The sequence below is a fragment of the Nicotiana sylvestris genome, chromosome 5, assembly GCF_000393655.2.
Source record: "Nicotiana sylvestris chromosome 5, ASM39365v2, whole genome shotgun sequence".
Lineage (NCBI taxonomy): Eukaryota > Viridiplantae > Streptophyta > Magnoliopsida > Solanales > Solanaceae > Nicotiana > Nicotiana sylvestris.
Window position 1 is genome coordinate 114,522,924 of NC_091061.1, and position 72,089 is coordinate 114,595,012.

At 37.7% G+C, this 72,089-nt stretch overlaps 2 protein-coding genes and 1 long non-coding RNA gene across 4 annotated transcripts; 2 read left to right on the top strand and 1 right to left on the bottom strand.

Annotated features, from left to right (window-relative positions):
• The first annotated feature begins 5,588 nt into the window (after positions 1–5,588).
• On the top strand, positions 5,589–6,691 carry LOC104220559 (uncharacterized). The gene is made up of 3 exons (XR_709538.2): positions 5,589–5,653; positions 6,007–6,045; positions 6,493–6,691. It is a non-coding gene; the product is annotated as an uncharacterized lncRNA (long non-coding RNA).
• A 5,744-nt stretch (positions 6,692–12,435) lies between these two features.
• On the top strand, positions 12,436–14,739 carry LOC104220560 (salt stress-induced hydrophobic peptide ESI3). Its single transcript, XM_009771448.2, has 2 exons — positions 12,436–12,552; positions 14,391–14,739. Exons 1-2 carry the CDS (start codon positions 12,472–12,474, stop codon positions 14,472–14,474), a joined length of 165 nt encoding a protein of 54 aa, XP_009769750.1. The 5' UTR covers positions 12,436–12,471; the 3' UTR covers positions 14,475–14,739.
• Positions 14,740–15,697: 958 nt separating this feature from the next.
• LOC104220561 (uncharacterized) lies at positions 15,698–38,778 on the bottom strand. 2 transcript variants are annotated; one of them, XM_009771449.2, is made up of 4 exons: positions 38,224–38,778; positions 29,068–29,303; positions 25,431–25,550; positions 15,698–16,068 (listed from the first exon to the last, which is right to left on the bottom strand). In XM_009771449.2, exons 2-3 carry the CDS (start codon positions 29,299–29,301, stop codon positions 25,437–25,439), a joined length of 348 nt encoding a protein of 115 aa, XP_009769751.1. In that variant the 5' UTR covers positions 29,302–29,303; positions 38,224–38,778; the 3' UTR covers positions 15,698–16,068; positions 25,431–25,436. The 2 variants fall into 2 exon arrangements, with proteins under 2 accessions (XP_009769751.1, XP_009769752.1); XM_009771450.2 differs by lacking the exon at positions 15,698–16,068 and adding an exon at positions 16,075–17,956.
• Positions 38,779–72,089: the final 33,311 nt, after the last annotated feature.

Sequence of the window (72,089 nt, forward strand, 5' to 3'; positions counted from 1 at the left end):
GTAGAGCTTATGACTCTGTCCTACCAGTTCTGGGGATTTGCATAACTATTGTTCAGCTTTAGTTACGTAATTTCATTTATTAGTTCAATTTTTATATACGCTATAACATTATGCATCTATAGCTACGAATTCTCAGGTACAAATATAAAAGTCGGGGCTAATACCTAACAATAGCCACAAAAATTAAAATTTCATAGCTATTTACAATTTCGTAAAATTTATTAGCTACAAAACTAAATTGGCAAAGCTAATTCTTTATTTTTGCTATAGTTGCTAATTACCGTGGCAATAATGATCCGAATAGCTACAAATTTATTGCTACAACAAACTTCGTAGCTAATGGTATATTTTTTGCCACGCGTTTGAAGTTATTATAGCAATAGCAACCTTATAGCCACAAAGAATTACTTGAAATAAAATGTTATAGCCAAATAAATCTTTTTGCTTCAAGCTATAAAAATCCATGGCAATAAGTGGCTTAATAGCTACAAACTTATTCATACAATTCAATTTTGTAGCTAATAGAAAGTTTTTGCCACGTGTTTGAAGATATTGTAGCATTACTAACTTTTTAGCCACAAAAGTTACTTAAAATAAAATACTGTAACTAAATGAATATTTTTGCTTCAATTACAAAAAATTATAGTAATAGCTGGCTCAATAGTTACAAATTTATTTTCACAATAAAATTCATAGCTAAATATAAGCTCTCATCACGCATTTAAAGTTATAGAGTAATATTTATCCATAATAAATAATTTAAAACAAATGTTCAATCAAAAAGAAATTGTTTTATTCAAGCTATAAAAAATCATGGCAATAATTGGATTATTAGTTACAAGTATTTATTATGACAACTTGATATAGTCACAAATTGAGGGACAATAAACTTACGTAGCTAAGTTATAACTTTTTGTCATGCACATGAGATTACCATATCAATAGTATTATTTTGAACCACAATAAATTAGTCATAACAAAAACTCATAGTTAAATAAAAAAATCTTCATTAAAAAATCATTACAAGAGTTTTTCAATAAATTTTATGAAAAATGAATTTTAAATATAAAGGTTAGATTACACCAAAAATGTTAAAAAATTCGTAACTGCATATAAGTTAAGTAATAATTCTCAAACAACAAATATTAAGGTACAAAGAATAATATTCAATAATAGATCATTCACATAGTAACTTATGGCCTCAAAGCTTATCAATTGATTTCTTGATCAAGCTCATATTTATATATTTTGTTGTTGTTTTTTATTATTAACTATATAATTGTATATGTAAATTTTAAATTTTTATTGTCGTAGAGGCATTTATGTTTGTTTGATCCTTTATTATTTTTAAATAAGCTTTATATCTTTGTATGTTAAGCATTTCTTAAAAAAATAAGTACTCATATAGTGAAGACTTTGATAGTTTGAAGAGATATTTATATATGTGCGGTCCTTAATTATTTAAAATAAATATTTAGAGTAATTTTATATACTTTCACTCATTTTTAATATAATTACTTGTATATTAAGAACTTTGTGATAATTTTGGTGCATTTAATTTTGACAAATGACCAAAGGTCCCAAATACACATAAGAACATACTAACAGTATAAACAGTAAAAGAAAACCTAGTTTTTGTGGCAGATGAAATTTTGTAACTGCAGAATAATAATAGACATAGGATCACTAAAATAAAAACAAAAACATATTATGGAATTTTAACAAAAATAAAATCGGTCGCTACTTTCCATACTGACATTTAACCAAAATCTCTTTGCTGACAGTATAGAAACTAGTATATTAGTTTTTTAAAAATATGTTTTTCTAGTTATGTAATTTAAGAAAATAATTCTAATAGCTAGTTACTCTAAGAATTAAGATTTTTATATGGTTGATATTGAAGTCCATAACAAAAATAATTATATTATAACAACAACAACAACAACCCAGTATAATCCCACTTAGTGGAGTCTGGGAAGGGTAATGTGTACGCAGACCTTACCCCTACCCTGGGGTAGAGAGGCTGTTTCCAAATAGACCCTCGGCATCCTTCCCTCCAAGAACTTCCCACCTTGCTCTTGGGTAGACTCGAACTCACAACCTCTTGGTTGGAAGTGGAGGTTGCTTACCATCAGAACAACTCTTCTTGTCTATATTATAAGTGTTATTAAATAATTATTACCTATAACTATAAGTTCCAATTAAAATTAAAGTAGCAATTTAATTATATCTAATTAATTGTATAGAATTTAAATGTAACAACCCGATCGGTCGTTTTGAGTTCTAGCGCGTCATTCAACAGTTTGAGGCCACGAGCAGCTTCACTTCAGGTATTATGACTTGTGCACACAGACGGAATTGAATTCCAGGAAGTCCGGAGTTGATTTGGAAAGAGAATTCTCATTTCGGAAGCTTTGAGTTGAAAGAATTGACGAAGGTTGGATTTTTGAGTAAACGACCTCGGAATTGGGATTCGAAGGTTCCAGCAGGTTCGTATGATGATTTCGGACTTGGGCGTATGCCCGAACTCGGTTTTGGAAGACCCGGGAACATTTCGGTGCCTATTGTGGAAGTTAGCATTTTTGGAAGAATCTCATAAGTTTGGATTGAAGTGCATTTTAGGGTTATCAATGTCTGTTTGAGATCCGAGTCTGGGAATAGCTCCGTATGATGATTCTGGTATTGGGAGCGCGATCGGAAGTGAATTCGGAAGTATGTAGGTCATTTTGGAGTCATTTGGCTAAAGATAGAAATTTGAAGGTTTTTGGAGAAGTTTGACCGGAAATGGACTTTTTGATATTGGGGTCGGATTCCGATTCCGGGAGTTGGAGTAGGTCCATAATGGCAAATATGACTTGTGTGCAAAATTTGAGGTCAATCGGACGTGATTTGGTAGGTTTAAACACCGAAAGTAGAAGTTTGAAATTTTAGAGTTCATTAAACTTGAATTGGAGTGTGATTCATGATTTCGATATTGTTTGATGTGATTTGAGGCCTCGAGTTGGTCTGTATTAAGTTATGGGACTGGTTTGTGTGATTGGATGGGGTCCCGGGGGCCTCGCGTGGATTTCGGATGGTTAACGGATCAAAAATAAAATTTGGAGAAGGTTTGATGTTGCTGGTACTGGTATGACCGCATTTGCGGTGTTTGAGTCACAAATGCGACATCGCATTTGCAAGAGGGAGCTCGCATTTGCGAACCTGGGTGGAGATCGCATTTGCGAGGGGGCCATCTCTTTGCGATGCTGCCTCTTAGCATTTGCGAAGAATTTTGTCGCAAATGCGACCATGGCAGGGAAAGCTGGGCTTCGCATTTACGATGCCTTTGTCGCAAATGCGACCATCGCAATTGCGAGCTGGGAGTCGCAAATGTGACTTCTGCGTCTGGTGCAATAATTTTTTATTCCGTGACTTAGCCCATTTTCCACTTGGTCTTAGGCGATTTTTTAGGGCATTTGAGAAGGAGTTCCATCATCATCAAAGAGGTAAGTAATTTCTACACATCATAAGTTAAATACATGGATTATGGGTAGATTAACATGTAAAAATTAGGGAAAAATCAAGGGTTTTAAATGAAAAACCTAGAATATGGTAAAAACAAGATTTAACCACGAAATTTGTTAGGGAATAGAGTAAAAATCATATATTATTGATCCTTAGGTTATGGGTAACAATTTTCTTCAATAATTTTCGGAATCCGGGCAGGTGGGTCCGGGGATGAATTTTTGGAACCTTGCATTTAGGGTTGGAAAATTGGTTAAATAATTAGAATATGAACTTTTGGGCATGTATTGACTCGTTCTTACCCTATCTGAATAGTTTTGGATCGTTCGGCTCCGAATTAGAGGTTTGAGCGCGTTCTTGAATCGGAATATAGGCTTCGGAGCGAGGTGAGTCTCCTTTCTAACCTTGTAAGAGGGAATTGTCCCCATATGTGAGTTAATTGGTTATGTGCTCCTATTTGTGGGAGCTACGTACGCACGAGGTGACGAGAGTCCGTGCGTAGCTACTATTATGCTATTGTCCGGGTAGTCTAAGACCCAAAAGCATGTTGTACTTGAAAATATTTGTTATCCTAATGACGAGTTGAATTGCTTAAATCACATCGGATTAGTAAGTGAATTTCTAAAAGATTGAGCTTCATTTTCTTGAATTGTAAAAAGAGAATTGGATTTTCCTTGGATAGTTGTTCCCTAATGAAGTCTTGATTAGCTGTTTGAATATGTGATTCTATGTGTACCCGCGTCGCATGTATGATTCGCGAGTAGGGTGTTTGTTTATTTTATGTTGATCGCGTCGCATGGATGATTCGCGAGCGGGGTAATAGATGCATCTATGGTTCGCGCTGTTCGACCCTCGGCAGTGCACATTTTACATTTATGTTGGATCGGGTCGTACGACCTCGGCATGATATGCGCATGTTTGTATTGTTGCTTGAGATTTATAAATGTTTACATTTGCCTTTCCTGGCCGGAGATAAATTGATAAAGATAATGAAAAGTAAATCTTTGTAAATCCATTATTATTATTTGGGAAGTTGTTTACCTGTTATCTGGCTTTATGAATTATAATTGTTGTTTTAACAAAAATTTCCTGATCTCCTCATATTTTTACTATATTATCATTGGACCACTAGTAAGTGTCGAAGTCGACCTCTTATCTCTACTTCTTCGAGATTAAATGGGATACTCATTGGGTACACGTTGTTTTCGTACTCATACTACCTTTGTTGTGCATTTTTGTTGCACAGGTTCATATGTGGCTAGTGGCATAGCGGCATGGTTGATACGGAGACTTAGGTGAGCTGCATTTATCGAGATGACCCGCAGCCAGCAGAGTCCCCTTCAGAGTCTTGTATTGTATTTTCATTTTTGTCCACTTGTATTTCGGACAGTTAATGTATTTTATTTCATTTCCTAGTAAATGCCCATGCACACCGGGTTCTGGGATGTCTATGGAAGTAGTCAGTATTTTGAAATTGTTAAAGATATCATTATTTATTCAGTGAAAATTTATTCCTTATTGTTTAAACGTATAAAAGAAGTGATTTCAGAAACATTTAAAACGAAAAGTTACTAGTTATTTGTTGTTGGCTTGCCTGACAATGGTGTCCGACACCATCACGACCCTTAGTGGATTTTGGGTCGTGACATTAAATAACTATAAGATCATTGTATAACTAATTATAGATATTTAAATAGACAATAAATATATTTATAATGGTTTGGTCCTTTATTAAATAAGGCATTACCATTTTTTGGATATGTCAAAGTAATTATCACATTACGTTCAACGAGATTAGTAATCACGAGGTGTTTTATTGAATTCAATTTTTTTTATCTAATATATCACATTTAAACAACTATGATCTTGTATCTAATTATAATGATTAGCAATTATATTCTCTTTGAATAATAATAAAACTTTATTCATGAAAATATTTAATTTATTCTACTGTGTATAATGTAAACTAAATATTTATCTACATTTATAATTTTTGTACATAAAAAAGTTAAAAATAGGAGTAAAAGTCTAAAAGTTAGGGATATAAAGGAAGAATGAGATCCCAAAACCTACCCCTCACCCTTATTTTATCTCTCCAGCCGCTACACCCTCTCCCATTTCCCAACTCCTCAGTCATCCACTAGAGAAGGCATGTTTCTATCTTCTTTAAATCTCAGTACTTTTTGTCACTAAGTACTAACATATATATATATATATATAGTATATATCTTTTGTTGCTTTATTTCTTCCTTTTTATTGTTTTCAATGTGTACAGCAAACTTTATTTGTCAGTTGTGCTAGAGCATCTTTATTCTTCTTCTTAGTTAATTGGGAAAAGAAAAAATTGGAAGGAGAAATTTTTTAATTTTTATGTTCATTATTAGATTGATATATGAGTAACAATTTATCATTTATGGTTGAACCTTCTGAAATATGATTCAGGAAATGCTTTTAATCATTTTTTATGAAATTAATTTTGATCCTTTTCCTAGGTGATTTCAGGTGATTAAGACTTTTAATCGTTATCCCGCTTTCATCGATGTGAGTTCTATTGGTATTTCCTACGCCTATTGTTCCCCTATTGTTCCCCTATTGTTGCTCATATTAATATATCTATGGGTTCCTTTCCTATAATTCTTCCATGAAATGATAATGTAGGACTACATGATTGTTCCTTGATGAGCTAAGTCTTTGTTAAAAGGAACTTCTAAGGCAAAAGATTTAACTGTGTTCTAAAGTATTTGGATCTTTACTATCCGTTTTAAGATTATTGAGAGTTTCATTATCTTATAAAATTGGTCGTGTAAGCATATTAAGGAGATATTAGTAAAGCTATTACTAATTTTAAATTTTTCTAAAAAATGATTATTCTGAACCATTAATAAAGTGTATGTATATGTTTATATATAAATATATATATATATATATATATATATGATCAATTATTTTTGGTTTTCTAATATTAATTTACTTTATCAAAACTGACAGGCAAATTGTGAAATCTCAAGCTAAGACCGATATTGATCAAAATAAGGTGCAATTGAAGCAATGACATGCAAGAAGGGAGAAGGTTGTGTGGTTTTTGGTCTCAAGCAAAATATTGCTAGAACGATCCGATTCATAGAGAATTATATATTGTAAATGTTTTGAAATTTTGAATATACAATTATGTTTAACTTGGAACCTATTTTGGAATTTAAAAGATTTGGATTCTTAGCTTAAAAAATTTTGTGCCTAACAATGCTTATGACAAATTCTTCAATTTGCAGCAATAGAATTATTGATGCGTAACTAAATATATATAATTGCCATGTAACAAGAATATGGATATATATTTTTACTTTTTCTAGCAAATGCAAAAAAAATTGAGCTATAAATCTATACATTTCATGGCAAAAAAATGGATTCATGACTATAATTTTTTTTACTCGTAGCTAAATATAAGTGCTATTGCCATGAGATTAAACTATAAAAATAGCCACAAAATTTAAATTTTCGTGGCAAATAAATTAAACTTTTTGCCACAGTAGAGCATCTTATGGCTACAATATAAAGATTGCTACATACTTTATTTGTCGTGGCAAAAGAAAAAAATTATTTGCTATAAGTATATATTCTATGGCAAAAAAATTACCAATATAGCTACAATACAAAAAAATTCGTAGCAATATGTATTAGTCCTTAGCTACAGATCATCTAAAGTTTGTAGCTAGCTTTTAGCTACGCTACGAATGCTACGGTTTTTTTGTAGCTAAAGTGTTTAGCCACGGAATTTTTCATATTTAGCTACGATGTACTTTGTAGCTATCGATGCATAATGTTGTAGTGATAGTTTAAATGGTTATTTCTGTTAGATCTCTTCATGTATTAGGCTTACCTAATCTTAGAGACTATGTGCCATCACGATTCCTAACTTTGGGGCCATGACAAATAGACTCTATCATTGAGTCCTAACGTGATTAATAGCTTCTTACTTGTATGATTTATATCTTTCTTATTTTAACTTAATTTCTTTTATATTACTGTAAAATAGTGGGATGAATCTCCATTCGGACAATCTTGATAAGAAATGTGGTTAATATTATGAAGAATAAAAAAAAATATTATTTGTACCTCAATAAAAATAGATGTTTTCATTATTAAAAAAACAAAAAAAAGGCATCAAAAACTTTTCACAAACTGGGATTTGGCCATAGAATCATTTTGTATCCGAGAATTAGGGGATACACAAAAAATAATAAGAAAGACTCATAGACTAATTAATCGATCGGGATGAAAAGAGATTCATATTCCCATCACCTTTTTAAAGAGTAAAAATATCTAAAAAAAATTCCAAAGTTTTATGCAAGTACGTATATTATCACATTCTAACTTCTATTAGCAACTCTTACATGACATTAAAAAAGTATCAAAAAATTATCGAAACACACCGATACCGAAGAGACATAGACGATTGGGACATTTTCATGCATATAAAAGAGGTTGTGCTTCTCTCGCTCCTTGCCATGGGTCAAATGCATAAAATTGCCAAGTTTAGGGGATTAATTAGGACTACCAATAGTATTGGCATGCACTGACTAACGAAGACAAGTTCAGGAGGGTACAAATGTATATCCTCTATGTGCTAGTACACCCCTTACTGAATGTGTTGATTTTTAGCCTTGTCTCATCTTGGCAACATATCCAATTTAGATATACGTATTTTGTAGCATTTTGTGGATATATTAAATTTTAAGTATACAATATCCACTCATCTACAATATTAATGATAATCTTACGATTATTCTATAGAATTTACCTTTTACTTTAATAAATATCTTTCTAGAACATCACACTTCGACAACACATTCTGTTTAAATCATCCTATTTTGGTTCTACATCTAAATATATCTTCATTTATCGTATAACTCTCCAAAACACAATCCAAGATATATAAATTATTGTGCCAGGTGATTGAGAGTCACCGAAACATTAGGTATTATAGGCGTATTAAGGTTGAAGAGATCGTGGAGGTATGCGTAAGATGAGTAGGGGTAGAGCAATCAGGCCAGACGTAATTCCGGTAGAATTTTGAAGGTGTGTCGGTAGAGCAAACTTGAAATGGCTGACTGAACTGTTTAATGTTATTTTAGGAACCAAAAGGATGTCGGATGAGTGGAGGTGGAGTATGGTGGTACCGTTGTACAAGAACAAAGGTGACATCAAGAGTTGTAACAACTATAGAGTATCAAGTTACTAAGTCATACCATGAACATTTGGGAGAGAATAGTGGAAGTAAGGGTGAGTATGACGGTGTCAATATCCGACAACCAGTTTGGGTTCATGCCAGGTCGTTCAACCACGGAAGCTATCCACCTTATTAGGAGGTTGGTGAAACAATACAGGGATAGGAAGAAGGATCTGCACATGGTGTTTATTGACCTGGAGAAAGCGTATGACAAGGTTCCTAGGGAGGTTCTCTGGAGATACCTGGAGGCAAAAGATGTGCCAGTAGCTTATGTTAGAGCGATTAAGGACATGTATGACGGAGCTAAGACTTGAGTTAGGACAGTGGGAGGCGACTCAGAACATTTTCTGGTTATTATGGGGTTACATCAAGGATATGCACTCAACCCGTTCTTATTGGCCCTAGTGATGGACGCACTGACACGGCATATCTAAGGAGAGGTGACATGTTGTATGTTATTCGTTGATAACATAGTTCTGATTGATGAGACGCGAAGCGGTGTTAACGAGAGGCTGGATGTTTGGAGACAGGCCCTTGAGTCTAAGGGTTTCAAGTTGAGAAGGACTAAGACAGAATACCTGGAATGCAAGTTCAACGCCGAGTCGAGGGAAGGGGCATGTACGTGAGACTTGGATCAAAGGTCATCCCCAAGAGAGGCAATTTCAAGTTCCTTGGGTTGGTTATTCAGGAGGACGGGGAGATCGACAAAGATGTCACACACCGTATAGGAGTGGGATGGATGAAATGGAGGTTAGCATCTAGAGTCCTGTGTGAAAAGAAAAGTCGCATCGATACTCAAAGGTAAATTTTATAGAGCGATGGTTAGACCGGCCATATTGTATGGGGTAGAGTATTGGCTAGTTAAGAACTCACATGTACAGAAGATAAAAGTAGCAGAAATGAGAATGTTGAGGTGGATGTGCGTGCACACAAGGATGGATAAGATTAGGAATGAAGATATTCGGGAGAAGGTGGGTGTGGCTCCTATAGATGACAATATGCGAAAAGCGAGGCTCAGATGGTTTGGGCATGTGCGAAGGAGAAGCCCTGATGCCCTGGTAAGAAAGTGTGAGCGATGGGTTTTGGCAGGTACGAGAAGAGGTAGAGGGCGACCTATGAAGTATCGGGGATAAGTGATCAGGCAGGACACGACGTTGGCTTCAGATTTTCGAGGACAAGTCCCTTGATAGGAAGGTGTGGAGGTCGAGCATTAGAGTTGTAGGTTAGGAGGTAGTTGAGCATTTTTCTACTCTGTACCGGGTGTAAGGCTAGTCTGATAGGGTTTATCTTAGACTGCCAGCGATTTATATTGTGTTCACACTATTTTTCTACTTTTAATAGCACCAGTCCTTCTTTACTAGTTATTGTTATTGCATTTTATCTATTTTCTGATTCTTATAATGCAGTTATTATTTCTATAGTTTCTATCGATGGTACTTATATATTGTCTTTTTTATTTTCTTGAGCTGAGAGTCTATTGGAAATAACCTCTCTATTCCATCGGGGTAGGGATAAGGTCTCCATACACACTACCCACCCCAGACCCCTCACCTGCAGAATTTTACTGGATTGTTATTGTTGTTGTTGTTGCTTATATTTATCCGAATACTCTTATGATGTAGACTACAACTTCCAAAGAAATTATAAGAACATATAATGGAATTTTTAAAATCTTGGATTACACTTTCTATTATACATCATTGATGGTAGGATAGAAATCCATATTTTAGCAGTATTTTATACTCTAATTACTGTATTTTACTCGTGTTTGAACTTAAATGATGGTGATTTGCACTTATTACGTGTTTTATGCCTTGCAGGAAATGATTCCAAGTTAAAATGATAATTTGGAGTTAAATCGAACAAAATGGAGCTTTGAAGTCTAAGTAAAAGCCCAAAAAATTAAATCGGAATCGTGTTCGGGGATCGAGGACCAAGTCAGGATATCAAAAAATGCACAAAAAATTTACCTTGAGAAAATTATACTACTGCGTTGCATGGGGCGCAACGAGGCGCGGGGCTGCAACGCAATGTGCCTTCCTGATAGAAAAGCATGCCCTCTGAAGATTGACACTGGTGTGAACATGGGACAATGCGAGACGCGTCGCGCCTGTCCATATTTCTTAGAGTAATTTTTCACTTCAGCTTGGAAATGGTAGTTCCGTCCGAAATCGCTCCTACACGGTATAAATATACCAAAATATATTTTTAAATGACTTTTGACCTCCGAAAAATTGGAGAATCAACTAAGTCAAGAAGACAATAATTCGTCAAGATTTCAACCAATAATCGTTACAATACGGGAGTTTGTATCGGATCATTAGCATTGATGTTTTTTATACTTTTAAACTTTCTTGAGATGAATTTTTCTATTGCTATGGAGTAATTTTCTCTTAGGGTGTTGACAGGTATGGTGTATTGATAATTCGATTAGGGATTTGATTCTTGACAATTGCTTGACTTAATAGATGGAGTTCTGAATTATATTGTGAAGTCATTCATTATTGTACTTAATTGAAAGAGGAGTTTCATATTGAATTTTTTACATGTGGTGCTCTATTTTAAATTCACGATTTAACTAGATAATCGAAAGAGCCTCTTGATTAGTTAATCGAACTGGAAAATCGGGGAATATTCGTGAGAAGTTACCCTTTAGACTAAAACTATTATTATATTCATTGTAATTGTTCACTGTGCTTCAATTGGATTATTTCCTAAAATTAAAGTTCAATTGAAAGAACCTTAATTGCAAGTATAATCTAATTATCTGGTGAATTCGTGAGAATTAGCAGTAACAGAAAGTGAACTAATTCAAGAATTGGATCCCCAGTTGATTATCTTGCACTTGTCTAGTCATTTACCCTACTTTCTCTCGTTGATATTTCTGTGTTGCTCAACTCTCATCTTTTGTGATCAATTGATAGTTACTTTAATTTTACTAGTTCATTATAGTTGAAAATCATTCCAATCAAGTGTTAATTTTTTGGATAGCAATTAACTAACAATTATTTGAACATTATTTAAATCTAATCCATATTGAGATAATATTTTACTATTTATTATTGACTAGGGAGCATTAATCTCGTGTTGTGTTTTGCGCTTGTCAACCATCTAATTAAAATTTTATCGATGTTAAATACTCAATTTTTTTGTAAGAAACTAAATTATAATCATCTTAGAAAACTGTGCGAGGCAACTATATATATAAATATATTTGAGACGGTACACACAAAGATTTTCTACTGGAACTCTCTCCCGGCAGCCTCTAACGCTGTGTGGGGTTTAAGCAAAGGTGTAAAAAGCTGTACAGTACCCATGTGGCACACCATTCATAAATACTTCAAAATTTTCATTACAGAAATATTTAATTCATGTATTAAATTTCGCAAATCATTACAAAATCCAGCTGTATTAATTCATCAATTCGTCTTCATGTATCCTCATCATAAAAAAACGAACTTATATACCACTAATGACTTGAGAAAACGTACGGTTAGCATATTAACATGATATATGCACCAAAAAGAGTGTTGATTTGATGGAAAGTATTGGTGGTGAAAGAAAGACACATATATGTAGCCATAGGACTCCACGTGTGGAGGTGCTTCCACGTGGTATCCTTAAGCGCTAATTAGCTGACACATATTATATACTCCTTTTACTTCTTCTTCCTTCTTAATTTTCCAAGTTTTACAGATCACAAAACCTAAAAGGAAACACAGAGAGAGAGAGAGACGAAAATGGGTTCTGAAACTTTTCTTGAAGTCCTCCTTGCTATCATCCTTCCTCCTGTTGGTGTCTTTCTTCGTTATGGCTGTGGTGTATGTTCTTTTTTCCTTTTAAATTTACATTTTTCCCTTTAGAAAGAATAAAAACATCTGTTGCCAAATGCTTACTACTCTTCAATTTAATTTATTTCCTGTGACACTAGGTTTTTGGTCTATCGGCTTTATTTCATGTGACATTCTAAAAGGGAAATGCCTTTTTATAAATAAAAAATAATTTTATTTTAATTTTTTCATTTTACTCTTGTCGACATGATTTTATTGCTAGACAAAAATTCTAATACATGTTTAAGATTAGAAGTTTTATTGCATGTTTACGGCTACAAATAGTACCAAGTGTTTTCTCTTTTCATTTGAACTCCTAACGTCATACCAATCAGTCGGAATCCGACAATTCGATTCAATCCGACAATTCGATTCAAACCGAGAAAAAAAACCCGACTATGATTTGATTTGATTTGGTTTGGTGTTAAAAAAAAATCGACCATAAGTGGTTTGGTTTGATTTTAACTAAAGAAAGTCAAACCGAAACCAAACTAACCCGACATTACATATATAGAAATTTTAGATATATTTAATATATAAATATACTTATTGTGATGTAATTTATAAATATTTCTTAAACTTTTTCATAATTTTATCTTTTAAGGTATTATTTCAAGGTTGGACTTAGAACTTTTGAATGTTCCAATAAGTTTTATAGACATTGTTAACTTAAATAATGCTAACAAAAGCCCAAACCAAACAAATCAATATTAATGCTAACAAAAGACATTCAATTCAATATTACGAACGACCATGTATTGAATATTTATATTTTGTTTTTGGATAATTTAGATAAAAATGCATAACCTATTTTTTATTTTTTATTTTGCGTTTATTCATGTAACTAATACTCCCTTATTAGTCTACTTATTTTAGCATGACTTAGTATTTTTAGATTATGTTTATTTTTATTATGGCTTTTTAATTAGCAATATTGATATTACATAATTTTATTGTCTATATTGTTGAATATTTTAGGATAACTCCATGACACATCTTATATTTTGTATTATTTTTTTGAAAAATACCTTATATAGTCCTATCTTACTAGGATTAAAGAAATATTTTAAGCACAAATTATATTTTGTGCTACAAAGATTTTATCGGAAAAAACCCCGAATAATCCGATAACCCGAAAAAAATCGAGATTGAAAAATTCGAATTTTATTGGTTTGGTTTGGTCTTTAGATTTAATAACCCGACAATTAGTTTGGTTTTGTATTTGCAAAATTCGAACCAACCAGACGTATGTACAACCCTACCAATCAGTAGGGTCACATGAAATGAAATGGATAGAGTATAGGGTCTGGTCTGTTCAGACACAAAAATAGTGTCTGATAATCCCATTAAATTGTTAAAAAAAGTAACTAAATTAAATATATTTTTGGAAGAGAGCAAAGGATATGAGATTGAATAGCTGTAGGTATGTTCTATGGATTGCATGTGGCGTTGCAGGAATAATTTGAAATTCTCTCTCTTTTTCGAAGCTAATATCTGTTTTTAAGGAGTAATACATACTAGCTCACAAATTGTACTACTTGTGCAACAGTCGAATTAACGCGTATCGTGATGTCATTAAGTGTATAATGAATTAAAAAGTTTATTGCTTAAAGTTATAATGAAAAGGTATTCCAGACGGATCAAAAAAATGTTAAAATTTTCGAAATCAGCTTTTAAAATCTTTAGAAAATCAGTGTAGATCTAGTAGTTGATAAGCTGCAAGCGCAGCAATTCTTGTCATTCATGCAGTTGTGTAATACTACCTAATAAATATTTACTCGGGAGTTTTAGATTATGTTGATTTTGTTTGTAATAATCATTTAATGCAGGTGGAGTTCTGGATATGTTTGTTGCTGACAATTCTGGGGTACATACCGGGCATTATTTACGCACTTTATGTGTTGGTTGGATAGTGTAACACTTGTACTGTAAATATATGCCTCTTTATCTTTGTATTTCTCCAATAAATACTCTCTTTCTTCTTTTTTTTTCCTCTTATTCTACCTTTTTGTTTTGGTTCTTTTAATTTTCCATGGTGATCCGGGTAGTAGTCGTTGGTCATGTATATGACCAAACTTCGTTTATCAATGTACATTGGGCATACCTTTGGTGGAGTTACAACTACGTTTTATCCTGAACATGGGGATAATTACACAGCCTTGCATTTTTATGTGATACATGCAGAGAAAGAGGTACATTAATCTACTAATATCTTAGTTTAAGCTTTGTGCACTAACCTAATAACTTCTGACATAGGTGGATTAATCCTACCACGAAAACGGAATATAATAAATAATTATGCATGCATGGGTCATCTTAATCTACATGGAGGATCTCAAGAGCTAAAAGGGCTATCGAACTCTGTTTAATTTAACAACTTCCTACAAGAACTAATCTTATAACGAAATTAAGCAGTAAACCGATCCTAAAGAATCTAGGATAGGTTATGACATACCCAATTGGATGAAAACGTGTCCTCTAAAGGCGGACAATGGATAATTTTAAAATTTATTTGGCTGGCGAGATATTGAAGAGAGGAGGGGTATAAACATCCTATGAAACAATTGTGTTTAAAATTCGTATTTTCTTTTCTATTTTTTTTTGGTGGGAGAAAAGATGGAATCATAAACTAGCATGTTCCAAATTTCCAATCTCGTGGAAGGTAGGACATTGGCGATCCTCAGTGGGATGAGTGCAGCAACAAAGAAAAACATAGTATCACAAACTGAAACAATCACTCGTGAGAAATAGCAAACTACAATGATACTGGAAGAATTTTGTGTAGCCCGTTTGGTTAGCTACCTTAAAGGTATACGTCTAGGCTATTACTTTTATTTAATACGGATGGCTACTTGTACTTATTTTTAAAGAACTCAATTTACTCTCCGGCAAAATCTTATTTAGTTATTACGCTTTCATGTTGACAACTTAATTACAATAAAGATAAATTCAATTCGGAATATGAACCATAAAAGAAAATATATACACAAATTAAACTCAAGTATTATAGGCACCAGTGACGTCTAAATGTCAATACTGATAATAAAGGCCCTTTGCTGTTAAAAGTTAGAATTCTTTAATACTTTTGACCAGAACCTTTCGGATAATCTTATTTAGTTTAGATTGTACTCCCAACTTCCCACAAATAATATGAACTGAGATAATATTGCATAATCTGCAGAATGAATTTCGGCACTCGGTGAACAGATTATTAATGGAAGCTTGTCAAATCAGGTCCATTTGGAACAAAATAAGCTGCTCTGAACGATTAGTACTAGTTTATTTTTCCCGACAACGATAAATAATTTAAGACCAAAATTAACACCACATGACAGCATATCCAGGGATACTGCTCAATTCATTTGCTTTTGGCATGTTTTTCAGCCCCTTGAATGGGGAGGTTCTTCCCATGTCAATGCGATTATCCAAATCTAGGCTACCGGTGCTAATTTTCAGCTTCCAGCCTTGTAGAATCATCTGAAAACCACCATTGACATGATACCGGTGCTGCAAACAAAAAATGAATTTGAGAAAATCCATGTGAGATGGATTCCATGTGATAAAAGTGCTGCAGACAAGCATCTTATATGACTGTGTATCAGAGATGTATAGGAAGCTGTTCTATGTTCTTACTGCAACACTGACCTGGTTGAGATTTCTCGAGGATCATTACATGTAAAAGTATAACGGAACCAATTCAGAAAAATAAATGACGAATGAATTAATATGGTTTACACAATTCCTCCAATGTGCCTGGCCCCTAAACATTGCAAAACAATACATGAGTTGACAGAGTTAGGACCACAGGTACTTCGAGTGATCCACTGTTATCAGTGCAGCAATGGTTGCTTGCCAGAGGTGTGACTAAACCTTATTGTTTCCATGCGTAAAGCTTATTTAAGAAACCATTCACATTTCACAAGGGTATATAAAACTCATTCGTGTTAGTTTACTTAGAGAGGGAGATCCCCATTCAAATAAACATGCATCGAGCTTTTTGCCCCATCAACAACTCCACAGGAGCAACACTCCTAACCACCATCATCCCACACCTAATCCTACATTGATTTCCCAATAACAGTTGTTTGACCTGGATTACTCTATTTCACTTTATCATTAAACATAACCGCTCAAGTAAAGACGAAAGGTAGTAAGTAGTCCTATATCTGGAAGCAGATGATACAAACATGTAGTTTCCAAAATTTTAAATTCTATCAAAATAAGCCAACTAGCAATCTGTGACCCTAAAGTCAGTTAGATATGGCAGCAATGAGGTTCCTCATGAAAAACTATTCCTCCGGTTCACTGGGAAAAGGAAAAAGAATTCAGAATCTACCCACATTTAAAGGAAATATCCAACAGGAAGTTGGAACCTGTGCAATACTGAAAACAGGGTGCATCATAAATCAGAAAAAGGAAATCTCCTCGATTCACAAAATCCTAGTAATTTGGACCTGTTGGGTGACAGTTTTGGAGAAGCTCGGTAGATATTGATTCCTTTGGCTAACTATAGGCTAGCATAGGGAATAATAATGGCCTAGTGCAAGAAAATGGAAAAAACTATGACACAGTTTCCAGTGGTGAAATGATTTAAATTCAGCAAAATTTGACGAGTAATTTCACTGGACTCCTTAGTTTCGTACGCGTATGGACTGTCCAAGCTCCAGCATGTTATGACAGGGTAATCTTTTTACCACTATAATTCAAACTTCTATGAACAAACTCAGAACTGCTGGGAGTTCAGAAATATGAGTTTAGACCCAAAACAAGAAGACAAAAAGGGGGGAAAAGAAAAATGAAAATAAAAAATGAAAAGAGAAGAAAAAGAGCTACAGAAATCTTATTTTTGTCAAGGAGATAACCTCTTACAGATGCCATTTTTCCTCAGCTTAGTCTTCAAGGCAAAAGAGGGAGGGGGAGGGGGAGCAGCCCACCAATACTGGATTTTTCTCCAATAATCCAGCAAAACAACAAATAGCAAAAAGTACCAGAAGAACCAATAGACAAACTCTATGCTCTCCAGGAAAACCGAAACTACACATGGTTCAAACCAGCATATACTGTTGCTACTACAAGCAAGAGAGGCTATAGTAAATACAAGCACCCCAAAATCAAGAAGCCCAACAAAGTCCAGAAGACAAGACTACAACATCCGGATTTCTAGAGAGCCATTAATGCAGTTTTGAAATTAGTAATCTCTAGAGAAATATCAGTGACTGTTCCATAGTGCATAGGCTCGCACAGACTTGAGATACAAATTGGGTCTCAGCAAAAGTTATATTGCGCACTTGGATATCACCTTAAACTCCAAACTAGATCTGGAGCAAGCATGTATTATATTGTGGATTGTGGAAGAAGTATTCAGAAAACAGCCTTTAAGTTGTTTTATTTTTTCCTGAAAACAGAAATATGAAAAAGAAAAATTATTTTACAAAATAACAACACAATTGCTTCCTGCAAAACAATTGTGTTCTCTAGTACAAACAGTATATTATCAGCACTACAAATGTCTACTTGAAAGAGTTAAAAGGACTTAAACCAGAAATTAAATTGACAAACTTAATTAGAACAACAATTTCAATGAAGACAGAAGGTACTGATAGTTGAGCTGAAGGTTGATTGAAGAAATCTGGTACAATAATGACATTTTTTTGGATTGTTCATCAAAATTCCAGAAATCTGGTACAATATTCCAGAATATATTTACAAGATATTGGGGTCTCTATTCAAGAACCGCAGAATATTGAAAATTACTCTATCAGGAAAATGTGCAAAACCATGAGAGGGACTTATCAGAAGGTGGTCTGGAAGAAGCTTGTATGTAATAACTTAGCAGTACCAAGGTGGATATTCATATTATTGATGGCAGCTCATGGCAGATTGCATACCAGAGACAGGTTGGTGAGATGGGGTGTAATTGACAGTCTAAGTTGTTCGTTCTGTAATACCGAGAATGAAAGTACAGATCGTCTATTTTTTAACTGTGCTTGGGTGGCAAATTGTTATGGATGCATTTGTTGGCAGACAATTTACTAGACGCAAGAATTAATAGGATAGATAATGATTGATATTTTCTGAATTATTTTGTCAGCTTTGAATAAAACTTCCCTTAGTGATTTAGAACTCTTGTTATCTCTTTTAGTTAGGACTCTTTTCTGAGTTAGGATTCTTGCTATTTCTTATTTGTTAGGACTCTTGCTTTGTAACCTCTATTTAAGAGAGTTGACGCTAATCAATAAAAGTAGTAGGTTGAATTTCTTCAAGTCACAGAGATTTGGAACTTTTCTCAAACAAGTTCCCAGGTGCGCAATTCCCTGCGCAATTCCCTGATTGAATTGCAAATCTAGCAATCATAGGCAGTCTAGGAACAAGAACAAGGGCTTAGACCTTTGTGTTGGGCCTGACTTTCCTGTTAATCGTCCAGCGACTCGATCCAAAATAAGAGACCATAACAATTTGGTATCAGAGCTTGTCACGATGGATGAAAAATCGGTAGAAGCAAAGGTGCGAAATCTTTTCCAGGAAGCCCAAGCTAAAGCTGAAGCAAAAGTAGCAGCTTCAGAAGCGAGGACAGACGCCAAATTCCAGCAACTATCGCAACAGATTGAAGCCTTAATCCGCACCGCGACGTTTATGAAGGGAGTTGAAGTTGGAGATAATAGTACTGTTGCTGCCCATTGAACCAGTAATGCAGGTGAACATTCAGATCTTCATCTAGGGAGAAGAAACAACATCAATTCTGGTATTGATGACAGCATCGGAGGAAGAGGTATAGTACCCAGATACACTAAATTAGACTTTCCTACTTATGATGGAACTGAAGATCCTCTTACTTGGCTTCACCGTGTGAGAAATTCTTTGCTAACCAGCGTACTGCCAACCAAGAAAAAGTAGGGTTAGCTTCTTTTCACATGGTCGGGGAGGCCCAATTATGGGTTTATCAACTAGAACGGGAGGAACCCAATTTGACGTGGGGTGTGTTCAAAGAATATTGTACCCTTCGGTTTGGCCCACCAATTAAAAGTAACCCATTAGGAGAGTTGATCAACTTGAAACAAACTAGTTCTGTGGAAGAATATCAGAGAAACTTCCAAAACCGGTTGGCTCGTGCTTCATCTGTGCGTATAGACCAACAAGTTGATATGTTTACAGCAGGGTTAGTTGATTCAATTCGTCTTGATGTTGAAATGCATAATCCATCTAACTTAGTGCAAGCAATGAGTCTGGCAAGAGCATTTGAGAAGAAAATACAGATTTCTTCTGCAACACAAAGGGGCTATGGTTCAACCTCAAACGGCAGTGTTAAAGTTGTCGGTACAGCAATGACTCCAAGTGCTAAGACTACTGCTTCTTATCCTTTCGTGAAAAGGTTGGCTCGCACCGAGATGGCTGCCCGGCGTGCAAAAGGATTGTGCTACAACTGCGATGATCCTTATGTTGCAGGCCATCAATCAGTGCAAAAAGTTATTTTGGCTGGAAATAGAGGATGGAGAATCTGAGGATATAACAACGGAAAACGAAGAGCCTGCTATCTCACTGCATGCTATCACAGGCAAACATGCAAATACTATGCAATTGCAAGTTGTAGTTGATATGAAGTTGTTGCTTAGCTTAGTGGATTCACGCAGCACACACTATTTTATTAGCTCTACTGCTACCCAGCGTTTAGGCTTGCCTATCCATCATCAGGCAAATCTCAATGTATCAGTGGCAAATGGCGAGAAAATCTCCAGTTTGGGCATTTGCAAGGGAGTGCAATTTTCTGTAATTACCCATTCTTTCATTGCTGATTTTTATGTGATTCCTTTGGATGGTTTTGATATTGTCCTAGGTGTCAAGTGGCTGCAAACACTCGGGCCTATCTTGTGGGATTTTACATCATTGACAATGATCTTTGAAGTAAATGGAAGGCAGATCACCTTACAGGGACAGCAACAACTATTCCAGCCGCACCTACATCTTTCGCTGGATTCCAAGCAAGGTGACCTCGAGAAGATATTGGCCGAATTTGATGACATATTCCAAGAACCTACAAGTCTACCTCCTATGCGGTCCTGTGACCATCGCATTTGTTTACTACCAGGAACTGATCCGGTGGTAGTTCGACCCTATCGCTACCCTCACTTCCAGAAAGATGAGATTGAGAAAGAGTGTGATCAAATGCTTCATCAAGGTATCATCCGACCCAGTCGTTCTCCATTCTCATACATGTACTGCTAGTTCGGAAACATGATGGAACATGGCGCTTTTGCGTGGACTATAGGGAGCTTAATTCCAAAACAGTAAAAGACATTCCCTATTCCAGTAGTGGATGAATTACTTGAAGAATTGCACAGAGCACAATTTTTCACCAAGCTTAATCTTCGCTCTGGTTGCCATCAAGTCCGCATGGACTCTGTGGATGTTGAGAAAACGGCTTTCAGAACGCACCATGGCCATTTTGAGTTCCTTGTCATGCCATTTGGATTGACCAATGCTCCCTCTACCTTTCAAGCACTAATGAATGAGGTATTCCGGAAATACCTATGTCAATTTGTACTTGTATTTTTTGATGGCATCCTTGTGTATAGCAAGACTTGGAAGGATCATTTGTCGCACATGCGAATCATCTTTGAGTTGCTGCAAGCTCATCGTCTTTGTTTAAAAAAATCCAAATGTTCGTTTGGTGAAAAACAAGTAGCTTATCTGGGCCACATAGTTTCAAACACAGGTGTTTCAGTTGATGCCAGCAAGATGAAAGCCGTGGCGGACTGGCCTCAACCGCAATCAACAACAGCGTTGCGTGGATTCTTAGGCTTGGCAGGATATTACCGTAAATTCATCCAGAATTTTGGTCTAATTGTTGCTCCCTTAACAAGTATGCTTAAGCGATATTCTTTCAAGTGGAATGATGATGCACTTGCTTCTTTTGAAGCTCTTAAAAAGGCATTAGTTGCTGCCCCAATATTACAGTTGCCAAATTTTGAAGAAGAATTTGTTGTTGAGTGTGATGCTTCAGGTGATGGAATAGGAGCAGTTCTTCTTCAACAGCAGGGACATCCAATTGCTTTTTCTAGTCGTAAACTAGCTGATCGAAACCTAAAACTTCCGGCTTATGAACGTGAATTGATTGGCTTGACAAAGGCAGTGCAACAATGGAGACCTTATCTTTTGAGTCGAGCCTTTCTAATTCGAACTGATCATTACAGTCTTAAATACTTGTTAGATCAGTGTCTTACTACTTCTCCTCAACAACATTGGCTTAGCAAGTTGATAAGGTATGCTTTTCGAGTTGAATACAAGGTCGGGCGCTTGAATACTGTTGCAGATGCATTATCACGACGAGAAGGGACTGAAGATATGTTATTTGCTATTTCCCAGCCTCAGGTTTTTATATTTGATGAAGTCCGGGCAGAAGTCGAGCAATCACCAATACTTCAAGAACTTCAAGCTAAAATTGAACAGGGAGAGATGGATGTGGATTGGGTATTTCGAGATGGATTGTTGTTCTTCAGAGACAAGGTTTATCTCTTGCCAAATTCACCATTGGTAGCTTCTGTCTTGTCCGGGTTTCATGATAGCACACATGAAGGTGCTCAGAAGACCATGCAACGTATTCGCAAGGATTTTTATTGGCCAACTATGAAGACAGCTATCAAGGATTATATTGCTGCTTGTTCAATTTGCCAACGTAATAAGGTTGTTAACTTGAGTCCAGCAGGACTGTTATTACCTTTACAACTACCTAATCAAATCTGGTCGGATATCTCCATGGATTTTATTGATGGGCTGCCAAAATCATTAGGTAAAACAGTGTTATTGGTGGTTGTGGACAGGTTCTCTAAATATGCACATTTTATTACTCTTGCTCATCCATATAATGGGTCTTCTGTAGCAAGAATTTTCTTTGAGAATATTGTTCGTTTACAAGGTATCCCCGAATCAATTGTTAGCGATCACCTCCACTAGTACGTTCTGGAAAGAATTATTTCATTTATGTGGGACTAAATTAAATTTCTCATTTGCTTATCATCCACAGTCAGACGGCCAAACTGAGGTTGTTAATCGTACAATCGAGATGTATTTGCGTTGCTTGGTGGGTGATCGTCCTACAAAATGGGTAGAATGGATTCCATGGGCTGAATTTTGCTATAACACTTCTTTCCATTCAGCACTTCACACATCTCCATTTCAAGTTGTTTATGGCCACGAACCTCCCAGATTGCAATCCTACATGGCTGGTTCTTCTCGAGTTGATGTTGTTGACCGAGCATTAATAGACCGAGATGTTGTCTTACAGGATATTCGAGCCAAGCTCCAACAAGCACAACATAAGATGAAGACTATTTATGATAAAGGACATCGTGATGTGGAATTCTCTCCGGGATCGTATGTTTGGTTACGTTAACATCCATATCGCCAAAAAACTCTGGCTAGCCGTGTCTATCATAAACTTGCACCAAAATTTTATGGCCCTTTTGCAGTTTTGAGGCGCATAGGATCTGTAGCTTATCAACTTGATCTACCTGCAGGTTGCAAGCTTCATGATGTATTTCATGTGTCACTTCTTAAGCCATTCAAGGGTGAGCTACCCCTTGCTTTGTGCTTCGCTCCCGTCTGAATCGTGGTAATTGGGAACTTTTGGTTCAGTGGTGTGATTTAACTGTTGAGGATTTCACTTGGGAGAATGTAGATCATTTCAAATCTGCCTTTCCAGACTTCAAGCTTGAGGACAAGCTTTTTCTCCGGGAAGGGAGTAATGTTATGGATGCATTTGTTGGCAGACAATTTACTAGACGCAAGAATTACTAGGATAGATAATGATTGATATTTTCTGAATTATTTTGTCAGCTTTGAATAATACTTCCCTTAGTGATTTAGAACTCTTGCTATCTCTTTTAGTTAGGACTCTTTTCTGAGTTAGGATTCTTGCTATTTCTTATTTGTTAGGACTCTTTCTTTGTAACCTCTATTTAAGAGAGTCGACGCTTATCAATAAAAGTAGGTTGAATTTCTTCAAGTCACAGAGATTTTGAACTTTTCTCAAACAAATTCCAAGGTATGCAATTCCCTGATTCAATTGCAAATCCAGCAATCATAGGCAAGTCTAGGAACAAGAACAAGGGCTTAGACCTTCGTGTTGGGCCTGACTTTCCTATTAATCGTCCAGCAACTCGATCCAAAATTAGGGACCATAACACAAATATCTGGGAAAGAGTCCTGAGATGGCAAGGAATACATAGACAGGCAATGGAATGGCATGAAGAACTAAGTTGGGCATCTACATATGCAAGGAGTAAAAATGCATCACCTGAAAATTACACGATTTTCTTTGCAGGGTGTATATTTTTTATGGCGGGAAAGGAACCTAAGGAGTTTTCGGAACAAACAAAGAGAGGAAGGAGTAATCGTGAAACAAATTATTTAAGAAGTGATTTACAGAGTAAGTTTGAAGCCTAGATTGACATTAATAATAGAACAACTTAATTTCTATCCTTGAATGATGCATATGGTGAGGTGTTAGTAGTCCCCAGATGGGTAGGAGTAGGTTGCTTATGTTGGAAGATGCAACGGTGTCCAAATCTAGCATAGAAGCAGAATATGATCCATGCATCCACAACTATAGAATTAGATTAGATAATTTTCTTTTTCGAGACATTGGTATCCAATTATATCAATCGCCTCAGCTTCTATAAGTACCCATTGGAGGTCGAGCATTAGGGTGGTAGGTTAGGAGTTAGTTGTGTGTTTTACTAATTCGTATCGGGTGTGAGGATAGTCGTTTTGTCTTAGACTGCTAGTGGTTAGTGTTTGTGTTAACTCTATTCTTCCGTTTCATAGTACCGGGACGTATTTACCCGTTATTGTTATTGTTTTTCCGTCTATTTTTTGATTCTTATGTTGTTATTATTTCTCTTGTTTCTATTGTTGGTACTGCTATATTTTCGTCTTCTTGAGCCGAGGGTCTAACGGAAACCGTCTCTCTACTCCCTCGGGGTAGAGATAAGGTCTGCTTACACACTACCCTCCCCAGACCCCACTTGTGGGATTTCACTGGGTTATTGTTGTTGTTGTTGCCTCGGCTTCTATAAGACAACAAAGGTGCAGTCTGTGTGTAAATTAATCCAGTATTTCATGCTTGGAGCAAACATATCGAGATAGACTAGTATTTTGTTCGAGAAAAAGTTTCTCCTGGTGCACTCACTCCTCACTATATGCCTTCTGTGCTTCAAGTTGCAGACGTTTTCACTAAACTGCTTTAAAGGGTTCCTTCACATTCTCTTTGGGCCAAGCTAGGAGTGCAATCAGTCATATCCTCCAGCTTGAAAAGAGGTGAAAAGGAGAAGCATAAGCCAAAAATTCCCAGCTGGTATAAGAAATATAAGCCAAAACCCACAGCGGTATTTTCTCAAAATACCACATAATTTGCTTCATGAAAAGATGTGATTTTTAACTCAATGACAAATGCCATCAATGCTGCCAACTTACTGCAAGGGCTAGGCTTTTGCAGAAAAAGGACAGCAAAGAGACTACAAGACAAGACCTTGAACTATCATCTCATGTGAGTCAAGAATAACTAAAAGTTTTAGTACAGGAACTTCCTCAATTCAATATAACGTCCATAATGCATAGTCAAATTCAGTTTGCTCGAGTAGGTATTAAATTTCTTATCCCAAAGCACTCTCTCCCCTCCCCATCCCCCATCCCCCTTCTTTCTCAGAAAGGAAAGTAAGGGACAAATCTCAACATCACCTCGAAGCACACAGGCACAGGCACAGGCACAGATATGCTTTAGACATGAATATGCCATAAATTTTATAGCATAAATGTGCTTGTTACAAAACCATTATACAGACAAGGAAATGGAAAAGAAAATAGTGATAACCTACCAACTTTCAAGACTGATAAACATCAGGAAGGCGGAGACCCACACTTGCAGCAGATTTGCCCAGCACTTTCGTCATCTCATTGGATCTATCCACAGCAATATTGTAAGAAAATAATAAATCCTGCAGAAATAAAGGAAGTCACATGATTTATAAACTGCAGTTGTAAAATCACAGATTCCTCAATACAAGAACATAATATCCAGAAAACCATGATGAAAGAAGAGACGGGAGATCACTACACAAATAATGCTGAAGTCGAGAAAAGAAGATTCCCCATGACTCCCTTTAATTTATTTCAACTTTATGGTCAAGTAATAGGTAAACCACAAGGTATACATAGTGCTCAATCCGAAAAAATCTTCAGTGATATGAACATATATATGCAGCATCAATCAGAAAGCACATTTCATTTCGATTCAAAGCCACCTACTGTTGACAAGTGATAAGCTTTAGGATTTGCAAATGAGTGGAGTATGAATACCATTGGAGTGCCATTCAGAATAGCAAAAGCTATGAAAGGACTCTGAAAGAACAGAATTTTGTATTCAATTTAACAGAATTTTGTATTTTATTTCTCATGCATAGCAAAATGCTGTTGGTAAGACGCAAGCATTTGTGAAAACAGTGTTCGGCAAAATGACTCAGCTCAGCTGGATGGAGAATGCCTTATTATCAAGTTTAAGCAATTAAGTCTTAATTCAAATTAACCAAAAAGAATGGAAGAATCTTCTTTCTAGAAAAGAAAAAAGAATCCTTTTCATCTCCCTCTTTTTTTTAGTTAAACACTGAACACCTATATAATTATGATTAAGCTACAGATTTACCTCCTATTCAACTTCATCACTTAATCCTTCGATATTACAAAAGTCTTTCACGAATAGAAACACTGTTGCTTCTTGTTCTCCATTAATCTTTTTTACAGTGAGCAAAAAATTATTTATATTGACTAATATGTTAACAAAGTTGACCCTACTGATGATTTTCTGATGGTATTTGATACCATAACACAATATCAAACCCATGAGCACATTAACTTCCTCTTAAACAACACTTGTCTTTATGAAGATTTTTAGAATCCATCATCATCATTTTTTTTTTTGAAGAAGAATAGTCCATTATCATCATATATGCAGCTTTTGATTGTCGTGGGCTAACAAAGCTAACAATGAGAGGGACGATGTTGCTCAGAACTTTTACTACAAGAAAACTATGTAAACAATTTAATCCTATCCCCTCGCTTCACAGTTCACACAGCATAGGATCATTACAATCTGACACATTCTAATCATATGAATAAGTTTGTGAAATTTTCATATGCTCAATCATTTTGGCCTGTTATACTGCTCATTACTCGCTATATGTTTATATCAATATTAATCATGCCTCAATCTCAAACAAAGTTATGGTCAGCTATAAGAATCCTCAATACTATTCCACTATATTCAGACCTTAGTCATTCCATATTGCTCGCCTGCCAGAGCTAGAACCTGTTTGGATGGGCTTAAAAAAACCAGCTTCTAAGACCTTTTTAACTTGTGGAAGTGTTTGGCAACTAAAAAAAGAGCTTAAAAAAACTTAAAAGCCATATTGCTTTGACCAAGGATATTACATTCTTTATCCCTTATAATTTTTCTTAATCCCAAAATTACCCCTAAGTTATCAGAATTTCCCTTCCAATTGTTTTTCCGCCGGAGTTTCTGCGTCGGTGAAGTTGACCACCAGTTACCGTCGGCCACTTACCTTCTCCTCCGATCTCCTTTTCCGGCGAAATGCAGTTGTAAGTTTCGCCGCCCTCTTTCTCTATCTCTCTCTTGATTTATACAGAACAACTAAATATTTTATTCTATGATATTTTATTGTGGTAAAATACGAATTGAAAATTCAGTTGAGCATTCCATTGTATAAAGAAAAACATTGAACTCCGATTTTTATAGTTTCTTTGTGATTTTTACTAGTAGTTATTATGGTGGTTGGCTTATAAAAATTATCTTAAATAATCAATTAAATTAAAATATAACTTATTTTTTATTTACGTTAATTGTGAATTAAATATATTGTAGTAATCAGCTCCTTTTTAATATCAACGACTTTAAGGATATTTCTGTCTTTTTAACAAAAAAAAGTGCTTACCAGCACTTGCTTACCAAACACTTCAGCAGCTTTTTTTAAGCATCAGCGCTTTTATCCAAACAGGTAACTACTTATTTATAAAATAAGTTTCAACGCTTAAAACTGCTTTTAAGCACTTGTGCTTAAAAGCTACTTTTTTCCAGCTAATACAAACGGGCTCCTACTTTTTGGCTAGCTTCTTTTTGGCCCCCACATATCGATGGTTTTTTAATGCCTTACCCTAGGCCCATCTAATTGATCGAGGGATAGACGAGTATAAAGAAGGGATGGAAAATCTTATATTTGATCTTGATTTGATGTATATGTTACGATACCTTCGTATGAAGGAGGATTAGGGGTACAGCAATACTGCTTTTACCTATAAATAATTTGCTATAAATTAAGGACTCACTAAAACTAGAACCCTAAAAGTTCTTTGAATCCCAAACTTATCCATGCATTGGCAGTCAGGTCTATAACCATACAATAACAGACTTTGTAAGTATGACACTACAACATAACCTTTATCCAACAAATTGGTATTGCCTCTATAGGTCCCTAATTAAATTCACGTTAATTCCAAGAAATTGCACGTCTCCTAAGACAATCTTTCTCCAGGTTATTTTAGGTCTACCTCGTTCTTTCTAGCACCTTCATTTATCATAGTGCCACACCACCATCTCAAGCGGCCTTTCCTTGTTTTATCCTTTATCGTGCCACATGCTCCCCTTATCGAATCTGATCACTTGTAATCTTGCCTGATGATGTATGATTACACATACACCTCAACATTAACATTTTTGTGACTCTCATCTTGTAGGACTGTTGGAAATTAGAGGCTCAACATTCACTCCATGTAACATTACTGCTCTTGCTACCATCCACAGGACTTGCATTTCACTCAGCTATATGCCTTAACTGAACAAATAAAATACATTATATACGAATCGAGATTTTTAAAAATATACTTTTTCTGTCCTAATTTATATGATACTCTTATTTATTTTAGAACTTCCTAAAATGTTCCACCATAAAACTTTTCACAAATTTCGAATTTAAATTTATTTAACAATTAAAAATTTCAATTTAAGAAAAAATTAGCAATTTAAAACCTAATTTTTTTATAACCAAGAAGTCCCGAGGGCCAATGGCGTACGGGTCGGAATTCGATCAATAATGGGTTCGCCCCTCTACCCTACGCCATTTAAGTACCAGGCTTTTGTGTTCTACAGTTCGAACCAGTGACATGCGCCTAACCAACACATCATGCGGCGCTCTTACTACCAGACCAAAGCCCTGGGAAAGAGTCTGAATTTAGTACGATGCTAATTCTGTGAACTGGCTTTTAATTACTTTTTAACAATTGTTTTAATATGTTCCTCCATTAATAATACTACTTCATATTACATTGCCGGAATTAACTTGGTAAACTCCATCCTAGTCAAGATGCATCTTAATGAAACAAGAGGGGCTAGTACAACGTAACCACAGAAAGAAAATTGTGGATAGCTAGAGAGATAAAGCAAACCTTATGATGGTGGACACTGTTGAGAAGGTATGTATAATTTTGAGCAAGATTAATCCTCTGTTGAATAAAAGAGGGGTCTTTTGGGCATTCAAGATTGCTGTTCTTCCTGAACACTTCCCTGATGAAATCAGTGAAATGAACCCTGTGCTCTTCCTTCCCTATATGCTTTTCCACTGCTTTTAGTAGATTCCTATACACCTTTAGCGTAGCTCTTAAACGCTCAGAGGACCCCATTTCTGCAAAATCCCCAACAGACCATCAACATCAGGAATTTAAACAGTACTCTAAAAATCCAAAATTCCGGAAATAGAATATTGGGCAAAAAAAGACAATAAAAGTTCAATTGTTTTAAGTAATTCAGTTCAAAATTGAAAAGTGAAAACTAACAGTTAACTCATTAGACGCTTTGCCGCACCCAATGTGATAAGTACTGGCAATTCGCAAACTTTAACCAGTTTGTTAAACTCAAACTGAAAAAGAATTGCCATATTGTAAAATGACCCTTCTAATTTAGGAAAGTGATGCAACATGAACTCTCTGTTGTCATCTATCTCAACTGAGCCCTTACACTTATCTCCTTGTCTTGAAATTTATTTCGTATAATTATTCTATACTTTAATCTCTTTTTAATGTTGAGAGTCACAAGTATCTCACCAGGTGATTCCAGGTGACAAAGGCTTGTGCAAGGATTGCAAGGTGATTCCAGGTGAGATACTTGTGACGCGACATAGGCTCTTGGTGATGGACGTTGGTATTATGGAGAAGAGGAGAAAAATGTCGGGTCGAGGAAGACCGAGAATCAGGTGGGGAGCCTTAACTAAGGACAAAGCTCAAGAGTTGGAAAGGCGGTTGTCGGTTATGGGAGCTTGGAGGAGCAGTGGTGACGCGAACTCTATGTGGTCAACGACAGCAAACTATATAAGAGAGGCTGCGAGAGAGGTGTTAGGGGTCTCAACGGGTGTCACCGGCAGGCACAAAGGAGAATGGTGGTGGAATGAAGTGGTACAAGGTAAAGTGGAAGCCAAAAAGGAGGCGTACCGGGCGTTAGGGGGAGCATAGGCGAGGGGAGAGGCGAGCGTGCATGGAGAGGTATAAGGTAGCTAGGAAGGAAGCGAAGATGGCGGTCACGGAGGCTAAGACTGCGGCTTATAGTCGTATGTACGAGGAACTAGGGGAAAAAGGAGGGGAGAATAAGTTATTTAGGCTGGCCAAGCTCAGAGAGAGGAAAGCTCGAGATTTAGACCGAGTGAGATGCATCAAGGACGACGGTGGGAGAGTATTGATGGAAGATTCCCAGATTAAGAGGAGATGGCAGACTTACTTTCAGGATCTTCTTAATGAAGTAGGGGATCGGGATATTGTGCTCGGTGAATTGGAGCATTCCGAGAGTCACGCTGACTCTGGGTACTGCAAGCGCATCAAGGTTGAGGAGGTCGTGGGAGCTATGAGTAAGATGAGTAGGGGCAAAGCGACCGGGCCTGACGAGATTCCGATGGAATTTTGGAAGTGTGTGGGGAAAACAGGTTTGGAGTGGTTGACTAGGTTGTTGAATGTTATTTTTAAGGCGAAGAGGATGCCAGATGAGTGGAGGTGGAGTACGGTGGTCCCACTGTATAAGAACAAAGGTGATATCCAGAGCTGTAACAATTATAGGGGTATCAAATTACTAAGTCATACTATGAAAGTATGGGAAAGGGTAGTTGAAGCAAGGTTGAGGATGGCGGTATCCGTCTCCGACAACCAATTTGGTTTCATGCCGGGTCGTTCTACTACAGAAGCTATACACCTTGTTAGGAGGTTGGTTGAACAGTACAGAGATAAGAAGAAAGATCTGCACATGGTGTTTATTGACCTAGAAAAAGCGTATGACAAGGTTCCTAGAGAAGTTCTCTGGAGAAGCTTGAAGGCAAAAGGCGTGTCGGTTCCCTACATTATGGCGATTAAGGACATGTATGATGGGGCAAAGACTCGAGTTAGGACAGTGGGAGGCGACTCTGAGGATTTTCCGGTTGTTATGGGGTTACACCAAGGTTCTACGCTCAGTCCGTTCCTATTCGCCCTGGTGATGAATGCGTTAACACATCACATTCAAGGGGATGTGCCATGGTGAATGCTATTCGCTGATGACATAGTTCTAATTGATGAGACGCGAACCGGTGTTAATGAGAAGCTGGAGGTTTGGAGACAAGCTCTTGAATCTAAGGGTTTCAAGCTTAGCAGGACAAAGACGGAATACTTGGAGTGTAAGTTCAGCGCTGAGCAGAGGGAAGTGGGCGTGGATGTGAGGCTTGAATCGCAGGTCATCCAAAGTAGAGACAGCTTCAAGTACCTTGGGTCGGTTATCCAGGGGGAGGGGAGATCGACGAGGATGTTACGCACCGTATCGGGGTAGGATGGATGAAGTGGAGGTTAGCATCTGGAGTATTGTGTGACAAAAGAGTGTCACTGACACTCAAAGGTAAGTTCTATAAAGCGGTGGTTAGGCCGACCATGATGTATGGGGCTGAGTGTTGGCCGGTTAAGAAATCACATATCCAGAAGATGAAGGTAGCAGAAATGAGGATGTTGAGGTGGATGTGCGGGCATAGTAGGATGGATAAGATTAGGAATGATGATATTCGAGAGAAGGTGTGTGTGGCTCCCATTGATGACAAGATGCGGGAAGCAAGGCTCAGGTGGTTCGGGCACGTTCAGAGGAGAAACCCAGATGCTCCGGTAAGGAGGTGTGAATGGCTAGTTGTGGAGGGCTCGAGAAGAGGTAGAGGGCGGCCTAAGAAGTATTGAGGGAGGTGATTAGGCAAGATATGGCGATGCTTCAAATTTCCGAGGACATGGCACTTGATAGGAATATGTGGAGGTCGAGTATTAAGGTTGTAGGCTAGGAGGTAGCTGAGTATTGTCTTATATCATAACTTTGGGGGACTAGTTTGGTAAGGATACTATTTTGCTTTTGCTTGGTATCATGCCTCTTGATTTCATGTTGTTCTTATTTTTCATATATATATATATATATATATGTATTTCTTTCATATTGTTCTGTGGTGTTACTAATATTGTTTTCTTTTGTTCTTTTGTCCTTTTGTCTTATTGAGCCGAGGGTCTTTCGGAAACAGCCTCTCTACTCCTTCGGGGTAGGGGTAAGGTCTGCGTACACACTGCCCTCCCCAGACCCCACTAGTGGGATTACACTGGGTTGTTGTTGTTGTTGTTATTGTAATCTCTTTTTAACTATTCCAGGTTTCCTTATAATACTTTAAAATCGTGATCAAAGGGTGTGTAAGTCTTAACTGTTGGCAAGTTATTATTATGTTTTTTAAATTTATAAATGATGTTATTTGTGAAATGACCTAAAATAAGATTGTTTATCCTTGCTTGATCGACAAAATAGAGTAACAAGAATCAAGCATCAAGAAAATACATTTTAACCTTGTATTGGAATTTTTATTTCTTCACTGGATTCTAGAAACATAAATTCCACAAATTGAATGGAAAAAGAATCTTATTATAACTCACTCCTCTCGTGTGGTAAATCAATTGAAAATGCCATGACAGAAAAAATTAGCGAATTTTCTGCAAGTGTCTATTGCTTTTACTACTGGATTTTAAGAGAAAGATTTCCTTTTTACCTAGTTTCAATGTCCTGTTTACTATGGTGGAAGGAAAGATTTGTACTTCACAAGTATGGGTTGAAAAGGTGCAACAGAGAATTTCGTCTTGAAAAGCAAAATGTTGTCTCGGGGAGGAGGATTATCTTAGTTAAATATGTGCTTCAAAGTCTTCCAATGTATATGCTTTTAGTCATCGACCTCGAAAAAACAAATGGCAAGGTCCCAAGGGAAGTTTTATGAAGGTGTTTGGAGGCTAAAGGTGTACTTGTAGCATACACTAGGCGATTAAGGACATGCATGATGGAGCTAAGACCCAGGTGAGAACAATAGAAGAAAACTCGGGACACTTCCCAATCGTGATGGGGCTACACTAAGGATCCGCTCTTAGCCCATTTCTATTTGCCTTGATGATGGATGTATTGACGCGGTACATTAAAGGGGAGATTCCATGGTGCATGTTATTTGCAAATGACATAGTACTGATTGACAAGACGCGAAGCAGAGTTAACGCTAGGCCGGAGGTTTAGAGGCAGACTCTAGACTCTAGAGTCTAAAGGTTTCATGTTGAGTAGGACTAAAATATAATACTTGGAGTGCAAGTTCAGTGACGCAATTCAGGAGGCTGACGGAGAGATGAGGCTGGATTCACAAGTCATCACCAAGAGAGGACCTTAAGTCAGTTATACAAGGTAATGGGGAGATTGACGAGGATGTCACGAATCGTATTGGACCGGGATGATGGATGAAATGTAGGCTAGCATCCGGTCTTTTGTGTGATAAAAATGTGCCACCAAGACTTAAAAGGTAAGTTCTAGAGAGTGATAATTAGACCGACTATATTGTATGGGACGGAATGTTAGCCGGTTAAGAACTCTCACGTCCAGAAGATGAAAGTGGCGGGGATGATGATGTTGAGATGGATGTGTGGGCATACTAAGAAAGATATGGTTAAAAATGAATATATTCGAGGCAAGGTGGGCATAACCTCCCTGGCGGACAAAATGTAGGAAGTGAGGTTGAGATAATTCGGGCATGTGAAGAGGAAATGTTTGGATGCCCCGGTAAGGAGATGTCAGAAATTGGATATAGTGGGCTTGAGGAGGGGTAGAGGCAGGCCGAAAAAGTATTGAGGAAAGGAAATTAGGTAAGACATGGCGCATCTTCAGCTTAGAGAGGACATAACCCTTTATAGGAAAGTGTGAAGGTCGAGGATCAGGGGTGATAGGGAGTCGAGCGTCTTTCCTTTCATCCCAGTAGTGACAGTGTTATTCTCGTATTTTTATATTATTAGATTCATATTACTATCTAACGATGTTGTGTTACCGTATTACTATTATCTTGTTGTTACTGCTTCTTTGACTTTTCCACTACTGCATAGCTTTTCTCTATATTATTATGTTTATGCATGCTTGCTTTGAGCCGAGGGTTTATGGGAACTAGCATCTTTGCTAGCACAAGGTAGGGGTAAGGTTGTGTACTCTCTACCTTCCCCAGACCCCACCTGTGGATTACACTGAGTATGTTGTTGTTCTTGTTGTTGTTGTGTGAAACAAGCGCACAAAGGAATTACTTTGAGCATCATTTGTAATTACACAAATATTGTCAAAGGAGAACATATTTGTTGTTCCACGAAGAGCTAGAAACTCACATATTTGGAGATCTATGTTAAGAGCTAGAAACCCACATATTTAGAGAGCTATGTTAAGAGCTAGAAATGAGATTGATGAATATATATATATATATATATATGGTGGAACTACATGAATGCAATTTGGATTTTTGGAATGATAACTAGTCAAGATTAAGATCCTTGAGCAAAATAGGACTACCTAATGATGGTTTACCCAATCAAAAGTTGCAGTGCCAGAAACTATGTGGGGAATAAAATAGGTTAAGGGTGGTATGAGTTCTTGCAATATACAAGGTTGGAGGTCAATAGTGGTACTAGAATCAAATTCTGGTTAGCTGTTTGGATTGGAGATGAAAATCTCAAAAGTGATACCAAAATCTCTTTAGTTGTGCTATGTATAAGGAGGGATACACTGCATATTTTAGTCTAAATTCAGGCCGGCATAAAAGGAACTTGAGAGTTTCTGCCAAATGCTTCAACAGCCGAACACATGCCTAATTGATATGGAAAAAGTAGACAGTGTAATTAACTATTCGCAGTCAATAATTGCTATAAGATACTACTGCAACAGAATAGTCAAGGAATTTCCAATTGGCCATGGAAAATGATTTGGAAAACCAGGGGCACCTGTGAAAGAAGCTTGTTTTGTTGGATAGCAGCTAAGGGGCTTGTTTAACTCAGAGCGATTTGAAAAGGAGAACCTCTCCTTGTGTAGTGGGTGCTTGTTTTGCAGCAGTGATCAGAAACAGTGGAGCATTTATTCCTACATTGCATAATTTCAAGACAATGATGGAAACTTTTCCTTAATATTATGGGTGTATCTTTGATTATACCACAGAAGTTCAATAGTCTTTTGGAAGTTTGGCAGTCTCAAAGGGTTAAAAGTAATTTGGAGTTGATATGGAGGACTATTACCAATTGCATAATGTGGACAGTTTGCCTGGAAAGAAACAAAGCATGCTTTGAGGGGTAGACGCTGCAGATTGCTAGAGTCAAAAACAAATATATCAAGAATTTATATTTTTCGGTATTATAGTAGTACTCTAGATAGGATGGACCAATATTTGGATTTTCTGTATCTTTTAGGGAAAAACATGGAGTAAGATTGATGGGGTTTTGCTATCTTGTTTTATACTTGTTTCTTTACCATCTTGGTACCAGTTTAATAAAAGAATTTATCTATCAAAAACAAGGTGCTAGAATTCTTTGATGGAGACCAATGGGATATAGGAAGCTTCAAAAAGCTTCAAGAACTTTGTGTACACTTGATTAAAGAATTTCCAACATTGCCATGTGATGGGCAAAGGGATTCACCTGTTTGCTACTAGCACTCCAAGTTTAGAGCTAGGTGTTCTAAGAAAAAGGTAAAATGAAACTTTATTTAAGTCATGTGTGGTCCACCATGTTTAACATGAGTTGCCAGTGTGAAGTCAATAATAGCAAGAAGTTAAAGGACTCCACAATATTCAGCGCAGGTTTTTTTCTCCCTGTATATAGTACAAATTGGCAAACTACTTTCAGTACTTCTATAGGCCTTAAGTACATACGCAACAAATTGGATCCTTAACAATCAAAGGCCAACGGTGTTACTAAACCCAGAACATAGTTATTTCTCTCAATCAGCTATCTCTAAAAATTGGTTTATTTACACAAATAAGAAACATAAATTGCAAAAAGCGTTCTATTATGTTCAATTTAGCTATTGACAATGTTAGGTTTACACTATTTTTCGTGAATAGAAAAAGATTTAGTCCGAGATTCACTGAACTTTGGAAAAGGGAGATATTACCTTGGTGAAAAAATACAAGACACCGAGGGCGATGACCTACGAGAGGTAGAAGATACAGACTTCGAAGAGAATTGGTGTTGCACTACTATGTTGGCTGGTGTCTATGCGTTCGTGAGAGAGGGAAATGGAAAAGCAAAATTTGTTTTGTCATTGAAGAGAGAAGGAGAAGCCAAAAATATCAGCCGTGAATGGTTTGGGGCGGATTGCTCAATTTTCTTATCGGATAAATCTCTAATTTCTAATTCTGAATTGAATTCATTATGAAGTACATTATGTAGGATAATTTGATGGGCAAGCGCCCCTTCTTTCAAAGAGAGAAGGACGGGTTATTCACATTTCGTTTGATTCAGATCAATTCAATTTTTAATGTAACTTTTCAAATTTTAGGTAAGTAAAACAATAATTTGACCTTTACAACTCTTTTGATAAGGCGTTAGTAAGTCCGGCGTTAGAAAACTAATAATTTTAACATATAAACCAGATGTAAATTCAACATATAAAGAGTAAAATAAACAGTTATACAGATGTCACACCTCCTTTTTCCCGAGGGGATAAGGAATTTTTCCAATTAAAGTGACAATAATCGAATTGGGATTATTTATTAGATTCAAAGTCGCCACTTAGGATAATTTATGGTGTCCCACTATGTTGCTCGGACTCTCCGAAAATGTTGTCGGGTGCGTGTTGAATCCTCCAAAAATAGTGTATTTTGGAGGATTCGACACGGGTGCGGCATAATTTTAGAGAGTCCGCGCAACATAGGTGTCCCAAGTCACCGGTTAATTTTAAATACCAAATCGAGGAAATTGACTATATTTATGGTCTGCGGACACAAAAGACCGGGTAAGTAATTCTATTAACCCGAGAGAAGGTGTTAGGCATTCCCCGTTCCGTGATTTTAGCACGTTCGCTTTAATCATACATGGCTTAATCAATTTATTTAATTACGTGTTTTAGAACCTGTGTGCTCTTTTCATTTTACCGCTTTTAATTAAGAAATTAACCTGAAACGAGTCACGCGTACGTGTACTCATTTTGTTCGGCGCGTCAAGAATCATGTCACGCGTACGTGTACACAATTAATCACGCTTTTTAATATTAAGAATGTTTGGCCGAAGTTGCGCAAACGCATACCTCGATTTAATTTTGGAAATCGTAATTATGTCACGAGAACGTGTACACAATCACAATGATAGATTAAATCATGTCTAAAGCATTTTCTACGAATATTCATTTTAAATCGTACTGAGTCACGCGAACATGTACACAATTAATAACATTTTATTATTATAGAGATTGTTTGCCCAAATTCACGCGAACGTGTACCTTGGTTTTAGTTTTGAGAATCATAACTATGTCACACTAACGTGTACATAATCACGATAACTTATTTATTATTACACGCCTAAAGCATAATAGCAGTAAAAAAGATAATTAAAAACAATTAAATACAAGGAAGAAAATAAATAAGCATACTATGCATGCTCACTTTAGCACCCAAACCCACTTTGTTACTTAAACGAAATTAATCTAAATCTTACTTCCAATTTTTTGGCTTATACCTTGTGTCTTTTCTTGTAGCAATGAGGCCAAATATAAGTATAAGTATTTCTTTTAAAGAGCCAAAGCCAGCCCGTGACTAGCAATGCAGCTAACAGAAGCAAAATCAACAACAATCTGTAGCAAATGAGTAAGAAATATAGCAAAGGTTCCATAGTTGTAAGCAACTCCAAGAAACCGACTCAAAGTAGCACCAGAACAGTGCTTCCGATGGTGCAGTAAACCAATCGAAACCATGGCCTTAAATCAATTACTTTCCAGACAATAACTAATAATTACCAAGCACCGAAGATTTAAAAGACTTTCCCCATAAAATAGCAACAACAGTGAACATATAAGCAACAGAGCAGAACATATATAAAATTAGATTAAACAAACCAAATCCCCCTTTTACTTTGTTATCAAATATCACTGCCAACAGCGAACACCAAGCACAAAAGGAACAAGAATCAGACAACAAATTAAGTTGAAATTCATTTTAGACATAGACTAACACACAAGAACATGAATAAGATAACCATTCAAACTTTAATTCATTTGAAATAGAGAGTAAGATAAAAGAAATGAACCTGCTAAACTGAAATTCCTCTATTGACAATGGAAAAATAAGCAAATGAACACTGCTTCGATCCCAAAAATCCACCGAGAAACAGCAACAAAAATCGAACGGCGGAACCGGAACCCGGAATTTCACCTCGAATTCTCAAAACCTTCGACTTATGTTTTTTTCGATTTCTGTCCAAACACTTCTCCAATTTTTAATTGTTCTCTTATCTTTGAAAATTTTCATGAACAGTGAGCTTTGGCTTTTTTGGGGGGTGGTGCTGCACACTGAAACAGAGACGGAGAGAGCCGCTAGTTTCTCTAGGGTGGTCCGTTCTCTATTCCGAAAATGGGGTGGGAGGCGGAGATTTTGGTAGGGATCCAGGGAAAGGGGAAAAGCTGCTCTCTTTTCGTAGGGGATGAGAGATGCTGGTTTTTTTTTTTTTTGTATGTTAGCTGCTAGGGTTTTTTAGGTGGGGAAGGGATTTGATCTTTTAGAGCGGAAGGGGAATGGGAGGCGGTTCTGCTAGGTCGAGGTTGCGGGGGGAGGTCTGGGGCTGTTGGTGTTGAAGAAGAGCGGAGTGACGTTAGGGTTTTACTTTAAGTATGGGGGTAATGGGCTAAACTTATTTGGGCTAAACGTAATTGGATTGGTCCAAAATTGCTTGAGAAAATTAAAAAAATGAGACTAGTTTTGGAGTTATTCTAACTTTTTAAGTTAAAATTTTAAATATTATTCTAAAAAATATAATGTATTTATAAAATATAAAAATCACTCTTAATTAAAATAAATTACTAAAATAAAATTAAATACTAAAAATGAAATTATTTTTGTATATATTTTAATTTTATGAAGGTAGATAAACTAAAAGTAACTAAATAAAATATCAACCAACTAAATAAGAGAAAATATTTTTGTGATAAAATAAAGTAAAAGGATTGAAACTAGTTAAAATAGCGATATTAGACCTAAACTAAATATTTAAACGCTAAAATATATAAAATCTCGGAGAGGATCAAAAATTACATGTCTACAACAGAAAATCTGGAACAAAATAGATATGCAAAACTATCACCATTCTTTTGTTTCACGCACTTCCTCGGAACTTGCGATTTTATTTTGAAAAATTTTAAGCTTGATGTCTCCTCGCTGCCTCTGCTAATATCACAATTCTTAACTCAATTATTGGTATTTTCTACGTCCCTAACTTATGGTATTACATTCTTTAACCCACGTTTAAGCACGATCATTGCAGCTCGATCTGATCGAATTGAACGGTCATGATAATGTCCATGTCCCTTACAATTTTAAGATTTATCTTAATCATCTCATTGTAAAATAAATACTACAACATTTAACAATTTTATTACTGTCAATGCTCAATAATCAGGGGATTGTCTTGGTAATTAAACTGGTCAGCGCCATGAGCTATCATGTTTGGCTTCACACAACCACTCCCTAATGCCACCAAATACATTGCTGTAAAAAATATTAAAGCTTTGAAACCCTTTGCCTCCACACAATGCTCTACATCAGTTAGCATATTGCAATTTGGCAAAAGCTGTGGCAGGTGAGCTTGGAGTAACAGTAGTATGAAACCCTACAAATTTTACAAGGTACTCGTCAAGACTAGGATTGCTCAAAAAAATTCTATTTGGTTTAGCCGATAAATCGCCCGATAATCGTTAATTCGATACCAATTCGCCTATTGTCTTATTGGATGGCTAGCGGATTACTATATTTATAATCCAATAACCGATAAACCGAACTGTTAAACATAATTATCCGTCTGATCCGCCCGATAAGCACCTAGTAGGAACCATCTAAATTGTCGTATCCTACTGATAATTAGATTTATTTTAATAAATCTACGTTTTTAAATAAATTCATAGCTGTGTCGAATAATTAGGTAATTTAATTTTATAAAGATAAATCAAAATATTACCAATTGAATAAAAATATATATTATATATTATATTTAGCAATAACAAAGGATTAATTTTTTTTCCTTGGGCACGGGTATTTAACACTCAAAGTCTCAACTTCCAAACATATCCTGCTACTCCAATTGAAGCTAAATTAGTTTCAGCACCTTGAGTAGCAAGGCACAAGTTATTAGATATATCTTTCCTCTTATATGGTTCAGATTTCCCTTATTGGATACTTAATCTTCTAATATACTCTATTATTGAGTCCCAACTTGATTAATATCTTCTCACTCGTGTAATTTATATCATTTTTATCTCTAATTAAATTGTTTTACGCTATTGTATGTGTACCCGTAAAATAGTATATTTAATTTTATTACGTGGTATAGACAAGCGAACTAATTTGATCTAAAAATGATAAGAAATAAGATTAAAAATGAGATTTAGCAATTGAAGTTGAAGAAGATGATAAGTTCGGCTCCGGGTGCAATGCCTCTGAGGACAAAAGTGAAAGCAATGATAAAGAACAAGTACAGTTATTTAATTGAGAGCAAAAGTAAAATACAACATATGTTTGCAAAGAATTTCCTTCCTTACAATGGCTGTTGAGCCTACAATTTATAGCCTTACCTAAGGAAAAAGATCCTAGGATCAAGCTCATCTTAAATAATAATAAAAGAGTCATTGATGAGCACGTCACGGCAGGCCATGATGCAAATATACTCTACAACGGTCCCTCATTTAATGTGAGAAAATATTTTTTCATTGAATGCTATCCGATTGCAAATACTTGATCTTCTCTCATTTACCATGCTCCCTTCGGGATTTACCCGATGTCGGTTAAAATTGTTATATTCGGTATTAGTCGTTATTTGACTTGACTTTTACCTATTTTTGGTTCCATGTGTCAGGCTACCATTCGACCATTTATTATAAATTAATTTTTCTCCATACAGATAGTCTCCCTACTTTCCAGTGACATATATTTGCATTACTGGAAAGTTGGTGAATATCCATTTCTTGGCGGGAAAGTTCCTCAACAGTCACTGACGCTTGAAAGGACGCACATCTTCTCGCACTTAATACCTTGAACACGTGTTGCCCCGTGATTCAGCAAATATTTTCGTTGGTTTTGAGGTAATCATGACAACAATTTTTGTCGTCTATAACTTCCCTTTTACTCGTTATTTTCACTTCTTTACTTCCAAAATTTTCATAAGCCTTTCTTCCTCTTTTCATCTTTCTTAGAAAATTTTCCACCTTCTTCAAATCTCTTAGCAAAAGTTTTAGTGGCCCTTTATTACCATGGCTTCTTTCACTGCACTCTTTGGAAACTCAGGTCTTCTTTTCAGTGGAGGCCCAAAGAAAAATAATAATAAAGAAGTTGATGTCGATTATGAACCTTTCACTGTAAGCACCATCATACCAAAACATCTCAGTACTTCTAACAACTTCCATGAGAAGGCCACATATGCATCTTCACGGACTTGGCTTATTAGTAGGTATCCCTCTTCCATTCGCCCTTCTAGTATCCTAACTATGAAGGAGGACTGCAACTACCATAATCTTAAAATCCTCGCTCTGGATATGATAAAGTGGGTTACCTTCACCAAGGTGGGTTTTATGTATGTCTATATGTATACCTTTACCTTAGGTCCATTCTCCCTAGGTCAAATGAAGAGTTCGACCCCATTATTTTGGAATTTTGCTACCGGTACCAGGTCTGCTTAGAACAAGTAAACCCATCTATATGGCGAATGGTGGATTGCCTTCGTCAACTGTGCATGGAGACTGGGAAAACCCTAACCCTTACACACATGATAAATTTCTACTTTCCCAGAATTTTTCGTGAGGGAATAATAAACTTCAGCAAACATGGCCACCACGTTCTTCTCACCAGTTTGGTGATGACAAGGATCGCATGTGGATGGAGCGATTCGTTATCATCGCTACCAGGGACATAATCCCAGCCACAACTCCGTCTTTTCCTGAGTCGTGGAATTGCTTTCGTAAGTTTTTGATTTATTCATTTCCATCATTCGTGAAAAGATTGTTTTTCGTTGTTGCTGATCTTCTTGTTTCTTTTGTTACAACTACCCGATAGGAACCACCATGGGTTCAAGGCTTGGACTAGTGGGTCCAGAAAATTCTGGAAATCACAATACCAGAATTCCGCTGGTGGAAGGAAATGGCCCTCAAATATGGGTGAAAGGCCAAAAATCATGGTAAACCAAGTCTTTCTTCCTTTTATCTTTGTATGAACATAGGTAACTTCATGAAAAAGTTGTTAACTCCCTTTTCTTCTTGATTCAGGACTTCCACAGGGCTCTGTCACCTATTCCGAGGTTGACATTTTAGCTGACCCCGAAGAGGCTAGGAGGGCACTACAAAGTGCCCTTGCTCAAAGCAGTCTGCTTCTAGTGAGGGTGCCTCCTATCGAAGTCCCCAACAAAAGAATAAGAAACCAAAAAGACAACATTCTTCCTCGGCTGGGACTCAAAAGAAGAAGATAAAGAAAGCAACGACCGAGCCGACCATAGTAGTTTTATAGATGATGGGGGAAGCTAGTGATGAGGTGGTTTCCCTTTAAAGGATAAAAATATCTTGATAGGCTCAACCGGATGCTCATCTGGGGAGCTTCAAAACCCAACCGTAGAAGAAGCCCAACACTTTAGGGCGAGATTGACTTGGTGGATAATGTTGATTCTCGCTTCCCATCCCCCATTGTTGCCTCCGGACTAAGGAGCTCGGACACTTGGCCCCTTCTGCATTCGACCACTGAGCAAATAATAATCAGCACTACCCCTATCACAACTGCTTCTCATCCTTCCACACCAACAATTTCACTTCCATCGACACTAGTTGCTACTTCGCCACCAACACCAACTACATCTCCTCCACCGGTCATAGACGATCGAGAAAGGAATGTTGAGCTTGATTCTTGCCTTAGTGCCCTAAGATCCTAAAAGGACGGTCTTTAGGCTGAATTTGATAAGCTTCACGCAAAGCTCCAAGACCAAAAAGATTCCCTCGTTTTTTAGAAAACTTATGCTATATATCATAAGAGGCCAAAGTGCGCATCGCTAATATAGATGACTATATTGCCAAGGCCCAAGAACTGGAGCTATCTGCTCGGGAACGCCTTCCCGCTCGGCCCACTGCAACTGACTCATTGAGTATTAGTTATGAGTATTCGGGCACCGAATGGGAGATTTGAAGAACATGAAGATGAAGGCCCCGAACCGGTAACGGATCCACCTTCCTCTACCGGGGGAAACGTAGATCCCTCTCTCCTTTCGGGCTCCGGCGGCGATGATGCATAGTTTTTTTTTCTTTCCTTTTTTTGTACTCTGTAATTGTTCTAAATCTTTCACCAAGTTTGGCACTTGATAAATAAATAAGGAATTTTTGCTTAAGTGTCATGCAAAATATATTCCCTTTGCATTGAATTGATTAAAGCTTCGGTTATATTTTCATCTGATAGCTTTTTATTCCGGGTATAAACTCTTCTAGAACCAACTTTTACTATGAGGGTTTCATAAGAGAGGGCTCTCTTATGTTTACGGTTCTATTGAAGAGGACGTCTCATGTTCATTTCGGCACAAGCATTTGTAGTTTTTGTTAACTTTCAAACGATAAAATCAACTCATCATTTGGACAAGAAATAAGATAAAAAATAAAAAGTTTTTATTTTGTTCCTTCTATCTTTGAAAGTATATAAGTATTCATTTGCTAAAGTAAAAAACTGCCAATACATGAGGCTAATTTGTATAACTTATTTCTACGAGACTGATCATGCAGTCCCCGATCCCGATGAAACATTGATCTCGGTTCTCATAGTCCTGGTTTTCGTGGCACTCCTGGTGATGTATCAGATATTATCCCTCCCTCAGTGCTCGAATGTGAAGCATGCGAATGCGAATACGAGAAGTCTTGTTTCGCTAGTGGAAACGACTTATGAATAGTTAAATAATCCTTTTTAGTGATGGAAGGCAAAGATTGCCATCGAACCAAAGTTTATTTAACCATCCATATAGTCGTTTGTTATCTATGTGAAAATTTTGGTGCCTTAGTGTCTAAAGGTCTTTCCTTTCGCTAATAACGCTCCCTTTGTAGTATGCTTTCCGTTACTGCCTCCTTAAAAACCTTGCCAGAAAAATTCGATTAGGACAAAAACTGGTCGAAGGGAAAAAGAGTGCAACACATACTTTCAGTATTGGTAGCATCCGTCAGCAATAATACTTTTTGAGGTGAGTCACGTTCCAATTGCTGGGCAACTTGACTCCATCTTGATTCTTCAACTCGTACGACCCTTTATTGGTAATAGCTAAAACCCGGTAAAGACCTTTTCGTATTGGACCCAACTTCCAGTGTTGACTTCCCAAGTGCTCAGAGTCACCTTTCTCACAACCAAGTCTCCTAATTTGAAGTAGCGGAGATTAGCCCTCTAATTATAATACCTTTTTATCCTTTGCTTTTGAGCCAACATCCTCACGTACGCCAAGTCCCTGTATTCGTCTAGGAAGTCCAGCCTCACTAGCAGCGCTTTATTGTTTGCTTCTTCTTTTGATCGGAAAAGCCTTAAAGTTGGTTCCCCCCACATCCACTAGTATCAGAGCTTTGACGCCATACACGATAGAGAAAGGTGTTTCTCCTGTGCTCAACTTCGATGTTGTCCGATATGCCCATAGTACACCCGGTAGCTCTTCGGGCCATTTGCCTTAAGCAACTTCTAGCTTCTTTTTAAGTTCTGGATGATCACCTTATTTGTTAATTCTGATTGTCCGTTAGCACATGGATGGTACAATGAGTATGTAATCCTCTTGATTTTTTGAATCTTCCAAAAAATTTGTGACTTTTAAGCCTATGAATTGTGGCCTGTTGTTATAAGAAATCTCCCTCGGTATTCTGAATCGACAAATTATATGGTTCCATATGAAGTCAACTACTCCACGCTCACCTATCTTCTGGCAAGGAACACCTATCTTCTGGTAAGGACATGCATCAACCATTTTAGTGAACTAGTTAGTTAAAACCAAAAGAAATCTTACCTTTTTGGGTCCCGGTGGCAGAGGACTAACTATGTCCATTCCCCATTTTATGAACGACCATGGGGACAATACTGAATGCAAGGGTTCTGCTAGTTGATGTACCAACTGTGCATGGAGTTGACATTTATCGCACTTTTGAACGAATGCCTTTGCGCCCTACTCCATCAGCGACCAATAGTAACCTGCCCTAAATAGCTTTAAAACTAATGTATCTGCACCGTAATGGTTCCCCCAAATTCCTTCATGGAATTATCTCATCACCTAGTCCACCTCCGAGGCTCCCATTCATCGGGCCAATGGTCCTTGATATGATCATCTATATAATTTCCCATCTACAAGGTAGTAACAAACTGCTTTGGTGTGTAATGCCCGGGACCCTTTGGGTCTTTGGGTAACTTGCCTGCCAAAGGTACTCGACAAACTCATTCCTCTAGTCCCAGACTAAGTTGGTTGAATTGACCTCGTAGTAACCGTCCATATCCAATACTGAGTGTAGAAGTTGAACTATTGTACCGGAATTAGATCCTTTTTTTCTCTATGGATGACCCCAAATTAGCTAATGCATCTGCTTCCACCTTTTCTTCCCTTGGGATATGTATGATTGACCATTTCCCGAATCGTGCAAGCAATGTTTGATCCTTGTTAAAGTATTATTGTATGCGCTCTTCTTTCACATCGAAAATCCTATATACTTGGTTTACTACCAGCCGAGAATCACATTTTACTTCGATGACCTTGGAGTCTAGTCCCCGAGCTAATTCAAGTCCTGCCACCAAAGCCTCATACTCGGCTTCACTGTTAGCTAACGAAACAGTTTTAATGGCCTATCTCAGGGTTTCCTCCGAGGGCGTGACTAGAACTATCTCGAGATCAGACCCTTTTATATTAGAAGATCTATTCGCAAATAAGGTCCAAACTCCTGATGTCATTTTCGACACCAGCACTGCTTCCTTAGCAGCCAATGGCATTAATCCCAGACTGAAATCGGCCACAAAGTCAACCAAAACTTGCGACTTGATCGTAGTTTTGGGTTTGTACTCAATGTCGAACTCATTAATTTTGACTGCCCATTTAGCCAAACGACTTGATAACTCAGGCTTGTAAAGAACATCCCTTAAGGAAAAAGTTGTTACAACGGCTATCGGATGACACTGGAAATAAGGCCTAAACTTTTGAGAGGCGACTACGAGAGCTAAGGCCAACTTTTCAAGGTGCGGATAGCGAGGTTACTCTCCCGATAATATTTTACTAACATAATAAATAGGAACTTGCATACCTTCTTCCTTTCGGACTAAAACAGCACTTGCCGCTACTTCCGAGACCGCTAGATATATTAGCAATTGTTCGTTTTCCCCTGGTTTTGATAGTAATGTGGGGCTTGATAGGTACCTTTTAGGTCTTTTAGGGCATGTTGGCATTCTTGAGTCCATTCAAAATTGTTCTTCTTTTCCAGAAGTGAAAAGAAGTGATGACACTTTTCAGAGGATCTCGAGATGAATCTGCTTAGAGCCACCAATCTTTCGGTCCGCCTCTGTACTTCCTTTACATTTGTCAATTGGTCCGAAATATCCTCGATAGCTTTGATTTTGTAAGGATTTAGCTTGACCCCTCTTTGAGAGACCAGAAAACCCAAGAATTTTCAGGAACCAACCCCGAACGCACATTTTTCTGGGTTGAGTTTCATGTTATGCATCCTCTAGATATTGAAAGTTTCTTGGACATGTTTCAATTTATGTCTTGCATTCAAAGACTTGACTAACATGTCATCAATGTATACCTCCATTGTTTTGCCTATTTGATTTTCAAACATTTTGTTAACGGGCCTCTGATAAGTGGCTCAGGCATTCTTAAGCCCAGGTGGCATCACATTATAGCAATATGTGCCAAAGTTTGTTATGAAAAAAGCTTTTTCCTATTTCTCCGAGTTCATATTGATTTGATTGTACCCTAAGTAAGCATAGACAAAACTCATTAACTCGTGCTCGGCGGTAGCATCAATCATTTTATCAATGTTTGGCAATGGGAACGAGTCTTTAGGGCACGCCTTATTTAAATCCTTATAATCTACACACATTCTAAACTTGTTGTTCTTCTTTGGAATTTAACTATATTGTCTAATCACTCTGGATATTTTACCTCTCGTACAGAATCGATATTGAGTAGTCGGGTTACCTCTTCTTTAACAAACATGTTCCTGACCTTAGGAATCAAATGTTTCTTGCCTTACTAATGGGAAGTTTGGGTCTAGACTTAGTTTGTGCATGGCCACTTCTAATAGGATACATGTCATATCTGAGTGCAACCATGCAAAGGAATCTGTATTAGCTTTAAGAAAATTTATGAATTCTAACTTGAGTTCGGAATTGAGTCATGTTCCCAAGTGAAAATTTCTTTCCAAAAATTCATCGAACAAGGCCACTTGCTCGAGTTCTTTCACGGTTGACTTTGTTGCATCCATCTCCTCTGGTACCTGAAAATATCTTGGCACATGGTGGGATTTCGATAACTCCTCGGATTTATCATCTTCATTCGGGAAGGGAGAAGACATCGATTCCTGTAATTACTATTTGTCGGGTTCCTTCCCCTTGCTGCTGGAAATTGTTACTTCATTCATCTCCCTTGTTGTTGGTTGGTAATATGTCGAGGGTGCGGCCTTCATCTCGTGTATCCACGGCCTCCCAAGAATTACATTGTGGCTCATGTCGCCATCTATCACTTCGAATAAGGTGGTCTTGGTTACCCCTTCGGTGTTCGTGGGTAGCAGGATATCTCCTCGGGTTGTCATACTTGTCAAGTTGAATCCAGCTAAGAGTTTTGTCGCTAGTATGATGATTCCGGTCAGCTTTTCTTGCTCTAGCACTCTCCATTGGATGATGTTGGCTGAGCTTCCTGGGTCAATCAAAACACACTTAATTTTGAAATCTAAAATAGTAAGAGAGATTACCAGAGCGTCATTATATAGTAGAAGAGGTTCGTCAACGTCTTCCTTCGTGAAGGTGATATCATCTTCTGCGACTTCCTAGAGTCTCTTGTTGTGAGTCACCGCTATCTTTGTTTTCTTGGCCGCCAAGAAGGTTACACCGTTGATTTCATTTTCTTCGAAAATCATGTTAGTGGTCAATTGAGGGGAGTCTTCTGCCACTTCGAAGGCTCTTCATTGTCCCGACTTTGGCCGGGTTGTTCTTGGCTCGATCACTTAAAAATTTTGTGAGATGGCCATTCTTCAACAATGTCTCCACCTCTTCACGTAGATGCCAGTAGTCCCTAGTTCTATGGCCGTGAGTCCCATGATATTGACACCACAAGTTGGGATTCCTCTGGCTAGGATTGGATCTGATTAGCTTCGGGAATTGTGCTTCTTTGATATTCCCTATCGCTGATACTAACATCACTAAGCTGATGTTAAGTTTATAATCCGATAACTTAGGATATGTGGAGTCCCGGCCCCTATACCTCTTTTTCTTGTAATGATTTGATGTTGCGGGCATGGTCTATTCTTCTATCATGAGCGAACCTATCCGAGGACGGAAACCCTTTGCTATTGCATCACTCAATTTTTTAATACGGCATGAAATGACCTTTAGAAGACCGTCGATCTGCATCGAAGTCGCTTTTAAACTTCTCTTGGTTCTTGTCTCAGTCCCATCCCTTAGTTGATGTCGGGAACCTGAGCTGATCGTCTTCTATCCTTATTTTTTACTGTAACGATTATGGACATCTGCCCATGTGGTTGCTTGGATTCGAGCAGGCTTCCCTTCAACTTTTGGGAGGTGTTGGAGCTCCGCGGATTTAGACCCTTTGTGAATGCCTCCGCTTCCCACTCATCTGGTACCACCGGTAGAAGTATTCTCTCCTTTTGGAAATGGATCACGAACTCTCGCAACAGTTCAGACTTCCTTGTGCAATCCTAAATATGTCTGCCTTTTTGGCTTGAACCTTTCTCACCCCAACACGGGCTTTGATGAACGAATCTACAAGCATCTCAAAAGAGTCAATTGAGTGTTTGGGTAAAAGAGAAGACCATGTTAGGGCCCTTTTCGCGAGGATTTTGCTAAACTTCTTCACTAAGACTAATTTTATCTCATGTTGAGACAAATCATTCTATTTCACAGCCATGGTGTAAGTCGTGATGTCTCCCATCGTATTTTGGTATAACCGGCATCTTGAACCTCTTTGGAATTAACTCTAGTGATGCGCTCAGTTTAAATAATATTTTTTTGTATTTTTTCGAATCTAGGCCTTTTAATATTGGTGGTGCGCCTGGAATATGATCTATCGAAGCGTGAAACTCCTTCTCACTTTGATCCATTCGTTCACTCATATTCCTCATAAACCTCATGAGCTCGGTTTTGAAGGGGTCATTCCCGTTGTCATTCCTAGATCCACAACCAGTTTCTCTAGCACCATCGAAACAGACCTTGCCCCTTGGGGTGTTATTATCGACTCTTTGAGCCGTTTGATTTGCAAAAACACTAGGAGGAACCATTCCCCCTCCATTTGCATTATTGGAGGTGCCTGACAATGCTTGATTTAACTCCATCATCACCCGATCCTGCTGATGACGTCCACAACACACCTCGATAAGAGATATGATACGGTCATATGCAATATAAATTACCCAACTATAAGTCGGGGTCGAATCCACAGGGAGTTATAAGGAGTGTTAGGAGTATGCACTTCATGAGAGTAAATGGACTAACTAAATTTGCACTTCCACAACAAAGTTTTGATTTCTACTTCTACTATTACTCTAATAATTGCAAGGTAAGGAAAATAACTAGAAATGAATGATTATTTTTGGTGTTTTTTCAAATAGTTTAAAATCCTAGGGATGTGACCATAACCTATGTATTCGCCTAATGTGATAAAGATGTTAATACTTGTTTTGTTGATTGGGGTATATTATAGCTCTCAACTCTACATTACTCACTCAATACCTTTCGGTCAAAGAGTGATTTTGCCCAATTTGGCTTTCTCAAGTCCAAATGGGTATCAAACAAAATAGTTGATATGAGCTCAAGTCGGGTTCTTACTATATCTAGTTTGAACCCTTTAATTAGGCTAATCGAGCTCTCAATTAGCCCAATTCCTTGTTAGCCAAGATATCTTAGACTAAGTCCATCTTTCTCAAGTAGAGATTAAGTCAAAAAGGCATGGATCGATGTATGCAACCATTAATTCTAAAATTGAAGCATGAACTAAGCTAAATAATCAACACTCAATCATAAACAAGCATTAAATTAAATACCCATAAGGTTTACACACTAGGGTTGGGTCACAACCCTAGTAAAAATCTAGCTACTCATAGTAGGTATTGAAGAAAATAAAGAATAAAAGCTAATTAAATCCATAATCAAAGATAAAATATAATGTTTAAACACTAAAATAATCACAAACTCCCTAATTTGGCAAAAGGTAACGACTATAACATCTTTGAACTTCCAAACTTGACCTAAAATTGTGAAACTCGTCTATTTATAGTGGGCTAAAATTCGCTAACAAAATTGCCCCTCGGAAGGTTCTGCGGCCGAACAATCCCACGCGCGGTCCACAAATTTCTTCAATGGGCAAGAGATGGGATTCTATAGCCGCATATTTCTGGATTGCAGCTGAAAAGTATCTTCTGCGGCCGCACAATTCTTGTGCGGTCCGCACCTCAGCAATGCGTCAGGACTTGGTCTTCTGCACACTCTCTATACTTGGAATTATTTGTCAGTGCAGACCCTATTTTGTGTCCGCACAATTCATGTGCGGTCCGCACATTTGTCAAAATCTTGTTGGGTTTTTTAGCTTGGTTTGCGGCAATAGATGGAATTCTGCGGTCCGCACTTTCTTCTACAGCCACAGAAATCCTTCTGCGGACCGCACTTCTTTGCATTTGCGTCCTTTATTGCCTTGTGATTCAGAACACTCCTTTTTGAGTTGGATTTCATCTTGGGAGACCAAACTTCCAACATTCCTGCAATTTTCACAATTTCTTTAGTTTCAGGAATATAAATCAATACTTTCAAACTAAAATAAAAGCAAAAAGGTGCTAATAAGTTGTCAAAATCCTCACTTATCAACTCTCCCAAACTTAAGTCTTTGTTTTTCCTCAAGTAAATAAATTAGTTTCTACCTCCTAAATTTGAGCCATTTACACATCAGTAGGGACCAACAATTATCCACAATACTCATGCATTATCAACAAGGTGACAAGTCAAATTTTCATGCACATTTAGTTCTAATGTGACATTTAAGCTTTAAGAATTGACTTTACTCATCAAGGACTCTTGTTCTATCATGTAGGCCACGATGGACTCCAAACTCTTCCTCCTCTAATTTCCATTTGCCAAGATCACTTAAGAAATTTGCACTCAATCCGAAGATTCATGAAAGGCTCACTTATCACAAGAGAATGTCACAAGTGCGGCTTCAAGTACCATAAGCTTGCCCCTCATGTGGATCACCACTAATGCAAGCTCGCTCAGTTTGAAATCAAGTAGGACTTCTTTTGGGATGTAGTGAAGGCTTTTGGACTAGGGTAGGGTACCATATGGGTAAGTGGTTATACCTTTCCTTAAGCACTCCATCTTTCATTTCTCGGTTCACAATTGCCAATTCTTAAAGGCACTTTCTTTTCACTGGGGACTAGAGAGACATAACATCACTCTTTCTTGATCATTTCATTCTTTTTCTCCTTTTCTGATTTCTCAATATTTGGGATCATTACCTCATTTTGAATCCATCAACCTTTTCACTTATTTACTTATTGCATTTTTCTTTTTGTTCTTTTCTTTTCTTGCATTCTCTTTCATAGAGATCATTTCTTTTCTCTTGTTGTGCCTTGATACCTTTTTCAAATTCCTCATCTCTCCCCCAAACTTATGTTTTAAGCCATTTGTTTCACAAGAGTGTTAAGGAAAGTCCGGGTGCCAAGAGAGGGTCACGACTGTCACACCTCCTTTTTACACACCTGGGGGGGTATAAGGGAATTTTTCCAATTTAAGTGACATTATTCGAAATGAGATTATTTATTTAATTCTAAAGTCGCCACTTGGAATATTTTAAATGGTGTCCCAAGTCACCGGTTTATTTTAAATCCCAAATCGAGAAAATTTCGAATTTCCTTTTTGAAGTCTGTGAACCAGAAATTCTAAGTAAGGAATTCTGTTAACCCAGGAGAAGGTGTTAGGCATTCCCGAGTTCCGTGGTTCTAGTACGGTCGCTTACCAATTTATACTCGACTTAAATTGTCTAATTACTTATTTTAGAATCTATGTGTAATTATCTTTTTACCGCATTTAAATCACTTGATTTATTCGTAATTAAAGAATTGAGTTATGCGTACGTATACTCTTTTCCTTTGGCACGTCAAAAATCATGTCACGCGAACGTGTCCACAATTAATAACGTTTCGTTGATTCATTAGGAAAATTGGTTGAAGGTGTGCGAACGCATCCCTCAAGTCTTTTAAGAGTTAAATTTGCAATCATATTACGCGAAAGTATATGTAATCGCAATACTAATCTAAATCGGGCCTAAAGCAAATTACGATTGTTCAAATTTGTAAAAGCAATATTTGTGAGGGCCATGGATGATTTAATTTATTTATGGCACACCTCAAACATTTTCTATAAGTGTTAGTTCATAATCTAATCTTACGAGTGCCATGAATTATAAATTTTGTTTGGCATGACACACCTCACTTATTTTAACAAAGGAAGTTGCGTTTTTATTTTAACAATTAATCACGCTATATTAATTATTAAGAAAGTTTTGCCGAAGTTGCGCGAACACATACCTCAATTTATTTTAGAATCATAATTATATCACGCGAACGTGTACACAATCACGATGGTTTATTTATTAATCATGCGTAAAGCATGCTACAAACATTTGTCATTTTATATCTAAGTTGTGAAGTAATAGGGGGGCCACAAATGATAAAATTGTGAATGACACACCTCAAGCTATATAAACTAAAATTAATTAATAGCCCATGGAAACCCATTTTTATTATTAACAAAAGTTTGATCGAAGTTGCGCGAAGGCATACTCCGAATTGATTATTAGAATCATGATCATGTCACGCGAACGTGTACATAATCACGATAATTGCTAATTCAACTGCAATGACTAACTAAATTACTGAAACTACATATCCTCCAGTCCAAGTAATTATCAAAACATAACTCGTGGAAGATTATTATAGAATTCCTTTTGTGAAGATGAAACAGTGTAAAAATCACATATTGCACTTCTTAAAGCACTTGAAGGATGGAAAGATGCTAAACATTATAGAAAAGAAAGAGCTTTCTGTTGGGAAAAGTTTTTGTCTCCTGCGTATATCATTAATCAAAAAGGTCACAAATAAGTGTCATTACAATATGTATACGTCTTCAAAATGACACTTATTACAATATTACAAAATGTATATATTAACAATTACTTTATATGAATTAATGAATATAATTTTTAACTTAAAATTGGATGGTTTTCTATTATCAAAATGATGGGCAGTACCGTTTTCTTCTCCTTATAACCAAATTAATCATATTTCCTTACTTTTTTGTAAATCAAATAGAAAATAATACTTGCAAAATAAACTCAAAATGAATCCACACCATTACCATTAGAGAAACATAAGAAGAAGTAAGAATTGCACCTGAAAAATGAAGTTTCAATTCTCAAAGCATTCAGCAATTACACAGACAAAATCGACATCGCAGCCATGACAGGAACTCAAACGGATGGGAGCTCGGACCTCGACGGAACCTCGTTGGATTTTTTTTAAAAAAAACAGCCGGATCTAATTTTGTAGAACAAAGTCACTAAAATAACTGAAAAATGAGAGGAGAACAGTGTAGAGAGACAAAAATGCGATTTCGTCGGCGTTAATGGAGGTCGCCGGAATTTCTCGAACTAACTGAAGTCCCACGAATTCATGTTCTTTCTTTTGTTGTGTGTGTGTGTATCTGTTTCCAACAGTAAGGACGAAGAAGACGAAATAGTGGGTGGTCGTCTGGGGTGGGGTTCATGACCTTGTATTTTTCAATGGCTGCCCGTGTATATCCAGTGTATATCGAGATTATCTCTAATATATATATAGAATGTATAGTGACTGTATATCGAGTGTATACCTCCTGTCTCCTTTAAGAAGAAGCCATCCCTTTTTTTCGTCTGCGTTTTGAACTTCTCCTCACGTTTCTTCTTACTTGAATTTTTTTCTCTCTTTTTTTCTTCTTTTTATTTGTGAAGTGTATTATATAGATGTGTATGTGTGTTTTTGTGTAAGATCGTGTGTGTGTGCGCATGATGTGAGATGTGAGATGTGAGATGTGAGGGAGTGAGCACTAACATGAGGAAGTGGAGATTGGGACATGATTACTAACATGAGGAAGTGGGGAAGTCACTAATATGAGAAAGTGGAAAAGTCACTAATATGAGGAAGTGGGAAAGTCACTACCATGAGGAAGTGAAAAAATGGGAGTTAGGAGGAGATATCGTGGGGCGGTTGAGGAGATCATGGGTAAAAGGGATATTATTTTGTATCTTTCTTAATTTACTGATTCTTGTTCTTCCGTTAGTTTATTATTTATTTTATTTTAATTTTTCTTGGCACCCCTTTTTTTCTAAAGTAAAACATATTAAAAGTAAGATAATTTTTTTTTAAATATTAAGATTAGACCTAAAAGAAATATTTACACTAAACTAGTATAAAATTTGAGTGCGGTCAAAAATTAGGTGTTCACAGCTGCCCCTCTTTGCTCGGAAACACGAAGAGTTTTCGGGCAAAGATAAAGTGAACCATGTGACTAATTTTTTGACCATATCGGTATTCAAAAGAGGAAAAATAAAATATAAAGAAAAGATGCAATCGAGTCCTGGTTTTGGACAGTCTACATATCCCGGGTTATAAGGGAATCAGGTCGCGTGTAGTTCAGAAATGGATGAGGTGATGAAGTGATGTTCGAGAGTCGAGTGAGGTTCCGTCCGAGGCTCCGATCCGCAATCCTGATGTTACATCAAAAATCAAAACATGGAAAAAACTAGCTAAGCTTATCAATTATGAGTTACAAGATTCCTATCTATAAGTCTTCTGAAGCTAGATCTTGAGTCTTGAATGGTTCTTCATGCAAACTTTGGATTTGAACCTTGACGCTTGCTAGTTGCAGGTGCTAGCCCGTTCTTCTTCATATTTTCGGATCAAGACCGGACATGTAGTGCTTGTCACCTTAGCCATGTCTTGAAAAGCTCACATCTTTCATCAACTTCTGCATTTGGATTCACTTCTTGCCTTTCTCTTTTTTTTTGGATCGTGACTAACTTTTGTTGATCAGCTCGGACTGTTGACTCGCATTCTTGCCGCGAACTTCTTTTGTTGTTGACTTTAATTGTAATCTGAGATGTTTTCCCTTTCCTTCAAGTAGATGCCTGACCGCTGAACTTGAATTATACTCCCATGCTCTCCAGGTGGGCTCCTGATTGCTGAAACTTGAATTGTATTCCCTTGCTCTCCAGGTGGGCGCCTGATTGCTGAAACTTGAATTGTATTCCCTTGCTCTCCAGGTGGGCGCCTGACTGCTGAAACTTGATTTGTATTCTCTTGCTCTCCAGGTGGGTGCCTGATTGCTGAAACTTGAATTGTATTCCCTTGCTCTCCAGGTGGGTGCCTGATTGCTGAAACTTAAATTGTATTCCCTTGCTCTCCAGGTGGGCGCCTGATTTCAACAAAATAGACAAAAACAAAGAAAAATTTCTGCCCCAGTTTGGTAGTTGGGCATATATATGAGTGTAAACTAAATCATGTTACCAAATATCAGTAAGAACTTGAAAGCTGAAACTTGAATTGTACTCTCTTGCTCTCCAGGTGGGCGCCTGATTGCTGAAACTTGAATTGTTGTTCCTTGTTCTCCAGGTGGACGCCTGATTACTGAATCTTCAACTGCTTTTCCTTGTTCTCCAGGTGGATGCCTGATTGCTGATACTTCAACTGTTGTTCCTTGTTCTCTAGGTGGACACCTGATTGTTGATACTTCAATTGTTGTTCCTTGTTTTCCAAGTGGACGCCTGATTGCTAGTACTTGGTCATGCTCTTATCTTTAACATCCGTGTTGTTCTTCCTGTTCTTCAGATGGGCACCTGACTTCAACAAAAATAGATAAAACAAAAGAAAATATTCTGCCCCAGTTTGGTAGCTGGGCGCATCTATGAGTGTTAAACTGAATCATATTACTAAAAATTTGAAAGCTAGGTCCCATTATCTAGGGGGGTCCTGACAACTCTTAACTAAACGACAATTTTAAATCTAAGCTATATCTTTTAAAGGTATGACTTCTGCTAAATCTTGTTATCTAAGAAGGTCTTAAACTACTCCCCATTATCCGGGAGGGTCCTGACAACTCTTAATTAATGACAATTTTAAAGCTAAATTATATCTACCGAAGGTATGTCTTATGCTAAATCTTGTTATCCAAGCCAGTTTTAAACTACGTCCCATTATCTAGGAGGGTCCTGACAATCAAAAATCAAATCTTATCTTAAGAGTGACAATTTTACGGCTAAATTGTACTCTCTTATAACAACACTTACTTATCTAATGGAATGCTTAAAGTTACGTCCCATTATTCAGGTGGGTCCTGAAAACTCTTATGCGAACTTTGAAGCCAACTTATATCCCTTTTGGTGCACATTTGTCCTATATTCACTACTTATGTTTTTCTTTTGGATTTTAACCTAGGTCCCATTTTCCATGAGGGTCCTGAAGTTTCAAATTGAGTCTTGTCTTAAAAAAATGAAAAATTCAAACCAACTTATATTTTCACGAAGTAGAGCTTATGCTAGATCTTGTACTCATGAATGTTTTGAATTAAAGCTAAGTCCCATTTTCCAGGAGGGTCCTGAGAATTTATACGATCAAACCTGCATGGTACTTGCTTTCCTTATAGGGTGCTTCCTGAAATAAATACCATCTTTGCCCCTATTTCAAATCAAAGAAAATCTTGTCAGTTTAAAACGTGGTGGTTAGTTGTGGCATTCTTGCTGGGGATGGTTTTCTCTTTGCCATGCTTTGCTTCAACAGACTGCCTTGAACTGGTCGAAAGGACTGTTTTGACCTCATGACTCATCCTTAACTGCAGGATCCCCAACTGTTGTTTTTCACTTCTGACCCTTTTATTCGTAACCATACATCTCTCATGACATTATTGAACCATTCCACCGATTTAACCTTTGCTTACACCCTAGGTCCCACTTTTCATCATACTATCTCCAGCATGTCCTAGCCGTATTTTGCTTTGTGCAATTTTGAATCTGGTAGTACACTTTGACATTCCTTCTTATTTGTTGGAACAAGGCTAACCTTGGAAGAGCTTTAGAGGAGTAAAAATTAACAGCAATGAAATGCGACGATTTTGAGAATTAAGAATAAAGAAGAAAATCCAAATTTGGATGACTTTTGGAGATAGGAAAAAGGAACTTATCTGAGTGGAGTCACTGACACCAATGATCATGGTATGCATTTTGGATTAATCAGCCCAGCCTATTTAACCAATCTCCTTTCCAATTGTTTTACTTTGTTCTCCAAGATTTCCACAACCCAATTTTACTTTCCGCCAACTTACGGACCTTGTTCGACTTGCAGTGCCCTGAAGGGTTTTCACCGACAAACCTCTCTCATTCGTTTGTTCCTCAATTCCTTGTCGCCTTATGGTGCCCGCGAAGGTTTTCACCAATAAGACTCTCTTATTTTTACTTTCTCTCAGCTTTCGTCGCCTTATGGTGCCCGTGAAGGTTTTCACCGATAAGACTCTCTCATTTTTACTTTCTCTCAGCTTTCGTCGCCTCATGGTGCCCATGAGGGTTTTCACCAATAAGATTTTCTCATTTTCATTACTTTTCCTGCTTGGACCAAAGTGTTATCCTGATATGAATCATCTCTATTTGCTCAACTTGGCATCTCTCGAAGACTGATCGGAAGGTCTTTCTTTGGACCGTAATGTGGGCTTTTGGATGGGGTTAGAAAGAAAGGGTATCAAAGGCTCAAAACAATTTGACATGGGTTTAAAATTACAACTCTTGGAATCACTTTTCTTATTACAAGTACAACTTCTGCCCCAGTTTCTTGCTTGGGGATCTTTTGATATTTTATTTTACTATGACCGAGCCGTGAGACTTCCTACGTATCCTTAACAGGAATCAAGTCAAACATAGTTCACACTTGAATTTCCTTGTTGTTATACTTTCTCTTTTCACTTCTTTTCTTTTCTCTTTTCTCTTTTCTTCTCTCTCTTTTTCATTATTGATTCCAAAAGAGGGGTATGAAATAAATAAATAAAGATCAAAAGGGGGAACAAAGGGTTAAGTGTTTAGATAGCAGAACGAATTGCCTTCGTCATTTCAATCTTCGAAACAATGCCCGGTACAAACAATCAACAATTATAACAAAGAAATCATACATAATATCTCTTGACTGCATCAGAATTGATGGCCATGTCTATGCATTTTCCTTCGATATCTGTTAAACATAGAGCACCATTGGACAATACTCTAGTTACAATAAATGGCTCTTGCCAATTCAGGGCGAACTTGCCTTTTGCTTCAACCTGATGTGGAAGGATACGTTTCAACACTTGCTGACCCACTTCAAACTTTCGAGGACGCACCCTTTTGTTGTACGCTCTTGCCATTCTCTTTTGATATAACTGGCCATGACATACTGCTGCCAATCTTTTTTCATCAATCAAGTTCAACTGCTCCAAACGGGTTTTGACCCACTAATCATCATCAATCTTAGCCTCAGCGACAATCCGAAGGGAAGGGATTTCAACTTCTGCAGGTATTACTGCTTCAGTGCCATATACTAACAAATAAGGAGTTGCACCTACCGAAGTACTAACAGTAGTGCGATATCCCAACAACGCAAATGGTAATTTTTCGTGCCATTGCCTCGAACCTTCTACCATTTTCCGAAGTATCTTCTTTATGTTTTTGTTGGCTGCCTCGACTGCTCCATTCGCCTTGGGACGATATGGGGTAGAATTGCGATGTGTATTCTTAAACTGTTGACATACCTCTTCCATCAAGTTACTATTAAGATTAGTACCATTATCTGTGATGATCACCTTTGGGATTCCGAATCGACAGATGATATTTAAGTGAACAAAATCGACCACTGCTTTCTTGGTCACCGATTTGAAAGTTTTGGCCTCAACCCACTTAGTGAAATAATCAATGGCTACAGAATGAACTTGTGCCCGTTGGATGCTGCTGGCTCAATTGGTCTAATGACATCCTGCCCCAAGCAACGAAGGGCCATGGTGCTGACATTGTGTGCAATTCCGATGGTGGAGAATGAATCAAATCTCCGTGTATCTGGCACTGATGACATTTGCACACAAAATTGATACAATCTCGCTCCATGGTAAGCCAATAATAGCCTGCTCGGGGAATTTTCTTTGCCAACACATATCCGCTCATATGTGGTCCGCAAAATCCCGAATGTACTTCGGATATGACAGCCGTAGCTTGTCTAGCATCTATGCATCTTAATAATCCAAGGTCTGTTGTTCTCTTATACAAAACTCCTCCACTTAAGAAGAATCCATTTGCCAACCATCGAATTGTTCTTTTTTGATCCCCGTGGCTTACACTGGATATATCCCCATTCTAATGTACTCCTTGATATCGTGGAACCATGGTTCGCCATCAAGTTCTTCTTCAATCATGTTACAATAAACATGCCGATCTCGAACTTGAATATGCAGAGGATCGACATAAGCTTTGTCTAGATAGTGCAACATTGATGCCAGGGTAGCCAAAACATCGGCGACCTCATTATGGACCCTTGGAATATTCCTGAACTCCACTGATCGAAACTGTTGACAAAGATCATGCAAACATTGTCGATACGGTATGAGCTTCAAATCTCGCATTTCCCATTCTCCTTGAATTTGATGTACCAGAAGATCCGAGTCTCCCAAGACCAAGACTTCCTGGATATTCATGTCTGCAGCTAGCCTTAGGTCCAAAATACAGGCTTCATACTCAGCCATATTGTTGGTGCAATAAAACCGAAGCTAAGTCGTAACAGGATAGTGATGCCCTGTTTCAGAAATAAGCACAGCTCCTATTCCAACTCCTTTCATGTTGGCAGCCCCATCAAAGAAAAGTTTCCAGCCTGGTTTTTCAATTTGCTCCAGTTTATCGATATGCATCACTTCTTCATCGGGAAAATAAGTTCTCAATGGCTCGTAATCTTCATCGACCGGGTTTTCGGCTAAATGATCGGCCAATGCTTGGGCTTTCATCGCAGTCCGAGTCACACAAATGATGTCAAACTCTATGAGCAATATCTTCCACTTCGCAAGTCTCCCTGTCGGCTTAGGCTTTTAAAAGATATACTTCAACGGATCCAAGCGCGAAATGAGGTAAGTAGTGTAGGATGACAAATAATGTTTCAATTTCTGAGCCACCCAAGTTAGGGCGCAACATGTCCTTTCCAGATGAGTGTACTTAACCTCATAAGACGTGAACTTCTTGCCAAGATAGTAGATAGCCTGTTCCTTTCTGCCAGTAATGTCATGCTGCCCCAGTACACAGCCAAATGAATTTTCCAAGACTGTCAAGTAAAGAATCAAAGGTCTCTCTGGTTCTGGCGGAACCAACACAGGTGGGTTTGACAAGTATCCTTTTATCTTATCAAATGCTTCTTGACACTCATTAGTCCATTTGACCGCAACATCCTTCTTCAGCAATTTGAAAATAGACTCACAAGTTGTTGTGAGCTGAGCAATAAACCTGCTGATGTAGTTCAACCTCCCTAACATACTCATCACTTTAGTCTGATTCCTCGGAGGTGGCAATTCTTGGATGGCTAACAGCTTTCCGGATGGAACACCAAATGCGCACTTGGCAGGGTTAAGCTTGAGGTTGTACCTGCGAAGTCTCAGGAAGAATTTCCTCAAATCCTCAACGTGGTCGGCTTGACGCTTTGACTTTATGATCACATAATCCACGTATACCTCAATCTCCTTATGTATCATATCATGAAACACCGTAGTCATTGCTCTCATGTAAGTTGCCCCGGCGTTCTTCAAACCAAATGGCATTACTCGGTAGCAATAAGTTCCCCATGGCGTGATGAATGCCGTCTTTTCTGCATCTTCTTCATCCATTAGAATCTGATGATACCCAGCATAGCAATCCACAAAAGATCCTATCTCATGCTTGGCACAATTATCGATCAAAATATGGATATTGGGTAGTGGGAAGTTGTCCTTCGGACTTGCTTTGTTGAGATTGCGGTAATCGACGCATACTTTGATCTTGCCGTCTTTCTTTGGCACATGCATAACATTAGCCAACCAAACAGGATATCGAGTGACACGAATGACCTTTGCATCCAACTGTTTGTTGATTTCTCCTTTAATTTTCACACTCATATCAGTTTTGAATTTCCTCAACTTTTGCTTGACGGGAGGAAATACTGGATCAGTGGGCAATTTGTGGACCACTAAATCAGTGCTCAAACCCGGCATGTCGGCATACGACCATACAAAAACATCTTTGTATTCGATGAGTGCTTTGATTAACTCTTCCCGGATCTTTGGCTCGAGATGGACACTTATTTTAGTCTCTCTGACATTATCTGTGTCCCCTAAATTGACGATTTCTGTTTCATTCAGGTTGGGTTTGGGTTTTTCTTCGAAGTGAATTAACTTCTTACTGATCTCTTCGAAGGCTTCATCTTCATTGTATTCTGATTCGTAGTCACACTCTACTTCTTGAACTATTATTTCTGAATCAGATTGATTTTTAAGACTGGGCCGAGGATTCCTCATGCATGTCATGTCATTAGAACTAGAGTAAAAAGAATTGTACAGAAAGAAAAGAAAAACAAATGAAAAACTGTTAGGAATGATAAAGAAAGGGAAACCACATTTCATTAAATGATGAAAAATAACAAGGTTTGCACACTTTAAACAGACTGAAAGATAAAAAAATTGGATTACAACCCTGGAATAACCCAGACAAACTGAAGGAAACTCAAAATAAACTACCAAGACTCCTTCCGAGTGGGGAGAGGAGTAGCCTTCCAATTGTTAAGCTTTGTTTTTGGCCCGACAAATTGCACTTCCACGTTGCTAGAACCCTCTCCAATTTCCACCATGTTCACACTGTCGAACAACTTCTCAAATCTTTCAATTAACTCCTTATCAGGATCAATCACAGAAATGGGAATTGCTGTTATTGGGCGACTTCTGGTACCCAACTTGACAAATGATTTGGAAAGACGTGGGACTGGCTTTGAAAGGACCCATGCCTTCTGTTTTTGCTTTCTGGCCTTTCTTATGTCTGCAGCAGTGGGCTTAAATCCCAAACCAAATGTTCCCAAGTTTTCAGGAAGAGACACCAACTGTATGATGCCTTGCAAAGATGAGCCCAAACCTTTACCGAGTACAAAACCATTCTTTAACATCTCATAGGCTACCATGATTGATGCGGCGGTTATCTTTGGATTTGGAATGTATTTCCCCTCCGGAACTTTCTCTACCAACATCATTCAGAAACCTGGTAGACTCATGGTCCCTGGTCATCTTCCACTTCAATGACTGGTACAATGGCATTGCTGTGAGCACATAAACTGTCTTCCCCATGCACAACTATTTCTTGTCTATCCCATTCAAATTTGACTACCTGGTGTAGTATTGATGGGACTGCTTTAGCGGCGTGGATCCATGGTCGACCCAACAGTAAATTATAGGAAACAGCTATATCTAGCACCTGAAACTCCATTGTAAACTCAACTTGCCCTATCGTCAGTTCCAACACTATGTCCCTAACTGAATCTTTACCTCCGTCGTCAAATCCCCGCATGCAAATACTGTTCTTATGGATCCTCTCATCTTCTATTTTCAACTTGCTTAGAGTGAAGAGAGGACAGTTGTTTGCGCTTGACCCGCTGTCAACTAATGCCCAGGTCACCACAGAGTTCTCACATTTTAATGTGAGGTAAAGAGCTCTGTTGTGCTCAGTACCTTCTATAGGCAATTCATCATCGAAAAATGTGACTCTGTTTACTTCGAAGATTTTGTTGGCTATTTTTTCTAAGTGATTCACGGAGATCTTATCGGGAACGTGTGACTCATTCAAGATCTTCATTAAAGCTTGACGGTGCTCATCCGAATGGATCAATAATGACAATAGGGAAATTTGAGCAGGCGTATTTCTTAATTGTTCCATGATAGAGTAGTCCTGTAACTTCACCTTCCTCAAGAATTCTTCTGCTTCTTCTTCAGTTACGGCTTTCTTTACTAGCGCTGGATTATCTTTAGCTCTTCTTAACTCCTCGGGAGTAAAACACCTTCTCGAGCGAGTCAAACCCTGTACTTCATAGATTTCTTCTTTGACTTCCTTCCCTTTGTACATCACCGTTACCCGTTCGTAATTCCATGGAATAACCTTGCTGTTGATTATTGGTAACTGGGTTACTGACTTGATAATAACCCGATCTGCGCGGGCTCCTTCCACGATTATGATGGGTTTGCTGGCTGCTCCCGGTACAATCACCTTCACCCCTTCCTATTTCGTTGCAACTTTGCTTAAAGATCCCTTCTCAACTGCCACAGATGGCTCAACACTCTTTTTGCTCTGCTTGAGCACCAACTTCTTATCTACTGATTTTTCAAGTGCCAACACTTTTCTGTATCATGACCCGGAGTACCAGAACAATACTCACAGCTGATAGTATAGTCAAGATTCTTTGGAGGAGGATTTGGCAGTTTGGACTGTATCGGCCTTAGCATATCTAGTTGTTTTAGCCTGTGGAACAGACTAGTGTATGATTCTTCCAACGGAGTAAAGGTTTTCTTTTTCTGCAACCTTTCACCCTTGAATGCTTGACTAGGCCTGAAACTTGGTCCGGGAGTGTTTTGGTAGGCTCGTGGATGCGGATAAGTTTGGTAGGACAGGAGCACGCCATTGAGTGTGGGCAGGAGGTTGGTTGTATGCTTGTGCATGGTGGACGGAAAAATGAGGTTCTGGTGGGGGATAGTAGTGTTGGGGTGGATTGTGGTGATAAGTTTGTTGGTGGGGTCGAGGTTGATTGTAGTGGTAAGGTGAACCTTTGGATCCGGACCAAGTTCCTGAATCAACCATTGCTGCTTCCTCTCTTTTCTTCTTCCCAATCCCTCCTATGCCGCCCTGAATAGCCTGAGTAGTCGTTTTGATAGCCGACTCATGATTTTATTCAACTTGAGGCCTTCTTCTACCATGCCCCCCATCTTTACTACTTCGTTGAATGACTTTCCCACAGCTGAGACCAAATGGCCATAGTAAGTAGGTTCCAAAGCATGTAGAAAGTAATCTACCATCTCACTTTCCTTCATTGGGGGATCTACTCTTGCTGCTTGCTCCCTCCATCTGAAACCATATTCTCTGAAGCTTTCACTATGATTCTTCTCAAGTTTAGTCAAGGACAGTCGATCTGGAATGATCTCAAGATTGTATTGGAAGTGACAAGCAAATGCTTGCGCCAGATCATCCCATATGTACCATCTCCCATGGTCTTGGCGGGTATACCATTCCAATGCTGATCCACTCAAACTTTGACTAAAGTAAGCCATTAACAATTCATCTTTTCCACTAGCTCCTCTCATCTTGTTGCAAAAACCCCTCAAGTGGGCTACTGGATCGCCGTGCCCGTTGTATAGATTGAACTTGGGCATCTTGAAACCTACCGGTAATTACACATTCATGAACAGACATAGGTCCTTGTAGGCCACGCTGACTTGCCCTCCCAACCCTCGTATGTCTCTGAATGATTGTTCTAAGCTTTTAACTTTCCTGAACATCTCCTCCTGTTCGGTATTTTGACTGGTTTATCAGCTTCTATCGGTCAAAGTGAGGAGTATAGGAAAGGGTTTCTGGAGCTTTGAAAGTGGGCTCCAAGGGGTAGTATTGGTTGTCCTGGGCCTGGAACATAGGCTCGCTAGGAGATTTGTGGAGTGTAGCTGGTGGAGATGCTACGAAGACAGGAGTTACTGGTAGAGGGGGGTATGGAATCAGTTTAGGGGGTGGAGATTGTGGTGTATAAGAAGTGGTGCCCCGGTAGTGTTGGTAAATGGGAAAGCTCGGGGATAGATCGGTGGCAAGATGATCCTGAGTTTGAGCTGGTGGTGGAGTGAAGGTAGGGTTAGCCGGGTAGGCGGACGACAGTTGTCCTTTAGCCCAGGCCTGATACATTTCGGCCATTTGTTGTTTTAATTTGTACATCTCTTCTTTTATGGCGTTAACGTCCAACTCTTCTCCTTCAATGACACTGGTGTCTACATCTGGGATAGACATGATTATTTATCCTTTGGATCTAGTTTGGTAGGGGTGGGTTGCCAGTATGCTTAGGTGTACTAATTGCTTGAATTCTGATAACAACTACCAAACTTGTTAGTGATTAGAGTTTTAACAAATAAACAACCATACATAGGGATGCAATGCACCTAGGCAATTAGTCATTTCTACCATGTATTTGCTCGGTTACTTGTGTCATCCCAGCTTTTCCTGCCCTTTCCCTTTTATTGTCACTCACGCCTATCTTTTATTCCTCTCCCCCTTTATTCATTTTATTCTTTTCTTTTGGTTGTGGTCGAATCCTATGGAGATTGCCTACGTATCATGACCCCGCATGAATCAGACCGAGCGTAGTTCTGGCGGAAACAATTATTATTACTTTTATTTATTTTAACAAACGAAACAGTACAAAGATAGAAATGACATTACATTTGGACAATACTTTAAAAAAATGGTTTAAAAGACTCAACATGGACTTAAACTGAAACATAACTATTATACGAAAAGTTCCAACAACTATGACCACGCTTCACTCCACAATCTTTTGCTTTTAATCACTGGAACATCTGCTCACGGTGGGGCTTGACCCGGCTGACCTCCTAGTGTACGGTACATCCTCTCTAACTCCATTGCAAGATGACGGGCAAAAGTAGGTGCATGCTCTAGAAACCTCTCATAATCCATCCCTTGGCAGTTCACATAACTTTGAGAGGTGTAAACAGCCAAATCATGGATTTGTGCTCTGAAGTCCTGGAGATTCTGGTCTTGGTTTTGTAACTGCTGTTGGCGAGTGGTGGCTATATCTCTTATGTGGCCTTCGCGATCTAAAGCCGACTCCAATTGACCCGAAGTCTGGCCTGATCGAGTCTTGCCTGTGCTCTCTCCCTATCAATATCTGCGTGCTGATGTTCTTTATTGTACCTTCTCATTTCTTCCAATTGTGCATGGAGTTGAGCTTCTGAATGTATCCAATGGACCTTCTCTCTCTTGAATTGAGCCATTTCTTCTTCACATCTCATTACTTGGCGTTCCTTACTAGATTTGGCCTCCTCATTTAACTGTATGATTTTTTCCTTAGCTTTGTCTAACGCTTTTTCAGTCTTTGTCAAAATGGAGTCATAATCTTGCATTTTTTCCATCAGATTGGCAATGATTTTCTGATCTTTCCAACTTCTCACGGCGCTTCAGAGGCTTTCTTCATCTGTTGAAAATGAGCGTGGAGAGTCTTATTCTCGCTAATCAAACTCTTCTTTTCACCTTCTGCTTCTTGTGCTTGTAAGTCTTTCTCCAAATTGAGGTTCCTCAGGCTTTCTTCTAAGGCATGAATAGTTGCTTTGTACCCCTTTTCCTTTTCACCCCAAGCCAACCGTTCTTGGATTTTGTCATCAAAGGCTTGAACATGCGGTCTTTTTATGGGCCTTCTAGGATCAGGTTCTGGTGCATCATCCACACGGGATCTTTTCTCAAACCACCTAGCATAACCCGGATTTATCTCACCTTTCGCAGGATCTGGAACTTGGGTATCATCTTTCAAGTATCGACAACCATTCCAAATCCGCTGGATTAAAGCCTCAGGGAGAGTGGCTTCGGGGTGTAGCTCAATCACTTGCACACTCAAATCTTCATCATCAGGCACCGCTTGGTATCTCCCTAGCTGTCTTAGAACTCTCTGTGGCGCATACGGCTGGACACTTCTTAAACCCAACAACAGCAAATAACTCTTTAAGGTTGATATGTGTATCACCTCTCTTACCGGGAGTCATCCCAAAGTCCACTCAATTTGACTTGCCATTAAAGATCTTAAATGGGATACCAGGCTTCCACCCCTTCTGGAGATTTAAAATCTTTTATTCTTTCTTCATAACTCTCAATAAAATTGTCCTTGCTCGGACCATACTGCATGAACTTGGGGTGATGTCGGAGATGTTCAGTCAACCACATTTGCAACAAAATATTGCACCCTTCGAAGAATTTTGCCCCGGATTTACACATAGTCAACGCCCGATAAATGTCTGAGAGAATGATTGGGATAAGAGTGTGATGTTCTTTGGTAGTGAGGACTTGTACGACTCTGGCTATGCGAATATCAATCGTCCGCTCCTTGTTTGGGAAGACCATGATTCCCAGAAAAGCCACCATGAAAGCGAAACGACGGTGAATCTGCCAGGTGTCCTTGTTTTGTTTGTTAGTAAGGCCCTTTTCATGAATTTCAAATCCATCCGGCTTTTCAAACCTTGAATATAGGAAGTTGAAAGAACAACACCTTTTGACAACGTTGCTTTTTCTGATTTGATTACTGATATTCAGAAGACCAAAGAATCGGTGTACTGAGGGAGCCTTTGGGAATATAAGATTCTGGTTTCCCAAATCTCCGTCAAAACCGGAATATCCAGCTATTTCTTCTAATGTGGGAGTAAGCTCGAAATCAGAGAAGCAAAAGACATTGTGAATAGGGTCCCAAAAAGTCACTAGTGTTGTAGTCAAATCATCGCGTGGTTTAACTTTCATAATATCTGTGAGAGCTTCCAAATACTCAATGACCCATTTCTGACCATCTCCTCCTAATTCATACCACCACATCTGAAGCCGAAATAGAAACTCATCTACATCTGTGAACGGTGGGTTTTGGATGGTGCTCATTTTGTACCTACGAGTGATTTTAATTTTAAAAACAAAAATCAAGACTCGTTTTGAAAAAAAAAATTCATAAAAGAAAAACACTTCGATGAATAAGATTTAAAGGCTGTGTTTGCTAACCGACAATTTTTTATTTATTTATATTTTTTTAAGAAAAAACGACCAAAGACGGCTGTTCTTGCAAAAACAGCCTTCCGGCGCCCTTTTGGGGACATTCGGCATATTTTGGACAAGAATGACATCGCCTTACTTATGACAACACAACGACATTTATGTACCCATATTTTATTTATTTATTATCTATTTCTCTTTTTTTTTTAAAAAAAAAGCTGGGCCCGATGTGGGTTGCCTACGTATCTCACATCCGGCGAGAATCAAACTTACGTAGTTCGTAATAATAAAACTATTTTTAAAAGAAACACAAAATTTCCTTCTTTTGTTTTTTCAAAATTTCGAAAGAATTTCAAAATATTTTGGAAATTGTTTTTTTTTTCTTTGAAAAACAACCAATTTTCTTTCTCGGTCCTCACCTTGATTTTCCTTTTCTAACTTTTCCTATAAGCTGGTCAACATGCAAATCCGAAACAAATGAATGCACAAGTAAGATGCATTGGGATGGTCTTTTCATTTCAGGGTACACCTGCCCTAGACAGACCCAACCCCTGTGTTGAGTCTCCGAAGTCAAATGCACATGATGCAAACAAACGTTCCTACTAGGGATCCGACATGAAGCTGAGTTATTTTAAGTGTAAAACCTGGGGTATACTGTTCTAGACTTGGCTTTCCCAAGCGGACAGATCGAGTCGAAGTGGGGGTAACGTACCGGGAGCACGAAAGTCTACCCGGCCTAGTTACTTGGACCAACTTCGTTCTATTTGGTTGACCTCTAACAGAAAGGTGGGCCACGCGCACGTGTGCACCATAAATTCAGAAGACTCAGAAAGAAGAAGGGTTTCGTAACAGTTTATATATACAGTTCAGATAATATCAAAGCGGTAAAAAGCAATATTTCGCACATTAAGCACAAACATGAAAAAATAATAAAGCCAAATATAACAGTTACTGTAAGCTCGAATTCTTGAACCCTGAACCAGAAATTCTGGGTTCTTGTCCCCAGCAGAGTCGCCAGAGCTGTCACACCTCCTTTTTACACACCTGAGGGGTGTAAGGGAGTTTTTCCAATTTAAGTGACATTATTCGAAATGAGATTATTTATTTAATTCTAGGGTCGCCACTTGGAATATTTTAAATGGTGTCCCAAGTCACCGGTTTATTTTAAATCCCAAATCGAGGAAATTTCGACTTTCCTTTTTGAAGTCTGCGAACCAGAAATTCTAAGTAAGGAATTCTGTTAATCTGGGAGAAGGTGTTAGGCATTCCCGGGTTCCGTGGTTCAAGCACGGTCGCTTACCAATTTATACTCGACTTAAATTGTCTAATTACTTATTTTATAACCTATGTGCAATTATCTTTTTACCGCATTTAAATCACTTGATTTATTCGTAATTAAAGAATTGAGTTACGTGTACGTATACTCTTTTCCTTTGGCACGTCAAAAATCATGTCACGCGAACGTGTCCACAATTAATAACGCTTCGTTGATTCATTAGGAAAATTGGTTGAAGGTGCGCGAACGCATCCCTCAAGTCTTTTAAGAGTTAAATTTGCAATCATATTACGCGAAAGTATATATAATCGCAATACTAATCTAAATCGGGCCTAAAGCAAATTACGATTGTTCAAATTTGTAAAAGCAATATTTGTGAGGGCCATGGATGATTTAATTTATTTATGGCACACCTCAAACATTTTCTATAAGTGTTAGTTCTTAATCTAATCTTACGAGTGCCATGAATTATAAATTTTGTTTGGCATGACACACCTCACTTATTTTAATAAAAGGAAGTTGCGTTTTTATTGTAACAATTAATCACGCTATATTAATTATTAAGAAAGTTTTGCCGAAGTTGCGCGAACACATACCTCAATTTATTTTAGAATCATAATTATATCACGCGAACGTGTACACAATCACGATGGTTTATTTATTAATCATGCCTAAAGCATGCTACAAACATTTGTCATTTTATATCTAAGTCGTGAAGTAATACGGGGGCCACAAATGATAAAATTGTGAATGACACACCTTAAGCTATATAAACTAAAATTAATTAATAGCCCATGGAAACCCATTTTTATTATTAACAAAAGTTTGATCGAAGTTGCGCGAAGGCATACTCCGAATTGATTATTAGAATCATGATCATGTCACGCGAATGTGTACACAATCACGATAATTGCTAATTCAACTGCAATGACTAACTAAATTACAGAAACTACATATCCTCCAGTCCAAGTAATTATCAAAACATAACTCGTGGAAGATTATTATAGAATTCCTTTTGTGAAGATGAAACAGTGTAAAAATTACATATTGCACTTCTTAAAGCACTTGAAGGATGGAAAGATGCTAAACATTATAGAAAAGAAAGAGCTTTCTGTTGGGAAAAGTTTTTGTCTCCTGCGTATATCATTAATCAAAAAGGTCACAAATAAGTGTCATTACAATATGTATACGTCTTCCAAATGACACTTATTACAATATTACAAAATGTATATATTAACAATTACTTTATATGAATTAATGAATATAATCCTTAACTGAAAATTGGATGGTTTTCTATTATCAAAATGACGGGCAGTACCGTTTTCTTCTCCTTATAACCAAATTAATCATGTTTCCTTACTTTGTTGTAAATCAAACAGAAAATAATACTTGCAAAATAAACTCAAAATGAATCCACACCATTACCATTAGAGAAACATAAGAAGAAGTAAGAATTGCACCTGAAAAATGAAGTTTCAATTCCTCAAAGCATTCAACAATTACACAGACAAAATCGACACCGCAGCCATGACAGGAACTCAAACGGACGGGAGCTCGGACCTCGACGGAACCTCGTCGGATTTTTTTTATATAAAAAAACAGCCGGATCTGATTTTGTAGAACAAAGTCACTAAAATAACTGAAAAATGAGAGGAGAACAGTGGATAGAGACAAAAATGCAATTTCGTCGGCGTTAATGGAGGTCGCCGGAATTTCTCGAACTAACTGAAGTCCCACGAATTCCTGTTCTTTCTTTTGTTGTGTGTGTGTGTGTGTGTATCTATTTTCAACAGTGAGGACGAAGAAGACGAAATAGTGGTCGTCTAGGGTGTGTTCATGACCTTGTCTTTTTCAGTGGCTGCCCGTGTATATCCAATGTATATTGAGAGTATCTCTAGTGTATATAGAATGTATAGTGACTGTATATCGAGTGTATACCCCCTGTCTCCTTTAAGAAGAAGCCATCCCTTTTTTTCGTCTGTGTTTTGAACTTCTCCTCTCGTTTCTTCTTACTTGAATTTTTTTTCTCTCTTTTTTTCTTCTTTTTATTTGTGAAGTGTATTATTTAGATGTGTGTGTGTGTTTTTGTGTAAGATCGTGTGTGTGTGCCAGTGATTGTGTGTGTGCGCATGATGTGAGACGTGAGGGAGTGAGCACTAACATGAGAAAATGGGGATTGGGACATGACCACTAACATGAGGAAGTGGGGAAGTCACTAATATGAGAAAGTGGAAAAGTCACTAATATGAGGAAGTGGGAAAATCACTAACATGAGGAAGTGGAAAAATGAGAGTTAGGAGGAGAAATCGTGGGGCGGTTGAGGAGATCATGGGTAAAAGGGATATTATTTTGTATCTTTCTTAATTTACTGATTCTTGTTCGTCCGTTAGTTTATTATTTATTTTATTTTAACTTTTCTTGCCACCCCTTTTTTTCTAAAGTAAAACATATTAAAAGTAAGATAATTTTTTTTAAAAATATTAAGATTAGACCTAAAAGAAATATTTACACTAAACTAGTATAAAATTTGAGTGCGGTAAAAAATTAGGAGTTCACAACG

What these genes read in the sequence shown, in the direction of transcription:
- LOC104220560 (XM_009771448.2), top strand. Translation starts at nt 12,472, where the DNA reads ATGGGTTCTGAAACTTTTCTTGAAGTCCTCCTTGCTATCATCCTTCCT. An exon ending in TTCTTCGTTATGGCTGTGGT is followed by an intron (nt 12,553 to 14,390) that starts GTATGTTCTTTT and finishes CATTTAATGCAG; the next exon opens with GTGGAGTTCTGGATATGTTT.
- LOC104220561 (XM_009771449.2), bottom strand. Translation starts at nt 29,301, where the DNA reads ATGGGGTCCTCTGAGCGTTTAAGAGCTACGCTAAAGGTGTATAGGAAT. An exon ending in ACAGTGTCCACCATCATAAG is followed by an intron (nt 25,551 to 29,067) that starts GTTTGCTTTATC and finishes TTATTTCTGCAG; the next exon opens with GATTTATTATTTTCTTACAA.